This window comes from Oryzias latipes, chromosome 18 (genome assembly GCF_002234675.1).
Source record: "Oryzias latipes chromosome 18, ASM223467v1".
NCBI lineage: Eukaryota > Metazoa > Chordata > Actinopteri > Beloniformes > Adrianichthyidae > Oryzias > Oryzias latipes.
Genome location: NC_019876.2, coordinates 6,590,222 through 6,662,310, shown reverse-complemented (window position 1 = coordinate 6,662,310; position 72,089 = coordinate 6,590,222). Strand labels below are relative to the sequence as shown.

At 40.8% G+C, this 72,089-nt stretch overlaps 1 pseudogene across 1 annotated transcript; it reads right to left on the bottom strand.

Moving 5' to 3' along the window:
* Positions 1 to 12,338: 12,338 nt before the first annotated feature.
* On the bottom strand, positions 12,339 to 56,164 carry LOC101162003 (annotated as a pseudogene). The gene is made up of 5 exons (XR_002292364.2): positions 55,922 to 56,164; positions 54,657 to 55,291; positions 37,496 to 37,588; positions 36,898 to 37,130; positions 12,339 to 16,153 (listed from the first exon to the last, which is right to left on the bottom strand). The product of XR_002292364.2 is annotated as a serpin H1-like (transcript).
* Positions 56,165 to 72,089: the final 15,925 nt, after the last annotated feature.

The window sequence follows — 72,089 nt, the reverse complement described above, 5'->3', positions numbered from 1 at the left end:
AGATCTTCTGTGGTGATCAGTTCGTTGTTTTCGCCAGTTTTTTGTTTTCACTGGACCTAATTTTTTTATGAAGGTATGAACTTTGACAGTTTAATAAACATGAGAGAAAAGTGTGAAAATGTTGACTGAGCAAAGTGTAGAAAGCGTGTAGTGAGGAGAATACAGCCTTAAAACATCGAGAATTATGGTTAAAAAATACGGTTGACTGTTTCGTGGAATTCGTATATGTAGGTTGTTTTTAGAACATAACTCTTGCGGCAAACAAGGGAGTTGGTACTGGTGCTGCTGTGCGCGCTCAGTTGAACGGTTGGTTCTGCCATTCTGAGATCACCGAGCTCAGATTTTAATCTTGCCCTCTTGTGTAATGACTCCCCATGACCAGTGTTTTATGGAAGATGTTATTAAGATGATCTCCTTCAAAGCGAGGGTCAGGATTCCAAATCAAATGTGGACGGACACAGAAAGCAAGGGCAGGGATCTGAAAACGTAGGGAAACATCTCTCTTTTTGAATGTTTAAGAATGAGCTGACATGTAGCAGCTCTTTGGAACCTCTGTAAAGGTTTGATTGCTGTGTTAGAAGTTCAGTGCAGCAATCAGGCGGAGAGATGGCAAGTGGTTCCATAATCAGAAAGGTAGGGTCTTATTTTTTCAATCTTGTAGAGAGGGAAAAAAAATCTGCATTCTTGGAAAGTGGTAGAAGTGTTTCCTGTGAAATTAAACTGGTTTTTGACCATGACCGCCAAATTTCCAACAACGGTCCACTGACCATGTATTTCTCTCATAGATTAGACATCAACAAAACACAAGAAGAAGAGATCGCCATGTAATTTAGTGGGGGGGAGGCAGTGTGAGGTGGATGGGTTCAGCTTAGCTCTTGTGCTATCTTGTGGGGTCAAAAAGACCCCACCCTTGCATTGACATTTTATCCCTGCCACGACAAAGGTGGATAAAGGTGTAAAGATTTCATGGAATCCATGGACACCAGTGAAGATCACAAATCATTGAAGAAAAAAGGTTCAGAGCCCTGTCTAGTGGGGTTTAGATGTGGACATTTGGACCCCCAAGACAGCACAAGGGTTAAGAAAGACAAAACAAACACAGAAGACGACGGCAGTGACACCTGAAGAACACAAATGCTATGGCATACCGTAACTTTTTGACTGTTGGCTTTTCATAGCAGCTTTGCATGGATATGCTACACATTTTTAACCTAAAGTGTTGCGTAGAGTTGATTTGTGAAATTTGTGTGCGATAGGGAGGTATTGGCAGAATCTTCAAGATTAGGGAGCTTGTGTGTATGCACAGACACAGGAAACACTGGAGGGAATAGTGGCCCCTGAGTCACAGTGATCGGGATCGCCAGAGTGTTGTCAGGTCTTTGCCGGGCCCCCGACCCATCACGACAGCCTTCGTTGATTGCCCACACTGTGGCAGTGGGAGGACAGCACAGGGGCAGGAGGGTGCCAATCTAGAATCTGCCAATCGTCAAATAATTTTGAGGACCTTGGAGACCCTCCTATCTGTCAATTATAGTACAGCTGCCTTCCTGCCACCAGACTGCCACCATGTAACTTCCAAATGTGCCAGTCAGCCATTGCCCCATATCAAAATATCGTCTGGTCACCGGCTAATTTACCTATTGTGAAAAACTGCCAATTCCGCTAATAAACTGGCATTTGAGTCGCTGCGCTGTGGCATTTTGGCATGTCTGACCATAATTATACAATGATTGTGTAAATACTTAACAACTGTAAAATGTTGCTTATTAGCGAAAAGCTGCTTCTCAACCACCAACTCTGAGGAAATTATGTTCAACACCTAATCAATTGAACAGTTATAGACTTACATGTAGTCTAAATCCAGAGGAGAAGAAGGCCAAATACAGAACCCTGTGGAACACCACAGAAAAGCCAGGACGATCTGGACTCGACGTCTGACCAGAAACCTTTAAACTGGCTGACTTTTGACTGAATGTCATAATCTGCTCCTTAACATCTAAAAATCATCTACCAACACAAAGAGGCTTCCTTTTGCACAGAGAGCAGGTGTACAACTCCTCCTAATCATTTTCTAGGCAATCAGTCGCTCTTTGTCATTGAAAATGTCAGGTTGGAAAAGCTAGAAAGAAAAAGAAAAAAAGTGAATAAATGGGAGAATGAAGAGCGGGATAAAGGCGGCGGATGAGTAAAGCCTGAAATGATGTGGGAAACAGGACAGTGAAAGGTTAAAAAACAAGGAATGAAAGACGGACAGAGATGATGGAAGTACAAAGACAGAAAAATGTGGCTAGTTGAAGGTGAGAGGTGGCAGAGCTCTGAGCCTCATTAAATAAAAAGTCTTAAGAGTCAGAGTCAGGAAGCGGATGCTAGGCCTTCAATGGTGTTTTGAACAGAGACTCACACATCAAACGATGAAGTCTGTGTGACCTTTTCTACAGCGTCCCCAAGGGAGATGAATGGAAAGACAAAGACGCCACCACACACACATATTCCCATGCTTTCTTCTTCTCCTCTCTGGCCTCCTCTGGGCTGTGCTGTAGGCATTCCAAAGGGGAACACCAGCACAGCTTTGCCCACCTTCTTAAACCCATTATCGTCTCAAAAATAACAAGACAAGACATTGCACATCACACAGTTACACAAGCCTTCCGCTGGATTACACTCCGATATGAAATAATGCAAGTCATGCTGGAAAAAAAAAACCTTTTCAGGAGCCTGAAAGTCATGAATAATCTCAAATACAGCACATCTATCCAAGGTTATTGTACAAAGCAAGAAAGGGAGCTGGGTGGGGAAAAAAAGCCAGGGCTATCCGCTGTCTTCTTCTATTTCTGAGTCGACAAAGCCGGAGGAAAACAGATGTTAAGATTAAATGGAGTTCAATCATGCAAACCTCAATGGGAGAACTCAAAGTGTTAACAACTTCACCAGCAATGGACAAAAGGAGGAGAAAACCTCCCAGGTGCTGAGAAAAACACTGAATATTTAGTTTGAATCCTCCTGGACTTTTGGAGAGACTGCAAAAGAGGAAATTAAAGTGCGATTTATGGTTTTGAGTCAACTCAAAAAGTATTTGCTGACTGTAGTTTGAGACACAACCCACCAAAAATGTAACTAATCCAACAAACTGAATCGACATATGTTTCTATCATATTTTAGTCAATGCTTTCTTTCCTTTATTTGTCCCCACACTAGGTCACATTGAAACAGTTGAAAGTTTTTGTTTAGTCCTATTTAGTGGTTGAACAAATACAAAATTTAAAATTGTTTACTTACTTTGCTAAAATATTTCCAGAAACCTGATATAAAGTTAACTTTTTTTGAACCTGGTGGCTAATACTGGGGACTACTTCCAAACTGTATCCTGACAAATGGTTCACAATTTCCTTTAAGTTTTCATTTTCTTTCCACTGGAATTTTTTGTTTCTTTTTTTTTAAACAAATGTTTTTAAGGAATTCCAGGTGTCTTGATCTTAAGCAGTTCTCACTTTTCTTTCTCTAAACAAAAATAACTTTAGGAAAAGTTGTAATTACCTTGAAACAAAAACGAAAATCTATCTGCTAATTTAGTCGCGGTTCATCACATCTTAGATGTAAACTTCAAAGCCTTTTTAAAGACAATATCGCAGAGACTTTATACAACATTTGAGTAGAACATTGAGACTTTAACGTAAATGTTTTGCATCTTATGCTAACTGCGTCGTCACATATGAGCCTAGCATAGGACGGCCAGGTGACGCAGACCACTTCGCTTGCTAGAAGTATCTACCATGTAGCTGTTAACCTTACTAACTTATTTTATCTAATCCGTTTCATTTTGTTTCTCTAAATTTACTTGCAGGGAAATTATCTTCCCAACTACAAACATTCTTTTAAAAACTCACAGAGTTCATGAGTAGAATGTTAACTACCTTGGATATTTGAGGCAAAAGTCAAACGCTAGTTTAATAGTCCAGTTTGATTGAAGTTTATCATTTTTTAAAGTTACCATGGGTGAGTTTTTGGAGTATGTGGTGTTGATAGCTGTGGCTGATGACTGGACCTTGTATCTGCCCGTGTTGTTTTGCGTTCTGAGCTACTCAGCTCCTTAACCCTTTTGACACCAGTACTTAGACACGTAGTGTCGACGATCTTTGGAAAAACTCTTCAACTGTTTAAGTAATCAATGGAATTCCAATTGAATCTGAAGCTGAGAAATGCATGCTTTGCGCTGATGTGCAATACTTTACCACTGCTTCAGAATCTGTTGAAATGATGTTCATATGGTCAAAGTGTTGTGATAGTTTAAAAGTTGTGTGTTATTTCCTGTCACCGGGGACAGCTCCAGTGTTAAAGGGTTACGTAGTTTCATGGGACTTTGACTATGACAAACAAAGTTAAAAACAAAGATATGAAAAAAATCATTTGTTGTTGGTGACATTGGGTGTTACCTTAGGCACACTACTTCTTATCTATGTAGCCACAAGAAAGCCTGGGTCTGGGTCTCCCTGTGCTTGTCCCCAGCCCAGATAAAATACAGAGATGTGTCAGCAAGGGCATTCAGCGTAAAACAATCACTGCCAAACCACATGTGTGAAACTCTGGAAGCTGATTCGCTGAGGCGACCCCTGACGGGGATAAGCCGAAAGCGGAACAACAACAACAACGTTGGTTGTAAACTTGGATCCTAATTCTGTGACCTGAGGTGTTCAGCTGATTTAAATCCTGGCATAACTTGCTAAAATATGCTTATTTCAGCATGGTAAGATACAAATTTGAATGGATCTGGTAGAGGAAAGCTAAAACACATGTTTTACAAGTTGGGTGGGGGATGAACATGAAGGGTATTACAGACCTCTTTAGAATAAACTGATTCACAGCAGCTAAAGTAGCGACCATTTATAAAGATCATGCACACATTGATAATCAACGAAGCCCTCCATTTGCCTTCAAATGTAACAGATGAAGAAGTCATTTTTGTGTCAAAGGCATGGACAAAAAGAATGGACACTTTGTATTCTGTTAGACTCTGACTAGGGGGTTTATTGTATTTTTGTAATGGACATGTTTTTATACGTTTTCTGTTTTTGTCTTTCAGTGTCATATAAGCCCATGTGGGCTGGGCACACATGAAACTTAAATAAAATCAATCAATCAATCAATCAATCAATCATAACCCAGAAACAATAGAAAACGTCAGATTCATGAGCCAGAATTTAACCTGTTGACGTGAACACAACAAAATCCGTGAGGAGACTTTTGTTTTTCCGCCAACTAGCAAAGTGATGTTGTCCTCTCACACCTGCTTGTGTTTTTACACGAACATATTTCATCACGACAGCGTGAGCGTGCACGCTTCTGCTGGTCAGATGACCTTTGGAGAAGTTGAAGTGTAAAGATGAAGACGGAGTGATTGAGGTGCAGCTCTGCTCCAAGCAAGAAGAAAAAATGTTTTGCATGATTGCAAACACTCAGTCTGACACGGGAGAGAAATGTGTTTAGCCAGGAGCTACAATATAACACGTGTTCTCCATTTACATACATATTTATGCCGCAACCTTCCCATCTGCAGTCATACGGGGCAGATCACTGTGACTTCATTGTAAAAAAATAAATAAAGGAACAGGAAAGTTTAGAAAAAACATGTAAAAGGAGCGATCTTTTATTCCACAGGCCTGATTTGACAGAATTAATCTGTTAGGTCTCCAAGAGGGTTGTGATTGTTGGTGTATTGACTGAAAAATGATAACAGGGACTCCGAGTTTGCACAGGACTGAGGGAATGGAGAGGATTTCTGCCAGGATTATCCAATCTTTGTCTGATTATCCAGGAAATATGAGTCTGTGTAAAGCAGTGGAGGTGGTAATTGTGTTGTAGGTATGCAATCTCTGTGCACAGGCTAATCTGAGAGGTGGCATTTTTTACACTGATTGAAAATCATTTGTAGGAGAATGGAACCATCACACCACACGCTTGAACCTGTGTGTCATTTTGTTCTTTGGCTTTTACTGTTTCAGTGCTGCAGACAACGAGCATTTCTTTGTCACATTGAGTAACACGGCGCAGGACTGCTAGTTGGAAAAACATTTTGCACTGATTACTTCCATACTTGACAGTAGAGAAGTGTTTACACAATCCATGGAAATCAGCTGGTTCTGTATAGCGTTTCCAACAATTTCACATTTCTGTTCTAATCGTATTTTGTCAGCCTGGTAAGAAACTAGCCTAAGAGATTCATGTAAACTGCAAATTGATTATGATCGGAAAGCAGCTGTAGCCTTTGGGTTTGAAAAGTTGATCTCTTTTAGTGCACAAAACAAACCAAGTTATTAGATCAACTAGTTAAAGGTTGAGAAGTTTTCTTCTTTAAACTAAATGCTAGCTGTTTTCCTACCTTTTTTTGCCTCAAAGCTATCATCGTGTGGCTGTTGTGTTGGTTAGCATTTTTTTTTACCTCGGTAGTATGTGAGGCGTACGCTCAAATTGGAAGCGTAGCATCTGCAGGTGATGAGGCCGACGGAAAGGACATGCGAACTCCTGCTCAGCCCAGAGCAGGACCACCGCGATGGCATCAAACATCTACTCGGTGTCATATGGACTTAGGAGACCAGCTGCTCCGCCACCTGCGAGTGCAAAGACCTGAAGCGGAGGACAAATGAATCACACTAAACACAGCCACGCAAAGGGAGAGACGCAAGGCTTTCAAAAGTCGGGCTGCATGCTGAGGCATCCAGGAAAAGATAATCACACCGCAGCTTTCAGTCATTCTCCTTCAGAAGCGCCTCACTGATGAAATGCTAGACTTTTTTTTTTATCATTTCCTGTGCGTCTCTTTTAGATGCGGCTTCTCTTATACAGGGACATCATTAACCAAACCCTACAAAAGCTCTTATCAGTTCTAACACTCGAACGGCGCCGCCCGTGTTTTGTAGCGTGTTTCCACGGAGCTGGGCTACAATCTGGGTTTCACATCTTTTTTGGCATGAGAGGGAAAATGAGCGGTCCAGCGTTTCTGCAGCGGTTCTGACATTTCCATTAGTTTGGGGGAGAAAGTGAGGTTGTTCTCAGGCAAGGTAGATATTTCTCTGCAGCCCTTTACTCCAAGAACCTATACCGAGTATATGAACTGCTAAGACCCGCACACAGGAATCCAGCTCGCCCTCCTGGGATTTTTTCAGTCTGAACAGACTATATTGAGCTCAATGGGGCACAACGCTTTCATTAGGGAATCCAGATAACGTCTGGAGTTTAATCGGTCCAAGTCTCCTCTGGACCTTACCTGTGAGGGCATGACGCTCTTTCAGCTGTAATGGTTCTCCATGATTCAGCCTTTTACCCTGATGCATCCGTGTTTACCCAAAGATCGATCCACTGGGCTATTACCGGCTTATTAGTTTCAGTGACCGAGGAGATGGAGGTGACTCACATTGAGGGCATTATTATAGAAGTTATTCAATCACAGCCGGAAAGGTTTCTTCAATTACACCCAATTATATGTATTCCCCAATTATAGCAGTGTATTTCATAATTGCAGGAGGCTTTGGTCTCACTTCACGCAACCCGACAAACCCCGGGCCCATCTGGCCCCCGCTCCTGAGCAGCAACTCAAACACTGAAGCAGGTGGCACGTAAGCTTCCTCTAATATGATCCAAACGACATCACGGCGGAGATTATGAAGGGAGCTGGCTCATATAATAACACCAGCAGGCAGGTACAGCGATACCTGCATTTGCCAGTGTGTGATTCTAGGTGTGTGGCTGATCACTGTCCATGCTGAGCAGCTGTTCTTTCCAAGGGTGAGGACCGTCTGTGCACACACACACACATACACACACACACACAGCAGAGCAGAGAAGGAGTTATGGGTCACCACATGGAAATGCCAGCACTGCGCTCGCTGGCAGTAATTAATTCCATCAGTTCAGTTGATGAGAGCACAGAGGCTTTGCAGGTTCACTGAGCGTGTGCCGCTGATTTCAACATGGTCCCTACATTCCAGCCTGAAACTTCAGGAAGACCGGAAAATGAAAAATTCTCACAAATTTTTATTATATTTTTTTCTTATTCCACTGTATTATTCAACTGTATTCAGCTAAAGATAAACTAGAAGGAACTGCATTTCCAGAAGCAAATTCAGGGTTAAATGCTATATTGCTGAACGACAATGAAATTTAAGGGGTAATAATTGGCAAAAAAAAATTATATATATAGATAAATAAATGAAGAAATGATCAAAGTTGACCATAAATTAAGTAAAAGCAGCACAAAATGCCAGCCCCGGGTATCGAACCGGCGAGCTTCTGCACCATGGATTCCCAATGTATTTCAATGGAGGCAATAATCCTGGAAAGTCTTGAAAAGTTAAGGATTTTAAGGACCAAAGGTCAAGGCTGGAAAAAGCTGAATATTTTAATAGTTGAATGGTTAAAATAGGGAAAATTTTTTAAAAGAAGAAAACGGTGGAAGATACTATGATAAAGAAACAGAAACAATTGGTTAAATGCTTGATAGCTTTTCACTACGGGTAAACACAAGGTTTATACTAACGTATCAGAAATACATATGACTCTTCCCCTTAAATTGTGTTGTCATGGTGACTAAATGGTTAACCCTTTAACACCAGAGCTTATGTGCTGCCAGCTTTTGTGTTGAATTACCTCTTTAACCGTTAACGCATTTAATATAGTTTCAGTGGATTCTGAAGCTAATTGTAACTGCATAAATATGTCAGAGTTACGGTAGTTCCAAGTGCGTGTTACTTTATTGTCACATGGCGACATCTCGAGGAATTGCCCTCCAATATGAGAGGCCCCCAGCCGTCCCTTGGTTCCATCTGGATGAAGCCCATCATCTGGACTATTTAAACATGTAGTTGTAGAGTTAGATAAGATGATACTTCTCTAACAGTCCTGGTACATCGCCTGTCCGTCCTGGGAGAGGATCCCTTCTTCATGTGGACATCCCTGAGGTTTCTTCTTTTTTTTCCTTCTCATCTTACAGAGAAGGATGGTCTAAGGGCAGGGATGCCCAGTTTAGTAGATTAGGACAAACTGCTCCTCCGGGAGCCAGGGGGAGGAGGACGGACCGGAGACGCAAGGGAGACAACGTTACTTAACCAATAGACGCAAGTAAGAGACGCACTGCAGACGGACCAGTGCAAATCTGGCGTAAGTCAGTTATTTTCTACTGTGATTAATCCATTAACTACTACAGCCCGACAATTGTTTTTATTCTTTCCCTTTTTAGTGGAATAAAGAGAGATGAGACGAGTTTTAATGACAGTTCATGATATTTGACTTGTAAAAAGTCACTTGAGCACTTTTGTTGTCCATTTGGGAGTTCTTGATCTCACCCTCTGGCCAACTAACACTGCCAAGAATTACCCAGCAAACTACATTCCAATGGATCTTGTTTGAAGGTGTTGTATGTTCTGACTTAAATATTGGTTCAACAAACTCTGTTGGTTCAACCCAGAACTGATGAACTTGAGGGACACTTGGAGTCCCAAGTCCCAGGATAGCGAACACAGTGAATGCGCTCCTGAAGTGAGGCGTGTTCTTCTGCGGTCTGGATCACGTTGTTCCAACATGAAAAGTTTTCATGGACAGGACTTGGACCTTCATATTCACGGTTGATGAGATCTCCATTTCCAGACTGATGATTCTGCCGGCACTCTTGCATTCAGCTCGTGCGCAGTAACACAAAAGACACAAACACACTTTAACAGATGTTTTGAAATCTGTTGAAGGACACCCGTTCTCATAACAACAGATGTTCCTAGCTGTCAAAATGATCCATCCTGTCTTCTGTTATTCTCTCCTTTCTTGTTTGTCATCTCTTTGAAAGTTACTTTGTGGTGACACTGTTGTTAGAAGGAGAATACAAACATACAAAAAATCCAAGAAGCAGCGACTAACGATCAACCAACAACACTACTGTCTAGACAACGCTTAAATAAATAAATAAATAAATGTTTTTTTCTCATAACTACCTCCTCTTCGTACTAAATATCCAACATCTCCAGGTATGACTTCAGTCTTCACAGCCTTATCTTTCTCTAGATGCAGCTGCAATAACAGCGCGCCCTTATGAAAGCTCTCAAACCTTCATAAAGAATCCAGCAGTGCTCCTGACAAACCGAAAACTTCCATCTTTCTCACAAAACGCTCAATCCTGGGATTGACAGCCCGGGCCGGCAGGGGAGCACAATGAATAATTTGTGGACAGAAAAAAGCTGCAGGCAGGCGGAAAATTTTTTAGACAAAAGTAATAAAATGGTGGAGTCAACAGCTTCATGAACTATTTATCTCCTTGGAACTGATATGTCCTCCTTCAGCCTCCCTCTGTAGAGCTGCACTCCATCCAGCGTGCGTGTCAAAGCCCGCAGCAGTCCAGGCTTTATTGAAACTCTGATTTGGTTTTCCCGTATGTCACTTTCTAAGGACTATGTGCAATAAACAAGACATTTAGCTGGACAGAAAAGACTCACTGGAGGGGGAAAACAAAAGAACTTTTCAATGTAAAAGTTGGAAACGGTCATAAACATTAGTTTTTTTACGCTTTTTTTTTTGTACCAAACTTTGGCAGATAACTGGACCCCATGCTTAACATGTTGTGTCATTTAGAAAAGTTCCCAAAATGTATATTTTCCAAATCTTGAAAGCTCTAATAAAAAGAGAACAGCTGTTGCCTTAAATCAAAGAGGGTTCCGGTACTTTTAGAACCACGTTAGTGACTTCCAAAATCAGTTACTTTAACAATCTGCCCCTAAACGTCTATTGAAGCATAGTAAAGTTTGATTTAACAGCTTCAAAAGGGTCAAACTATTGTTCTACCCTGCAATGGGCCTTTCCAGGCAACAGCAAATCACTAAAGAGTTATGGGCTTTCGTATCTACACAATTGGAAATTTTTCCGAAAACAACAGTCACTTATAGTTTTAAAACAAGAACAATTTGTTTCATCCAAGTAATTGTCAAACAAATCATATATAAACAATTTTTATATTTTGAGTTTGAATATTTTCTTGAAGAACTAACTGGTTGGAAGCTGAAACTTTACATGTGGCTGATTTGTGAATGCCTGTGTTTAGTAAAAATACCAAAAAATACATTATTTATGGCAGAATTTTAAACTGCAAGCATGTTAACTGGACAACAATAACAATAGTAAGAAAGTAAGAAATTCTAAACTTGAGCTTTCCAGATCATTGGTGATCCTTCTGGCTGCTCGGGTGCAGAGACGCTTGACCTCCTGCCCTTTAAGGAAACCATGCCCAGCTATTAAACGCACTACAACTCACCATCCTAGAAGTTTTTTCAAATATGAGTATTTTACTTTGAAATGGCTCATGCATGCATCTCATTGGGGCTGAATGGAGGTATAGTGGTAAGCACTCTCACCCCACAGCAAGAAGCCGCTGGTTCAAATCCCGGCTGGGTGCCTGTTGTGTGGAGTTTGCATGTTCTCCTTGTACATGCATGGATCTTTTCCAGGTGCTCTTCCAAACAGTACAGAGAGAGGCTTCATAGGTTTATTGACTATTCCAAATTGTCCGTAGGTGTGAATGGGAGTGGCTGTGGTTGTTTTTCCCAGTGACAGACTAGCATCGGGTCCAGGGTTGACCTCACCTTAGCCAAACAGTAGCAGGGATAGGCTCCAGCAACCTTGTGAGCCTGAAAGTGATTACATTTATTGGATGCATCTTATTAATTCAGTTTTCTCTTTTTCTGATTTTTTAATGACAGAGTTTTTGTTGTATCTTAGGGTTTGTTCAAAGGGCGTGTCCATAGTGTGCCTCTGTGCTTGTGTTTTTGTATGTTTGGTCTGTTCAAATGTTAACAGTGCACTTAAGCTGTTTGCCACTGTTTTCTAATGCAGTTTTTATGCTGTAACTGGCAAATAAACTGAACTGTAGTTAGCTGCTTTTCCCAGTAGAGCCCTTTACACTTAGATTACAGGGTTCCCTTTTCAAATAGAACAGACGGCATTAAAATCTAAATGCACTTGGACCCAAAACCCATCCCAAGTATAAGTAGTTATCAGTGTAACTTTTCAAAGTTAGTCTACATCTGAACACTAAAAACATCTCTCTTCAGGCCTGACTCTTTGTTGTGACCGATCTCAAGCTTTTAACGGCAAAAAGACCAAAACAGAAGAGCTCCAAAGCCATCTCTATCGGCAAGTTGACTGGTTGTTTCACTGCTTGGGATTCCTCTAAAGGGCAAGTACTTCACTGTAATTGGGATGACTTTGCTCTGAGTGCTTCTTTGCTGTCTCACTCTCTTTTCCACCACATGGCATGACCAAGAGGTGAACCCATCACACAAGGCTGCAAAGAAGACAGGAAGTTCACGGTCCCACTTTGACATCATGTTTAATTCAGGAGCAGAGAATTAAACATTAAACTGCCTTAAAACACGTTTTTATGTGAAAGGCTAAACAGCAGCTCAGCCGTGTGCGACAGCGTCAAGTCGTCACCCAACACCCATAATGCACCTCACCTCTGTTATCGGTGAGTGGAGGCAGTGTGCTGCAAAGATGCACACAAGCAACAAATACTGTATGAAAATCCATTTTTAAACCTGAAATGATGAATGGCTAATTTATGTCTTATAGTGATGAACATCTCCTCTCACCTCATGAAAATTTACATCGGGAAATAATGGCTGGGTCATTGAAAGGTTATAATGCGGTAGGAATTTTGAAAAGACGCCATGGTAACAGGCAGGATTATTGATTTTGTTTTGTAGTTTCTTCTAATTGAAGACATTTTTGTAAACATACAAGAGTTCAATTGTGAGATCCTTTGAGGATAAATTAGAACTAACAATAATCAGAACTATTACAGTATGGATTTTTCCATTACTTTAAGGGCTTGCACTATTATAAATGAATAGACCCTCAGCAGAAGGCTGATTATAGTGGTGGATGGATGGATAGCTAGAACCCAATATGGACATAATTAGACCGAATTATAACATTCTTGCTACTATGACTTTTAAAAAATGTATTTTTTCAATATGTAGAATGAAGCAACATTTGAAATTTGTCTTTAGACACAAATATGTAAAAATGATGACTTTGTTGACTTCATCGCTTTTGGTTCAAAATGAAGGTACCAGTCCAAGTGCTCAGAACTACAACCAGTTTAATCCTTTAACGTTGATGTTCTTTTAATTACAGTAACTCTCCAACCATTTAGCATTTGAAAGAGAGAAAAGCAGCAATGCGCCGATGTGCCAAACTTTAACGCAGAGAAGGAAGCATTTACACGATTACCGTACACCAGCTGATTATTAAAAAACTTTGCCGATATCCATTAACGTAAAGAAAGTGTTGAATAGTGCTGCATAGTTGATGTTTTACGCATCAGAATCTGTCGGAATTGCTTTAAATGCATATCAGTAAATAATGAAGGTAGTTCACTGAAGGTCACGGTGTTGTTCTGTTGTCGCCGGCATCAACAGACTGTTGAGAAAACTTAAAACCGCACATTTTATCGTTGTCTCCGCGTTTCTCCAATAACTTCCTGTTTTGTTGTATTTCTAGCTACTTAGGTATTGAGCCTGAAAGCTAGCTAAATATCACTTTAATATATTTGTACTTACATGGACAGAAGACCTAGGGTGCACTGTGGTATTAGCATTCTCGTCTCACAGGGCGATAGTTTGAATCCCGCATAGGTTCCTCCTGCGTGGACTTTGGATGTTCTAATTGTTCATGCATGAGTTTTCTCCGGGTACTCTGGCTTCCTCCTACAGTTTAAAAACATGCTTGGTGACTAGAAGTTGTCTCTTAGGTGCGAATGCGAGTGTGTGTGGTTCTTTGCTAGTGATGGACTGGGAAAATCTCCGGGACGTGCCCCACTGGAGTGTGGATAGGCTCCAGGAATCCAGAACATGTACAGATAAATGGTTAGAGGGACGCATGGATGGACTGAGGACGTGTATACAAACGCTAGAATGTTCAAATTAAATGCTGGATGGAAAAGGGTCAAGACGGAGAGAGAGGGATAGAATGTCATGTAACGATCAGGGCAACTGATTTCAATGGTAAATATAGTGTGTTAATGTTTTGGTGCGTGTCCAACCCTGTAGATGTCTGACACTACATTCACACCGGGCTCGGAAATGTGCGTTGAAGCGACTGCTTTCAATGAGAAGTCAATGTAAATGCACGCACATTCGTGTTTTGGGCTTCAGCATTCAAAACTCGCAAATGTATAAGTCCGTAGAACAAATTTTGCACAAATTTCCCACGTGTGGGATCAATAAAGTACTTCTGATTCTGAACCGGTTGAACTTAAGTCCCAATCAGGGACTCAGCTTTTGTAGTGACACATGGGTAGCGTCCTTCTCAAAACACGAAGGCACCAACCGTTGGAAAATTGATCGTGGAGGAGAAGATTTGCGAGATTTGTACCACTTCAACATTTCGCACCAAGCCTCTTCCAACGATGAGTACCTGCACTAGTATCCGGTAGCGACAGACCCCTGTGAAAACCATTCGAAAACCCACATTCGGTATTGAATGCACCACACATGCCGGGTGTGAACGTAGCATCACTGTAAGAATTCTGCACCACCTCAGGAAGATACGTAAAAGTAACCACAATCCAATTATTTTGTGTATATCAGAAAGAAATTTCTTTTGAAAAACAGGACATGATTGATGATTTTAAATTAAGAGTCAAAGAAAACAAATACTTATTAGGCAATTTATCTTGTTGCCCTTCTAAAAGCATTAATTACACAAACCCTCACATAACCTAGATATATTGTACGGCCTCCACACAGCATTGAGAATTGATTTTTCTCACCTTTTCCTGGTAACTCAGATTATGTCTGGGTACCTGCGAACGGATCCAGGCTGGTGAGTGTTTGTCAGAGTTCTGACCTGAATAGAATGTGATGGCGAGCCAGCTGGGAGCTGGTGTTCGAATAAGCGGGATTGATTTGCTGCGGGCTGTCAGTCTCAGATCCATCACGGAGCATTCGGGCTTCTTCGTTGTGGAGGGTAATGCACTCCTCTGTGCAGCACAGGAAAACACAGAGGCTAATGCATCAACCCGCACCGCTGCAGAGCAGACCTGAAAGAACACCGGAGTTCCTGGAATCCCACAGTCGACTTCAGTCTAGTCGCAGTTACTAAATACAGCGACATGGAGAAGCGATAAAATGCACGTTTAAATCTTCTGTGCTTTTAGGAGACTTGGAACAAAACCGTCTTAAACTGCAAAGGTTTGGAAGTCGTTCTTTGAATAGAAACACACTAAAAACGAGAGAAAAGGTTGGATGGGAGTTTTTCCGTCTCTCACGGTTTATTTCTCCATTATTCATAAGACTAAGTGGCTGAAGTGTTTTCGCCTGTGGATCCTTGTAAGAATTCAGCAATGTCAGTTTGACGTTGTGAGTTCAAGCTGTTCTATTGAGTAGAAAAGATCGATTGTTTTCTGTTGAGGAGCAGGTGGGGACATCGATGTGGCATAAACCCGAGACGATGCCTCAATCCCGCATTCTTGTGGGTTTTTCTAGTCATTCCGGCCGTGTCAGTCTTGCTTGTTTCCAGCTGCACCGTGTTGCCATTGATCAACGATGGCATTAGGAGATTAAAAGGTTTCCCGTCTTCCCTGTACCGCTGACAAGCGCCATAACGCATTGCGGCCATTAGCATTAAGCTGGCTCATCAATAAGCACTTGGCCGATCCATCAGTCTTGCTCGGAGGCGACCCGGGGGAACCTGCCGAAGATCCCCGGTCACCTCCGTGTTCTCCTGACAGGACCAGTGGAGTGCTTTTATTTATACATGCAGGAGGGGGAACTCTGCACTGGCAGAAAAACACACAGAATATCTTCACCAGCAGGTGAAGCTACAGTTCGTCATGTAGGAGCTCCCCCTCTGCATGGTCCAGAGCCCCCATGAGCAGCAGGGCGCCCGTCGCGTTGTCTCTAACCAAAACGAGGAAGGGATGATCTGCGTAAAACAGCTTGGGCCGCCCTACGTTCTCCTCCACGTCTACCTCGCCCTCCCCAGCCTGGGGAGCCAGCTCCATTGAGGCCCAGTGGAGGACGGCGCCCAGGTGGAGCTTCCCTTTACTTTTGTCCGACACGCCGGAAAAGTCGGCCACCTTCTGGTCCCAGGCATCCATCAGTCCCAGACCAGACAGCGCTTTCTGGAATCGGAAAACAAAGAGTGACGGAGTTAATGGATCCCGCAAGTGTATGCAAACAAGAAGCTGCCAGGACGCCGATAAATTATGCACACAAGGAGAGCCGAGGGGGAGGCAGAGAAGAGTTTAAAATTTTCATGATGCTTTGACATTCGGAAGTGGAGACATGTGATGGCCTCTGCTGAACTTTGCCACATGATTAACCAGCGAACAAGTCACTTCAAGAGCCTTTTTTCCCCCCACTATCATCTATCTGCTTCCCCAAAAATCTGAGTTGGGGAAGGAGGCTGACAGTTGCCCTTGTTGTGAGCTGGCAGAACAAAGTGGGCGACAGGCAAAGAGGAGACGGGAGGAGGAGGCAAGAGGATGAATAATTTAAGAGTGATGCCCCGTGACCTCCGCACCTTCTTTGTTTTGCCTCTGATATGAATTCCAGAGAAAGCCGTCGTCATGACAGGTAGTTTATCCTCCCCGTGGCAGAGGGCCACTCAAAGTGACAGGCTTCTCTGGGGGCCACATGAGAGCATGTGTGGGGATGAGTGTGTGCACCGCTGTGTGGGTGTGCGGGGAGGCCAGCCATGCCAGCTGCAGGGGAGACGAGTCGCTGACAAAAATCATTTTTGGGGGACTCTTTTGAACTTCCGCTGAATAAACGTCCGGAAATAAAGACATTTATGCTTTTATTGTCAAGGAAAATGTTTCTTTTTTTTTTTTTTGTGGATCTCTTTTTGAATTCTGTTTGGATGTTGAGCCTTTGACATCACAGCTTTAGAGCTTTCAACTCCCGTGACTCTGCTACCGTTTACACAGTTGACGACATCCCAGCGGATTCTGAATCGGAGAAAAGCAGTTTTGTGCTGATAGGCAACACTGGGTCATTCAGCAGTGAAGTGTTTAAGCAATCGCTGAAAAAACGGCTTTTCGCTGCAGTGCAACACTTTACTAATCTATCAGTGTTTGGCCAAAATGTGAGGCTACTTTTCTCCGCCTCAAAATCAGCTGATCCATGTGGATCGAATGAACAGTCGAAGATTTACCGTACGTCAAAAAGCGCGTTATTTAGGTGTCGCCCTGACTTCTCTAATGTTAAAAAATAAAAAAAATGCTCACAAACTATCAATAATTTTCAACTCAATCACTTACAAAAGCTCAACATTTCTGTTTGTTCTAAATCAAGTCGAAGACTCCACCTTTTGCTTTCTGTTGCCATGAGAACGGCCCATTTCAGTGAATAGTATCACCATATTTAAAGTAGGTGTGTAACGAAAAGTCCTGAATGAAATTCCCTACATAGAAACACTTTCCTGCTTACACAGGGAGCGCCACCTTCAGTCAAAGAGTGACATTACAGAGAAAAATGATACACCTCATTTATGCACCTTTAGAGTCCTGACTGGTTGAATTGATAGTGTGACAAGAAGAGACTTTAATGGAGAAACTTGAGTCATTTTCTTAACCCCTGATGCCTGAATTTATTTCCAAAAACACAAAATAATATTCTTCAGTGTGTGTTTTCAGTTCAAGGTGATGCTAGATTAAGTGGAGTCCTGGATTAAAAGCTGCGTTCTGAACGATGGCGCTCCCGAGGTTGGAAAAGCACTCCTATTGCTAGCACATACTTCGTTGGACCAATACAAACCAGATAAAGCATGTCCCAAGCCTAACACACCCATGTCATTTCATAACGGTAAGTTTTGGCTGTAGATGGGGAAAGTGCTAGCATCTGTTGCTAACAAAAACGTAAAAATGGAGCTAATCGCTAAACATATCGCTCAACCTCAGACATGAAAGCAATCACATGGTTGCAACATCTTTGTTCTTTCAAGGCTTTGATTTGAAAAAATTAATATAAAAGGAAACAGACAAAAAAAAAAGCATGGTCAGCATAAGAGTGGAGGGATGCATGGAAGTGGGTAACAACACACAAAGGCCTTCTTTTATAAAGAAACACATGCCAGCACCTGATTTAATGCACTTCTATTGTCTTCATCCATTATTCCTCCACAGCTCCTCTTCCTTTTCAGCCTCTTCATCACTGTCTTCCTCTGCTGCTCTGCCACACGTCTGGCATCCCCATTCCTCACCTGCTTCACGTTTCTCTGCTTCATTCCATTACTTCTTATTCTTTCTTCAGCAGACTACCCAGTCTAAAAACATTCCTCAACTTTTCAGCCTTGATTTCTGATCCTTTCCTGATAAGAAAACGACCTCAGCTACCAGTGGCAATAAGAGCGGAACGTGAGGTCATTGGTGACCGTTTTCCTCCTAGTGTTTGATGAACTGATCTTCTTTAAGTCCGTCTGGAGAACAAGGGTGGGCGGAGGTTAGTCGTGGGGTCGTATCTAAACGAATCAGTCACTCTGCGATCAAAATCCATATTAGCAAGTGTTCCAGAGTCAAGAATTATCACCCCGAGGTCTGAATAGTTTGTTGCTTTGAGTAACCCGATAAAATGTACAACGACAACAAAACAAAAACAATGCCATGACAGGACAGCTGAAAGGAGCAATAGTATGTTTTTAGTCAGAGGACAAAAACTCTACAAATATTAGATTATATTGCAAAAATGCATCTAATTTTGATTTCATAAAATAAATCTAAATTTGTTGTTTGTCAACATGAAAAAAGCCAAGTCAAAACTAAATCCACTAAGTTTTATCTTTTTAAAGTTAATTACTTCCTTCTTAAACCAGCCTCTAGTGGTCTTTTGAGGAACTGCAACATTTGTTTTTTTGACATTTTAAAACCGGAGCAGGGGTGTGGGTGTTTGTAAGTGAAATGAATTAAAAAGATGCATTCAGTTGTGCTTAATTTTTTTGTCACGAAAAGTTTAGAAAAAGGTTTAAAAAGCTTAAAGGGTGATTCAATTTTTCAAAAATAAATCTCATGTTTTAGTTTTGTGAAGCAAAAAGAAAAATACATTTTATGGTCAAAACCAAATCTTTTGGAAGTCAGATGAAAATGGCTTCTTGTTAAACCAGACCCTTGTGGTCTTGTTAAGGAACTACAAGATTTGGTATTGCAAATAAAATGACATGAAGAGTCATTTACTTAGTCTATCAAACTCTAACTCAAACTTTATCTATTTGTATAGTGCCTTTCATTTCAGTTAAAAACACAAAGCCCTTAACATAAAAGCAGATAAAAAGTCATAAAAAATTAAAATGAGTGAAAACAGAAAACACAGGACAATCACACAAAGATGGGACCCCTCCCTCACCACCCCCCACCCCCACAAAAGAGGTGATTAGATTTTTTTCAAAAACAAACCTTAAGTTCTGGTTGTTGTTCTATTTTTTTGATTTTTTTGCAAATATTAAATAAACTGAAGTGAAACAGGGTGCCCTCTGGTTTTCCAGAGCAAAACAATGTTGCACAGTGACGCTTTCCCGCTTCAGTTTGCTGCACCTCAAGGCAACAAACGCGGTTAATTGTTTCTGTAACTGTACAACTTAAGAGAGACAGCATGACTGGAACAGACAAAGGATGTAAGAGGAGCCCCGCAGAGGTGTTGCACAGAATTATACGGGGAGACGAACCTCTGGGAGGTGCTCTTTGGCTGCCCTTTCTCTGCGCCGCTCCACATGAATCTTAGATGTAACACCGCTGGGAAGACTGCTGATGCCCTGCACAAGGTATTCACCAGCTATTTGTCAGTGAGGAAGAGAAGCCACAGGCATTGTGAGCTGCTGCTTTCTTCTTTTTTGTCTGTTTGTAAGGCTCACTTGGCCTACAGCAGAGAGAGGCTAACCGGGCCTGAAGAAGCATGGCATCCACCCGCAGGCGTGCAGAATCGCATTATTTTCCTTTGATGGCTTAGCAACTTAAATTTTTTTTTTTTTTTTGCATATACCTGTAAGGAAGACTGTGAAGCCACAGGTTAGAGCATCAGAGACGCGACGGAGCTCCATCTCTAAGCACTCATTGTAGATAAAAAAAGGAAAATAAATGAGAGGAAAACATTCTCCTATATATCAAGATCTACAAACAAATACAGATAATGACCAGTTCCCCAACAGGCAAATTAAATTGTTCAGGTACTCTGTTATTTTAAGAGCAGTAACATTTTCTGATCATTTTTTTACTGTGTCCTGTGAAGCCTTTCTATCTACAAACTGCATATTGCAGTCATTGTTTTTGGAAACGGCAGCGTAAATTTCCCCAGGGTACAATTAAATATTTTAGTTTCCGTGTTAATCCTGCAAGAACTCAAACTCTCCAGTCTTTCCACAAATTAGAAATTGATATCCATCAAAAAAAAGCAGATTCCCCTGCTAATTCTGCCCACAATTAATGGAGAAAGGACAAACAACAGGGACAAAAGCTCCAGGCGTGGAGAAGACGGCAAACACGCAACCAATGAGAACAAACGCCTAAAAACTGGGCCCAAAAAAGCAGGGATGTAAAGGATGAGAGAAACATTTCCTATCGGTTCAAAACAAGATACAAACAAGATTACATTGGTAAAAGGGAAGGGAATGATTGGTTTCCATTGAACCAGTTGTCAGTTTGTCTTCCTGTTGTGTTCTCTATTGTGTTTGCCTTTTAATGTACATTCAATGTAAGCAAATCATAAGCTGCTTCTACCAAGTTGGTTTAATCACAATGGCTGCTGGTGAACCACAGTGAAGGATACGTGTTATGTTATTCATTGGTAGCTTTAAACGCCAAATGAGTAGTAAAGCCTTAGATTGCATCTATTTAGATTAAAGAATTGGACTGTATCGTATCGCCACAAAGTTAGTTGAATCTATTATGTACTGATTCACAGACCTGTATTCGCTGAATTGAGATGCGATTTGAATCATGTGAGAGGAAAAGACAACAGCCCTAGAAGAAAGATAATGAAATCTTGAATAGACAAGTTCTTTTTATGACCAGTCAGTATACCCTTTTCTTCTGAAATTAGCAGTCCAACAGACATTTTTCTAATAGTTAAACTTTATCCATCAATGCAAATGTCAAAAACGCTAAGTCGTTGTTTTAAAATTGAGTCATGGTACCTTTATTGTCTCTTAACTTCTGAAGACCTGGCGTCCACATGCACGGACATCTCATTTAGGCTTTTATTACCACAGCAGTAATTCTGCTTAACTGGGGCCCTGTGACCAGTTGTGTAGAGGTTCAGTTCAAATATTAGCAATATTAACAAGTTTAAAGACGTTTAAACAATAAGTCACATGGATGCAATAGAGACTTTATTGACACATTGTTTACATTGTTCTCTTTTTATAAAGTGATTCAACACATAACACATGCCAATATTGGTCTATTGAAAAATAACCGCTAAGCAATGAAACTGTACAAATGTCGCATTTTATTTCAAAAGCATAACTGCTACAAAGTCGGAGTTACCGACAGACTGAGATTTGTAGCAATTTTACCTTTCTAAGTGAAACGACATGATTCTGTTTTTGCTAGCAGCCAACTGTGAACTCTGATATCCTTGTTTCCACTAATGTCACTGGAAGTTTATTACAAAAAACCATGTTGACATATTTTCTATGTGAATTGGACAATCTATGTAGTTTCTTTATAGATTGTGTATATTTCTTGATTGCAATTACATTATATCTAATGGAGAAACACAGAGTTACAGTACGTGTTCATATTGCATAGTTCCAGGTATGGGTTAGTAAAAAAAGTAAAAACAGTAAAAGCTTTATTAACATTACCAACCCCCACCCTGCTTATTGGCACTTTCTATCCAGTTGTCTATGTGTCTATTTTTATATTCAATCAGTTTTGTCGCTACATTATCAAACTTTTAGAAACATCTAGCAACTTTACAAAAGTGGCCAGGGAAAGTGCTTGGAGAATGTTTATTATTTTGATGTGAACAGTGAATTATTTTTCTCCATTCCAATAATCTGAAAAACTGGAGCTGGTGACTCTACCCCTCCCTACAGTATATTAAAAAACTACTAAAGTCAACGCTAAGGTTAGTAAAAGTACGAGGCAAAGGCGTCAATGTGGTACATATTGAATCAAAAAAGTGCAATCTCGAAGTTAGCAGAAACTTGTTTTGGTCTGCCTACGTTTATAGATTGTCTGGTGTTGTAATTAATTTTTTTTGTTGGGCCTTTTACTTATTCTAGTTTGATGTCCTTGATCTGAAGGTTGTCTGATTTATACTTTATATTTATCTGATTTATAGTTTCTTTTGTATTTGGATTTATTTTACTGTCGCTTGTTTATCTGTGACATTCAGCTGCATTTCCATTCCTGCCTTCAGTTATTTTGGAAAATGAAATGTCTTACTTCACCTGAACACCTGCTTTTGCAATCCTTCACCCAAAATCATGACGGCGTGAAAAGCTGGAATGCACCAAAATAAGAAAAACCTTTCTTCACAGGTTGTCATAGTGTTAGCTTGTTGCTTTAGTAACAAAACTAAAACCCAAGAAAAAAAAAAGAGAAGCAAGGAGGCTGTAATGAGGTGGCATTTGCCCAAAACTAATTAAAACTATTTGTTACTTAAAAGTCCTAATTTCATTCTTTTTTCGGTCCATGAAAGTTTTTGTTTTTTTTATTAATTCTATGGGATCAAAGTCACTTAAACTTCTGTTGTAAACATTGTCAAGGAAAGCTGCCATTATTTAATTATTAAGCTTAATTTGCAGGGGCTTGTTGGAAGGCAGACTAAACAAACATCCCAGTGATTCATGTTTCTGTTTCTTTGGCTTTTTGTCTCTTGTACAAGCGGCCCTTTGACCCATCTCTTTCTAGTTTTTTGTCGTGCTTTGTGCCGTGAATGTCCTCCTAGGACTGTCAGCCTCCTTCACACTCTCTCTTGACCTTCCTGACTTTGGTGTCGAGCGTGTGCGGAAAAACAAACGTTTCTAGGTGCTTACACAGCAGCAATGTCATGGCAGATAAAGCTCCTGCATTTTAGCCAGAGGAAGAATCCCTGCCCTTACTTTCCCACTGCCGGAGCGCACGGCAGGACACTTTTGATCGCTGTTAGCAATAGAAATGCTAATTTAAGTCCCAGATTTCTGCTTGAACAAAGGTCTGGATGATATGACCCTAAATTCCATATCCCAATAACAATATACACGAAGATATGGCAATTGTACTTGTACATTCAATTAATGAATAGCTTACATAAAATAGAAATGAGGAAATGCAGCTTGAGATGACTAAAAGGTCATGGGAACTGATTATTTCTTTTATTTAGAACCTGTTTTCAGACAAACTATGTGTTGGTCACCTGCCATGAAATAAAACTGAATATGTAGCAGAGAAATAGTGCAAATCAAATGTCCTCAATGTGAGCCTTCTGGTAAAACATTTTCCAAGCTTCTTGTCAATTCGGAACCTAACTCACACCAAAGTTTGGACTATACCAGCATTTAGATGACATTCCACAGCTGCTAAAAAAAAGCACACAATGCAAGAGAAGCAAACTAAACCTGCCGTAAAACATCCATGTTCTCAGGACGAAGAATCTTCAAACAGAAATGATCTCATTACAGTAAAAGAAACTTTGCTAGAGATCATGACGCACCTCGACGAACTTTTACAGATGTCCTTCTCAAACAAGCCCTGATGTCTATCTGTTCCTAGAATTTGCACAGGATGGAGTAACTGAGATACAGAGGATGGATGTTTTTGGGGGAACATCCGGCACACAAAAATCAGAGAAAGAAGTTTCAAATTGGAGCTCAGTGGATAAACAATGCTGAACAAACATCAGGTTAACAAATAGTCCAAAGCAAACCAATCGTGTTGGCAAACCATTAAGACGCATTTAAAATGGATTTGTTCAGATATTGTGATGATAATCGCTTTAGTATAACAGACACATGACGTTAATGGCTTCATCAGTGATGTTTTACAGTTAAGGATCCTCGCGGTTTCATTCAAACGTGCGACAATCACAGGAAGACTGTTGCATTTGTCGATTTAAGTGAGCGCTCCATCAGGAGGTGCAGATTGTGATGGGAGTCAAATGATGTGAAACTTCATGTCGTTTCACTTTTCATACAAGTGTACAAAGCATGTTTGGGGTGGAAGCAGCTGCTACTTTTGTATGGTTTTGTTTTTCCAACACATTGTTTAGTTTGAAATAAACGTCGATGAAAGACTGATGGGACACAACAATGAAGCATTCATAGAGCGTGACACAAAAATGAAACACATACATTGGGAAAAAATCCAGCTGAATAAATCCACTGAAAAACGTTCTGACTGCACTGCAACTCAAAATATCGTTTTCGCAATCTTTACAAAATATGAAAGGCCAATTAAAAAAAAAAAAAAAAAAAAAGCTTATTGTTGTGGTGCCCTGCCCCCCTTTCTCTCAATGTTGCGGAGGGGAGCAGGGCCCTCCCAGCTTATTTTCTACATCACTACTGCCTTTTTTTATGCCATTTGAACTTACTTTTTTCTTTTAACTTGTCCTGTCTAACAGCTGAGCAGACAGATGAGAGCTGTAAGTCTCTTGTGTTGAAAATATTTTACCGTTACAAAAGGGGTTATGAAACATTTGACACACTAGGTGTATATTTAAATAAACCCCTTTTGTAAAGGCTAAACTTTATTCACCTTAGTCATTTCTGTAACAGTCTTTTGTTGGACCAGACAGAAAAGAAAAGAAGGGAAGAAGAGAAAGGGATGCCAGAGGGGGTGGGGGGTGTAGGAGGGTGATAAAAGAGGAGGGGGGGGGAGAACCGTGAAGCAGCATAAGGTAACAAGTTGCTGGATGTTTACAATCGTTACAGTCAGGTTTATAAGGAATGTAAATCCAAAAGGGGCGGGGCCTGTTCACACACACACCCAAATGCCACAAACACACCTGTGGGCTCCAAAAATGCCCACATAGAAAACATGTCATGTTAAAAAAAGAAAAAAAAAAAAAGAAAAAAAAAAAAAGAAAACATGTCAACATTTACACAACACAATTGATGTTCACACACGCATGCTTATGCATTCGGACCAACACGTGAAACATTCCATTCAATCACTCAAACCACATGTGCAAAGGTGAGATAACACCTGCGCTCGAGTGGATCCCCATGTTCCTCTAAAGTGGATGATGGGATGCAAAAAGAAGGAGGGAGAGTACCAAGCCATCCCCACACCAGGACCCCCGCCGCAGCAGTAGCTGCAGCTAAACACCCGCACGGCAGCAGATAGAGAACAATCACATCTGCCACCCAGGCCAGGGCCACCAGGACCGCCACAGGGGCGAGAGCAAAGCCCGAGAGCAGGGAGGCACCGGGGGACAGAGAGCGCAAGCCCTGGCCCAACAAGGAGAGCAGCCCCCCTGCCCCCGACAAGCAATCCACCACCATCCAGGAGTTCTGGGCATCCCCTCGACCCCGGGCACAGGCCAGGGCCCCCCAAGGGAGTCCCGCCCTACGCTCCAGACAGCCGCTCACCCAGTCCACGGTTGGTTCAGGTTTTTTGAACGATGTGGGGGGACAAGCAGTTCCAGTCAAGCACTTCGGTTCCGGACGTTGATGTCTACAGCCAGGTCCTCTCGCCTAAATAACACACATCTTTGCCAAACCATAAATCCTCAACACAATACTGACGTTATGTGTTGCATTAAGCGCAAGGCATCTTTTCTCTGTTTACGCTCATTGTGTAAGCACTTCCCTACTGTGAAAGGCTGCTTTTCCAAACCACAGAATCCACTGGAATCAACAGTTAAAGAGTTACGGTAGTCGAAGTAATGTAAACACTGGAGCCAAAAGATTTGGTGTTAACGGCCTAAAAGAACACCCTGAGATTGAAATTATTAGGAAATAAAGCAGAAAACCTCTAATAAATTTTCAGGCACTGAAAGGGTACTTTTGGTACTTCTGTACTTTGTACTCGGGTACTTGTTAGGTATTTAACGGAAGTTTGAGAGGGTTGCCATCTCAACAAAATTAATGTATGTAAATCTCCAGGATAATGAATAAATCTTAGCCATAGTAACAATTCAAACAAGGCCAATATGCAGTAATTCTGTTGTTTGGGCAGAAGCTTATACACTTTTGAAGTTTCATCTCATTTTTTTTCTCTCCAATGCTGAAAAGTTGTGTAGCTAACCTCCGTTTGTGAGACTCACACTTTCTTTTCTTAGATTTTCTTCCCCAGCACCTGTTTTAAAAATGACCGTACTGCACAAAAGAAGAGAATCTGGAGGACATTCGTATCAAATACCTCCAAAGATAAATGACTCGAATTCCTAAAAACTTCACACAGCCCTGAAGTTTAAATATTGCATGGAGCTCCACATCAGGAACACCTACTGACCCAGACTGGAACAAATGAGGTCCAATCGATCATCCAGATTAGAATCAGCCCGACCATCATAACAAACGGGGGTGAAAATGGCTTCATCTCCACTCCTCCATCTCCCTCCTCCTCCAGTTTATCAAAAACACTCTGAAAATGATCCTTCTAAGCTGCTGAACAGAAAGCAAACACAGCCTGTGGTGTCCTGAGTGGGTGGGTCCAAGCACACGGTGGGACCGTCAACGCTTCTCTTCTGGATCGAATCTGGCGACCGCCTTAAACTCTGGACTCGTTACCAGTTTCTTCAGGGAAAAAGAAGCTTTTAGCGAGAAGTTCAACAAACAGCTTTGATTTATTCATACCAAGGCTGTGCTGAAGCAACCCCCCCCCACCCCCACCCAACACTGTACACCTCCAGAGCGCTCTCTTGTAAATATTTGATGACCTTTTGACCTCATTAGTCATGATTGAGTGAGCCTTCTGGTGCAGGCTCATCGGTCTTAGTCATCGCTTTGAGAGACGGCCAGATTTGGGAGTGAGTGTGTGTGTGTGTGGGGGGGGGTGACTGTGTGGTCCGGTCAGCCGGGTTCAGGGACGGAGGTGGATTTTCCATGACTTCTGGGCTGGGCTTGTTAAGAAGCTCTCTTTGTCTCCATCACAAACCAAACGTTTTTTGTCCTTCAGTGAAAAACGAGATGGGCAAAAAAAAAGGCCAGATTCTGCGTCTATTTTTAGCCTTTAGCTGTGATTTCCACCTCGTCCCTGAGCGATCCTTGACCCGCCTCGTCCTCCGTCACCTCCCTGGTTCTCCTGGCTGCTGAGCGCCACTTTTATTTAGGTCAGCAGAGGCGAGGTAGGAAGCGCATTAGCGGCGCATGTGAGAGCTAAAAAAAAAACGATTTAGATGGCAGGGGCTGATGGGACACAAAGGACAGGGGTGAGGGACGGGTTTGGAGCGCGTTTGGGTTTGTTTTTCGTGGACACACATATGCCGCGATCATCTGTTTGTCCAGATGCTGCCCTCTAATCTTCGGAGTCCATGGCCATCCCCGGCACTGACAGGCTGAGAGGTAAACAGTATTAATGCGCCATGATGAGCAATTATTTGCCTGACCCAATTGGAAAAATGATAGTCAGCGATGACATGGGGGTTGGAGCACTCTGAGGGTTTGTTCAGAGCTTTCATGAAGAACACGGACAACTGGATTTTTGGAAGGCTGTGTTCCAGCAGCCTAACGATTATTCTGGCTGTTTACTGCAGTATCCATTATTTTTTAATATGTCACTATTATTTTGGTAATCTGTATTTTTTTTCAACTTATTTTCATTTTTAAAGAAAGTTTTTCACTGTTCGCCCAAACAAAACCACTTTCTAGGCAGAGGAAACTACATTTTTGTTTTGCATAAAGCTTTTTAATAGAGATTTTTCATTAATAGACAATTATAATTATTCCAAATCACAGTATTACGCATTAGACAAGTATTTAAAGAGTGGCTTTGTCTTCATTTATATAGTTTTTACCTTTTTTTTACGCCAAGCTTGAACATTTTTTATCAATATAAAGCATTGATTGGTGAAAATGGAGATTGTAACAACAACATAATAACAGTTAACATTCATACTATTAAAAATAAAAAAGCCAATTCTTGATAAGAATATTCACTTTAATGTGTTTCTAAGAATGTCTTAAATAAAACACATTCAGCAGACAATGATGCGTCATTTTTGTCATGATTAAAAAAAACTCTTTAATCGTTTTAGTCTTTGTACTAAAGGAGCCACAGAGATTATTGGCTTGCTTTTTACGTCTAGATTACTTAAAGGGGGTTTAGGTAAAGTTGACGGTACTCAGAATTACTAAAGAAGAGAGAAAACTGTATGATCAGATCAGGGGAGAGGTAACGGCCATCGGTCAAATATAGACAGGTCTCAGCACTAGGGTGTAATGATTCATTTTTTTAACAATTCGATTCAATATTTGTTATTGCCGATTCGACTCGGATTAAATATTGGTTCATTTTAAACGATCCGATCAGATTCTCTGGCCTAAGATGGATCAGGAAATCTTTAGCCAAAACTTCCACACTGGTGTGACTCAGAGAGAAGTACCTGGTCCTGACCCGTGCAGGTGAAGTTTTCCAGACTCTTTGTATTTATTGTAAGATTATCAAGTGTAAATTAAATATGAGTACAAACAAACAAATAAACAAGAATTATTGTCAAATCCATTGTCCTTTTTTCACTTTTGTTTTTTCACATCCAAATAATCCAAATGGAACATTAGTAGAACATTCTACCACACAGTATGGTCACATGTCTTTGGGAAATTCAAAGTGTTTCCACACATTGGACTGGAATGATGACTCGATTGTGTTTTGCTGGCATCACGTGTGTGTTTGTCCGCTGGGATGCACTTGGGTCATTTTTCTGTTACAGTACAATAAACCCACCATGTCTCAATCGAAATGGAATTTTCCTATTTCCATTTGATTATCGAATTGTCTAATTTTGAAACGATTCTTTGATGCTATTGGTTGATTTGATTCGATATTGCCTCAGACAGATCTATCTGATTCGACTCTAGGAATAGAAGTCAATACATGGATTCTTCTTTTTTTTTCCACCTACTAAGAACTCTAAAGTCCTCAAAGATGACCAGTCCACCGTGTATTGGGATGCAGCTTATGTGTGAATTCTGGGGCAGATTTCCTGTTATACAGGGCACACAATAATCTGTCAAAAAGTTTTTAAAACTGCACCGCTTGATGGATTGTTGGAGCATTATGGGTACTGCGTGATACGTGCTGTACTTGAAAAAGTGAGTTTTGGTTCGTATTTTAGGTGTTCTGAAAAAGTATTATCGTGATCAAAGTTTGACTTATTAGTTGTGTTGCTCTCTGAAAAGACTAATTATTAAAAATAAGACATAAGAAACTCAACTTCGACTAGAAAAACTTCCCATTAACTACTCTGACCCATCACCTCCTCAATACATTCTGAGTAGTCTTACATAATGTGACTGATGATTTTTCATTCCAGTGAATCCAGTGTACCTCCTGTATGAAAAGAAACTCGTCATTCTTCGTTCCTTGCACCTCATTAATATTATAATATTATCTTGAGGTATGTTCATCATCTTTTCATAAAGTCAGCTTAGTGCTGCCAATGCCTTCTAACACTTGTTACTGCCAAAGAGGTGTTTAACACGCTGGAATGTTGTGATTATCACATGTGTAATCCCAAATAGATCTGATCTAGACATTGTCTTGTATGGGCATTTCTGTAAACATGGCCAGTGCTTCTGTCACACTCTTGAGGGGTTGCCATGACTTCAGTTGGCCAGCAGATCAAGGTTATTATAGTTAACGAAAACGAACAAAAAAACTAAAACTAGAACTGAAAAAACATTTTCGTTAACTGAAATAAAAATAAAAACGAGAGTTTTACAAAAACGAAAACTAACTAAAACTGTTTGTTGTGTGTATAAAACGAACTGAAACTAAATAATATTAACCCCAAAAAATCCTTCGTTTTCGTCTTTGTTAATACATAAGTCTTTTGGGTTGAAATAAAATCTATTTACTTCACGCTGCTAGTTTTACTGTGTATCTGACCCCTACGGCATCACGTTGTCTGTGACGTCACATGATGTCTGTCAGACACTGCCGGCTAGCGTGTTTATAGACATTTACATGAGCGTGATGGCTGCATTAAAAGTTGGGAGAAAGCGGGAGAGTCCTATTTGGGACTTTTTGAATATAACAGCATCGAAAACAAAAGTAAGTGCCTTGTAGTCGAAGCAGGAGACAAAATTTGTGGAACGCTCCTCAAAGGGAAAAAACCCTACGAAAAGTACATTTAAAAAGCGCACACAAAAACGCAAATCAACACTACCTACAAGCTAGCCTCTCGCCCGCCCTCCCCCGAAAAAGAAGCGAGAGCAGGGAACGTAATGCTGTTATCGGCTGTTGTATTTTAATTTAAGGATGGTTGTCCTTGTGTCCTCTGAATAATAAGTGTTTCAAAATGTATCTTTGATTGAGTTTTTTATCATACAATACTTATTCTGGTGATTTTGAATCAAGCACCTGACAAATATCCTAATTTACAAAAAAAAATGAAAAAACTAAAACTAACACTAAAACTAATAAAAACTAAACTAAAATGAAGCAATTTCAAAAAATAAAAACTAATAAAAACTAGTAAAGCTGCCTCTAAAAACTAATTAAAACTAAATAAATTTAAAAACAAAAATTCAAAACGAAATAAAAACTAAAACTAATAAAAAATCCGAAACTATTATAACCTTGCAGCAGATTCCCTCTTTCATCTTGCTGTTCTTCATTAAACTGAAGTCATATAAGCTTTGATCTACCAAAAATACCTGAAATGTAAACATTTCATCTCATAAATAGTTCTGATAACACACTTCCTGTTGTGCATTGCTACCTATAGCCTTATTGTCGATGAAGATACTAATTCATCCAAGTGATGATGTCTAGAAGTTCAGTCATGGCATCGCCTCAGCAAAATGTTTCAATAGACAAAAACAAAAAGTCCTAAAATGGTTTTTGTTAGTCCTTCTATTCGTGCGCCTTCTCTTTTTAACACTTTAACCCGTTGCCAGTGACAACACATTAACACACTCTTTGAACTATCGCGACTCTTCCACCATTTACACAATTACCGTAATTTCTATGGAGAGAACCAGCTTTGCACCAAAATGCTCACCAGCACAAAGCTCCTCTAAATGAAAAAAAAAAATAAAAAGATGAAAAAAACGTGTATCAAACCTGACAGTCAAATAAGGTACGTTTGGGGTTTCGTCAGATTTTAGGATTTAGGTTGCATTCTTCGTGCGGTCTGTTTTTTTTTTGTCCGAGTTCATCTGGTTTCGGTTCAAATCCACACCTGTGCCTCATTGTTAATCATCCCCAGCAAAGCGCGCTCTTTTGTCAACGCCGCCTTATTGTTTGCCTCCCACTTGTCAGCGGTTTCATTCCGTCTCTGGCAGTTTATTCAGCCTGGCTTTCATTAGCGGCACCAGTCCTGAAGGTTTTGAATATTTGTGAAGAAGAACCATAATTGTGGGAAAATGTTTTCATCTTGGAGTCATTTACATTGGATCGATGGTGTGTAGCACAGCTTGTGTGTTTGTTAACACGCTTGCTGAGATGTGACAAAGGTCGGCGGGGTCGGACGCGCGGACGCATTTTGGACCCGGACCCGAAGACACAAACTTCGGGGTGTCAGCCCTTCCTCTCCACCAACTGGGATGCGGAAAACGGCCAACACCGGCGGATGAGAGGACGACGATCAGTCTGCTGGAGTGGGAAACGTCACTTCTGGTGTGTCACCCTGCAGGTCAAACCGACAGGTGAACTTCTGCCGCTTTTATCTCAGATCTCAGCTCTGAGAAGTCTCTTTTTTCCTTTTTTTCCTAACATTTGCATCTGGAGGAATGAAGCTACAGCCGGTCACAGTGTGTCCAGCATCCATGCAGTGTTGCAGCCGGAGCTCCTGAAACGGGCGAGATGCGGTGAAGGAAACAGGAAACAAGATAAGAACAGAGGTCACAGCAGGTGAAGATGTTATGGGGGGGCGGGGGCGGCAAAGACGAATAAATAGCTACGAATGGGTATGAGGCCAAAGCAGCAAATCATGAACTCCAACAGGGGAGAAGATGAGAAATAAATACTGTTAAAGTCCTCGTGAGGAAAAAGACGAGAAGGAAGAAAAAAAACCACACAGTAGGATGAAGCAGAGAAGATATAGATTTACAACGGAGCTACACGGCAGTAGGAGTTGTTTTGAGGCGAGCGCAGAGCGCGGGGAATTAATGAGAAAACAAAACACAACTGAAGCTCGACACCATCTACTTTGTCAAATGCCAGCACAATATTAAAAATCAGAGCGCCGTCCCTCTTCTGCACATTCAGGCCACACAAAAGCAGATAAACTTTAAAGCAGAGGCTTAGGGGGAAACTAATCTCACTTTTAAAGAGAGTTTAGGCATTATATCGTAAAGGATTTCTTTCTGCAGGAACCAAGCCCTGAAAATACACATTTCAGGAGATGACACACAAAACCAGAATAAGACGCAACACCACTCCTGGTCGCTCCATACAAGTCTCACAGTAGAGATGTTTACATTCCACAAAACAGTGGGGATTAGGGGTTGTAGTCCAAAAAATTGGCCTCTATCAATGGTTTTCACCATGGCAACCATAGAACTTATTGAATGTCTTGGCCTGGTTAATATGTGTAACAATTCTTATGAGTGTATCTCAAAGTAAATTTCTCATCTTTCCTTAGCAACCAACGTTCGGTACTGTGACAGCTCTATTTGTCAGCTGTTTGAGTTTAGGCTTTCACGCTAAGTGGTTTGGTGTTTATTTGATGATGTTTTTAAAGACTTCGCTAAGACCTCCATCTTTGCAGTGTTGCCTCACAATAGTGTCCCATTAACAGTGTTTCTAATGTCACCATTTAAATCAATTGTTTTAAGTAACACTTGTATGTTATTCGTTCCAGAGGCTGCTGATGTTCCATAAAGTGTCTTTGAGTCAGAAGGGGAAACTGAGCGGGCTAAAACCAGGATAAGTCATTCTGATTGGCTAAGGGTAGTGTAGAGGTTAAGCTTTGGTCCTTCTCATCTGCATCTTAGTTCTTCCTCTTCCTTCTTGCTCCTTCAGGTTTCTTTTTTTTTTTTTTTCTCTCTTTTTTTAACTTGTTCTGTCCAACAGCTGAGCAAACAGATTAGAGCTGAAGGCTTTTTTATGTTGGACAGGTTTTACTATCACAAAAAGAGGTTATATAGCTTCAAGAAACTAGAGTGTAGATTTGTATAAACCCCTTTTTGTCGTATTATTTTTTATTTATTTGTTACATTTAGTGTGTGTGGGGAGGGAGAGGGGAAGAATGTGAGGGGAGGGTGGAAGAGAGTAAAAGGAAGAAAGGTGAAAAGGTGGGGGATACAAGCACTGATTTGACTAAGTTATTAATTTAAGCTGTAACAATTATACCAGATCTGCTGGAAAGACGAATGTTACATCAAAGGTGAAAATCTGACACTAAGATGAGCGAGAAAAAAAAACTGTCCATCAATACACTGTAGGTAAGGAGGAGGGATGAAGCAGACAGGGAGCAGTGTGGCAGTGTGCACGTGCACGTGGGGGTGGAGATACATGCATGCTGCCGACGTGAACCGTGTGTTCGTAAAGGGAGCCAGATCCTACCCAGCCAGACCAGCCAGACCAGGAGAGGGGAGGAGAGCCCCCCAGGCCAGAAGCCCCCCCAGCATCCGGACCCAGGCAGCCCGGGAGGGGAGGAGGAGGGGACCGCCCACCCCACCAGCCAGGCACAGAGAGGGCCCCCCTACAGGGGCCCCCCCAATGCCCAGAGGCACAAGCGAACCCAGTGTCCGGCCCCCAGGCCACAAGACAGGAGCGCTTAGCCGTACCAGGCGGCAGCCATGGGGGCCACCGGGCGCCGGACACCGAGACAAAGGCCAGGGACGAAGCCAGGGCCCCCGGAACCCAAGAGCCGGCCACCACCCGACCGGCGCCCCGTCCCCGCAAGCCAGCCCAGGCCCGCGACCTTAGCAACCCAGGGATCGCCACGCACCCACAGCCACAGCCACCCCCCTAAAACCCTACGCACTACCACCCCCCCCGCCATAATATCTGACCCCCCCTCCCCAACCCTCTCAGTGCCCTCCCCTCTCTGTGATGGGGAGGGAAAGCCCCAGAGGGTCCCAGCGAGCCAGCCCCCAGGTCGGTCCTACCCATGCACTCACACACACATACTCACAATCATCTGGTTACCCTCCCTACCCCCGCCGCCAAGCAGCAACCCCCCCCCCAGCCGGCCGACCCCCAGCGCCGCATGCCCGACCCCTCCCGCAGCCGACAGGACACCCATAAGCCCGGCCGCCCCGAGAGGACCAGGCGGGTGAAGACCGGCCGCCCCCCCCCGACCCCACCCATGTATGGAGGTGTGGGAGTGCTGTGTGTGTGCTGCAGGTAAAATAGGAGGTCACCAGTGTGGGGGGATCCACCGCTGCCAAGCCGCAAAGCCCCCCACTCCGGAGTCCCTCTGTGAGTGGTGTGTATTTGCTGTGTGTGTGCTGCTAGCATGCAGTGTGTGTGTCTACAGAGGAAGTTAAAATTGTGGGGGGGCCAGCGAAAGGTGAGCACGGATGTTTCACCGTGCCCCCCTCCACCAGACCCTCTCCACAAGGCCCTAGATGAATCAGAGTGTCTAATATGCAAGTAAATTGCTCCTTCAGGTTTCAACCTCTTCATAAAGTATTGGCAACACGAATTTTGACGCATATGGACAACTATCGAAGTTGCCGAACACGATAAAATAACCGTGCTCAGCGTTAGAAATAAGGGGAAAAAAATGGTTGTTCTCTGGACAACCTGGCAAGTAAACTTGGTTGTCCTCCCCAATTTTTGGTTGTCCTTCGATACCAATATTCAACAGTACCGAAACCTACTCAGATGTCAGTACTTACATCTTTATTTCTTCTATACATGTAATCTCAACTGCCTCTTCTGATGGACATTTAAAAAACTCTTTAAATATTGATAACAAACATTTTACTAAATATCGAAGGATCTGGTTACACAAAGTATTACCAAAAACTTGAAACGAAACCTTTTTGCGTGTTTTTGGAGACCTCTAGTGGTCACACCAGGTAGTGTTGTTCAACACGTATTTAAATACCGGTAATCTTTATTGAAAAGTGCACATTTACAAATAGAAAGGATATGCTAGCATGCACGCACTTCGTTTGTCAGTGGAAAGAATTTGCTGCATATGTCTGAATTCAGAGGTTGCCAAAAACTAACCATTGAAGCTTGAAAAATAGTCAAAAAATACCAAAATGTTGAATAAAAGACCAGGTTGTCACACGTACAACTACCCGGTTCATTTTGGTTGTCTTCCATGAAATCTGGTTGTCTCGGACAACAGGATAACCGCTTATGTCGAACGCTGGTGGTCCAACTGGTGGTCCAACTTTATTGACCACAGTCAGAAAACAACAAAACGCCTTCTATGAATGACATTTGCATGGAAAAAAGGCTTTGCGCCCTCTAGTGTTCATACAAAGTATTAGGTTTTGATCCGAACAGCAACATTCAGTGTTTTTCCAAAACAAAGATTCATATCATTCATAAATTGGCATTTACAGGTAGTGTCATGGTGGCCAATCAGAGCTGAATTATTTTACACACAAACCCACATACGTCTACATACACTTACACCAAACAGGTGGAGGAAGCTGTAGAAACTGAGAGTCCGCGGTGGAACGATGGAAAGTTTGCATCGTCTAAGTGGAGAATTAAGAACTACTTCAAATGTGTTGAGGTCAAAGACAAGAATGAGAAAAATACGTCTAGGAGAGAAGATTCTGTCAACATCCAGAAAATAAATCCAGATGTTTATCAGGACAGTTTCTGAGATTGGAAGTTTGATTTATCCAACTTATTTGTTTACTTTTGTTGTGTATAAAATACACAAAAATACAAAGTACCTGTTTGTTTTACTTTTTTCAATTGACTTGACAAAATCTGATTAGAAATAATAAAAACTTTAACACAAAGCAACATTGTGTTAACAGTAATGTAATAGTTACTCATTCTAGTAACGATTTCCTTCTAATATAGAGTGGCTGTAGTGATTTATGCTAATTTGCCTTTCGATGTTGATTACTTCCCATTTCTATGGGGATGTTGTAAAACAGGTGGATTCATTTTTGGTTTTTTAAAGGTGTATGGGGGTTGTGTTCAATATTTGGGGAAGTAATATGACTTTGAAATACATTTCAGCACAGCTGTCACTTTCTGAGACTTCAGTATTTTCTGAAAATGCTCTTTTCATTTCTCCGGGAAAGAGCGTTCATTGTGTTAAAGGTGAAGTGGTTAAAGTGTTTTTTTGTGTGAAGGTGGTCAACCACAGTGGGTGAACTGAGAACTAAGGCAGGAGCTGTCAGTGACCAGGAATAAACACCGACAGCCTGGAGGACCACTCTGCATGTTTGAAGGAGGTTACACCATCTCAGATTCCTCTGAAATATTCAAATATTTACAGCCCATTGAGATTTTAATAATAAAAAGTTCTGCTTAAATTATGTAAAATGGTTTAAAATACACTTTTAATGTGTTGCTAAACCACAAAAAACACACCTAAAATATGAAATACAGAGAACAAAAACTAGTGCAGCTTTTAGATAATAATCTTCATGACCACATTAACCAATAAAATATTTTCAAACTTTTTTTTTGTCTTTTTGTTTCTTTAAATTTGCACCATAGGCTGTTTTTATCTCTTTGGTTTACTTCCTGCTTCTTTAATTCCCACTGTAGTAAATCACACCAAGGTTCACTTGCAAGTGGTGACTTCCACTGTAATATTAAGGTGGATGGAGAATCCCTGGTTCTAATGAACATTTAGAAAAGGAAGGGAACCTGCCGTGTGAGGAACCCCCATCTGGAGAACCCACCTGCAGACTGAGGGTGCTGGTGATGTTGGCCTTGGGCATGGAGATGGCCACGCTGGTGACGCTGGTCCTCTCCAGCCACTAGGACAGCAGGTCCAGGCTCAGCAGCTTGTCCAACCGGGCCAGATTTTCCACGTGGAAGGGCATCAGGAACACCGCGCTGGCCTGACCCCCCCACAGAGGGACCTCCAGCACTTGAACCATGTTCTCCATGTCTTCGTGGAAACGGAACAAACCTGTGAGGGGAGAGAACAGAGACTTTCCCTGCGGCAGACATTTCTCGTGTCACAGCAAAGTCCTGACCATCCAGAGGAGCAGAACAAGAAGCGGCACTCAGGAACCTGTGACAAAGCAACCTTGCTAAACTGACAGCGGCACGAACAGCATTAAAATGAAAATCTTCTGCTACTTTCATCCAGAACTTCACTCTGCCCTGTTGTTTGAAGACAATCCATAAAACATGAAAAAGGGCTGCTAAATAAACCATGAGGGGAGCAGCAGGAAGCACTATTGGACCTCACAGATTTTCTTTACCGCCTTTTTTTTGTAGCATTCATTAGCTGGTGGGAGTTTGACCGCCACCGATGGGGCTTTCTCATACCTGCTCTGTGCATCATCACCACTTGGGTGTACTTCCATCCCAGGAAGGTGCGTAGATCCTTATTGCCTTCGCTGAACTCCCGCTCCCACAACCCTGAACACACACACACACACACACACAATCACACACACACAAAAACACATCACAAACTGGAACGGATGGGCTTTAGGAGAAGAATCGGAGGCTGAAAGCGCCACAAAAGGCGTTCACAAAGGCGAGAACATCGTGAGCATTAGACGTAACCCTGCCTTGCTTCCTAATCGGAGCTTTTATGGAAAGCACATTCAGGAGGAAGCATCCTCATTACCAGGTTCTAAAATTAAGAAGCTCAAATGAACAGAAAAACATGGTACAATGCCTCGTCACATTAAAAGCCAAACCAAAGACGCTTTTAATAGAAATTAAGAGGGTAAGGAGCTGCGAGATGCTTTTAACTAAATGCACTTGATGAATTATTCATCAGGGGAGAATGGGCCCCCCTTTAAGAGCACAAATTTTACCCCGCCAACATGAAAGAAGCCGACAGACATCCTCCAATAATCTAAGAGGAGAATTTAGCAGCTGTCAGTGTCGCAGTTCTTTAAAAGGAGGACTCCGTCTTTCATTTTCATTAAAAACCAACTTCCAGGAAGAGAGGGGAACCAAAACGTCGTGACTACAACATGCGGAGAATGACGGCCATGCAGCTTCGAGTGTTTCAGCGATCTCGCCGCTGGTGCTTGACTGGTTGAAGGTAGAACAAAAACAAAAGGAGGCTGAACAGGTCCTGTCCTGAGCTGCTTCTTGAATCCAAGCCAAGGATCCTGGCAAGGCTGGCGTCCATCGTGGACAGCCTCATATCAGATCTTTAGACCTCAGACACCAAAACTGTAGCTCCAGTGTTCCCCGAATCACTGTCACTCTTCAACTATGACGCAATTAACGTCATTGGAATGCATTCTGAGGTGAGGAAATGTGCTTTGCACCGATATGCAACACTTTATAGCAGTAAAGTTTTTACACAATTATTGTAACCTGAGGGTCTGCAACTATGGAGAGAAATTAGACTCAGTCGGATTTGTGCGTGCGTAATTCTTGAGTTGTGCGTAAGTTAGGATTTGTGTATGCATATTCTTGCTTTGTGCGTGCGTAAATTAGGATTTGTGCATAAATTTGGATTTGTGCGTGATTTGTTACTCACATAATACGTTTTGTGTATAAGTTAAAAAAATGTAAAATGAAAAAAATACAAAATGCAATTTACGTGTGCACAAATTAAGATTACAACAGCTTGAAACTACTTACACACACACATCTTTAAAAAACACGCACGAATCCCTTGTTACGCACACACGAAGCCAGAGTTACGCACGGATCTACCGTGAGACTGTTTTGACGTCTCACAAATTCGTCCGTAAGTGCTGCGTTTAAATACCAGTGGAATGCTCGGTCATTAGAATTTTCCTATCAGCCTTCCCTTCTACGTATTTCCTTCAGTGGGTGTAACAGGGCTTAAAAAAACTTTAAAGGAAAATAAAAATTATTATCTGAGAATATGACGTTCACTTTTAAAGGCTAATATATATATTAAAAGTGTATTATTCTCCGAGACTCCGAATTGATACAAAATGCGTAACAGGAACGACCAGTAGGGGGCACTGTTTTTTTTCTTCCGGAAAAATCAAAGGCAGTCAGACTGAGAGAGTCACGGGAAGAATGGCGGCCCATCTCGGTGGTCAGCGCCCCGAAGTAAGTAGCCTCTATGTTCAACACTAACATCTACTGTCTTCATGTATTGATTGAGTCATTGTCTGGATATGTTTAGAAGGTACTGAGCCCGTGTCCTGACATTAAGATATAAAAATATATCTTGTTCCCACAGATTAATATCTTGTTCCCACAGGTTATTATGTCGTTCGCACGAAATACTATTCCGTTCCCACAAGATACTATTCCGTTCCCACAAGATACTATTCCGTTCCCACAAGATACTATTGCGTTCCCTCAAAATACTATTCCGTTCCCTCGAAATGATTAACTTGTGCGAACGCAATATTACCAGCCAGTTGCCCAAATGCCGGCATACATCAAAGAGCTCTGCGGCGGCGCTAGTAGTAGCCTAGCAGGAGCTAGCGTATGACAAAGCAGCCTAGTTATCATAAATCTTTTGATATTTTTCTTATATTCATTGAGACAGTAATAAAGTGATCATTTTTGTTTTTCATGTTCCTTTTTTGAACGAATATGGGTCACAGAGACACGGAAGTTACCGCTGAAAGCGGCTTTTGCCGGCGTACAGAGAGCATATCCGCGTGAATGACTTATGACGTGAATAATTATTGCGTTCGAAAGGATTAATTATTGCGTTCGAACGACATAATTATTGCGTTCGCACGAGTTAATCATTTCGAGGGAACAGAATAGTATTTCGAGGGAATGCAATAGTATCTTGTGGGAACGGAATAGTATCTTGTGGGAACGACATAATAACCTGTGGGAACAAGATATTAATCTGTGAGAACAAGATATATTTTTATATCTTAATGTCAGGACACGGGCTCCGTAAGAAGGGAAGGCTGATAGGAAAATTCTAATGACCGAGCATTCCACTGGTATTTAAACGCAGCACTTACGGACGAATTTGTGAGACGTCAAAACAGTCTCACGGTAGATCCGTGCGTAACTTTGGCTTCGTGTGTGGGTAACAACGGATTTGTGCGTGTTTTTTAAAGATGTGTGTGTGTAAGTAGTTTCAAGGTGTTGTAATCTTAATTTGTGCATACGTAAATTGCATTTTGTATTTTTTTCATTTTACATTTTTTTAACTTATACACAAAACGTATTATGTGAGTAACAAATCACGCACAAATCCAAATTTATGCACAAATCCTAATTTACGCACGCGCAAAGCAAGAATATGCATACACAAATCCTAATTTAAGCACAAATCAAGAATTACGCACGCACAAATCCGACTGAGTCTAATTTCTCTCCATATGCAACCCACATGCCTCCACTGTGGATCTTTGGATTTGAATTCAATTCAATTCAAGTTTATTCAATTGTATATGTATAGCCCAAATTGACAACAACGGCCGTCTCAGTGGGCTTCATACCAGTAATTGTAAGGTTAACATACAATCAAAAAGGATCATAAATGCATAGAATTCATTAGGATAATACTAGAACTTTAACTAAACAGACTCCCTGCCCTTAGACCCCCCCTTTGAGGTAAGGAAAAACTCCTAAAATCCGGAAAAAATGAAGAAACCTCAGGGGTGTCCACATGAAGGAGGGATCCTCCCCCAGGACGGACAGGCGATTTACCAGAACTCATAGAAAAGAATTAACTTATCTAACTCTACAACTACATATTTAAAGTCCAGCAAATGATCTTCATCTAGATGAAGTTGGGGGACGGTTGGGGGCGGGAGACGAGTCGGAGGCAGGATCCACAGCCAGGTGTAGGAACAGTAGCAGAGGCAAGTCAGAGACGAGGTACACTGAAGGCAAATGTTACTTAAATAATTTTTCTGTTGAGTTTATCAGGTTTTCTGCACCACAAAAGTAGAGTTGCTGTCCAGAGGCAAAGCACTTCAAGTCTAGAATTGCATTTATCTTTATTTAGATTTTCTTTCTAAAATTGGAAGTTTGACTTAATGTTTTCATTCTTATATTTCATAGTAAAGGGAGAATAAGGATGAAGGTGAACCAAAGTTATAATGGTAGAAAACACGATCTTTGACTTTCCTGCATTCTTAATTCAGGTAAATCTGCTGCAGCAGGAGGATCTTATTTGAGCATATTTTTCAAAGACAATAACGTGGGAGTTTGTGGCTCTAGCTGGGTTCTGGTCCATAAGAAACGGACCTAAATGGCTCTTTTAGCGTTAAAGGTTGCAGATCGATGGTGTAACCCATCAGCTTTACACAGATATGCAACATTTAAGGGTAGTATATTGTTCACGCAATTAATGTCAAAACGACTGATTCAAATGCGGCAAAGGCGCCTTTACCGCATTGAAACACTTTACGACAGTGAAAGTGTTGCATATGACAACAATTGTGACAAATGACATAGGCCAGCTCATTTTGACGCGGAGAAAAGCAGCTTTGTGCTGATATGCAGGTAGTAAAGTGTTTACCTCATTACACAAACAAGTGGATTTTGATGCAGAGAAGAGCTGAGCTGTAAAGTGTTTGATGCAATAAAAAAACAAAGGCTAATTTTTTTTTTTTTTTTTTATATACACTGTATTTTATCCCACGAAGGGAAATTCTTTCTCCGCATTTGACCCATCCCCTTGGGGAGCGGTGAGCTGCAGCCGAAACCGCGCTCGGGAGGCAGTAGCGTTAAGGGTCTTGCGTAAGGACCCTCACTGGGTGATGTTAACTGCTCGCCATTGATATGGTAATTGCCCCCAGTACCATTGCTCTTTCCCCTCCGGGAATCGAACCCTGGTTTCCTGCATGGTAGCTTCCCACCTTACCAACCGAGCTACCTAGCCGTGCTAAGGTGTCCATGAATCGATAGACCAACCGATTCTGATGTGGAGAAAAGCTTACGTCATTAAATGGTTTACGCAGACAGCCTAAACCAGCTGATTCTGGTGCTTAGAAAAGGCGGTTCGGTCCATATGCAAGACTTTGTTATTGGAATTTAGAATCCATTGGAATTAGAATAATTGAGTAGACGGTCAAAAAGTTACAGTTGTTTCATGTCACCAGGTTAAATGCAGGACAGGTGAGCCTCATTGGAGTAAAAGGTTCTCCCAGCAGCCTCCAAAAAGTTGGGTAAAATAACTCTACCTCTTTAAAGTTTGTCATAATACACAAGTTTTTTTTCCTTTTTACTCTTTCTATATTACATTTCTAGAATCCTCGATGGTAGGATGATTTCTGAGGATGGCGATCAGGATTTATTGGACACACTGCCCGACTCAGAGCTCAAGTCCCGTTCGTTGGAACAGTGGCCGGCCCTCCCTGTGCGCTGTGGCCTCAGCGAGGTACTTGTGAGGTGCTGAAAGCCACTCGTACCATTCACCGTTCAACAAGTCCCAATTGGATCCGCTAACCCCTGACAGCTGTCAGTTTTCGAGGGGCTTGGGGCAGTGCGGTGACTGCCGTAATAACCTCATTCTCAAAGCCTCTACTTGTTGGATATTGTGAAAGACACGGGAGAATGGAGGTCCAGATGTCACATTTTGCTCTCTGTGAGCGACGCTTGAGGCTGGCTCTTTCTGTAACTAATGACGACTTCTATTACCGACTAATGGTTAAGGAAAAAGAAAAAAGGAAAATGATGGTACTCAACACTTAATACCCCCACACAAAGAGGCCAAACCCAAATAGAGAAAAGAAAATGACTCAATTACTTTGATAAAAGTTTGAAGACTCATTAAATGCTTCAGCTGAAAAGTGTTCAGCCTCGTCTTCCATTCTCGCTAATCACTAGATCTCATGGGGAGGAGAAAAAAACGCCACCATCAAAGGTTTGGAAAAGACGGAGTGATGATGGATTGAGAGCTTCAATCAGGAACACAAAACAATTCTGTCTACCACTTAGAAACTATTGAATGAAGCTTGAAGTACTATCCTGACCTTAAAAGTCACAGGAAACAGTAAAAAATACAAACCGTTAAAAGTCTTACAATGTTTTAGGATTGTGCTCTTTTAGCTAAGCTGATGCTAGCCGCTGACAGAACCATGACGGTTTCTTCTTACGAAAAACAAGACAAGAAACAGGCAGACAGAGTTTATGAACCAGACTATCAAGTTTTTATTTTAGGACAAATAGTATAGGAGTGTTTCATTTGACGATAAGCAACAAAGATTGAGGACATCTGGTCGTCAACTGAAGGCATGGCAACACGGAATTTAATTATTTTAGACAAATAAAAACTGTAGACTAATCATTCATTCATTCATCGTCTAAATGTGTTTTGTCTCTTTCGGGTTCATGGGGCTCGCCTCGTGGGCGAAGGCAGGGGACATCCTGGACGGGTCGCCAGTCTGTCGCAGGGTCATGAATCACAAACCTAGGGACAATTTTGAGTAACCAATCAACCTATGAAGCATCTTTTTGGACGGTGGGAGGAGTCCCCGCAGAAAACCCACCCATGCACGGGGAGAACATTCAAACTCCACACAGAAAGGTCCCCTATTGGGGTTCTGTTTCAGGTCCCCCAGTCGGAACTGGAGGGGGCCTTCTTGCTGTGAGGCAAGAGGGCTAACCACTGCACAACCATGCAGCCCTAGACTAATCAATTGAAGATAATATTATATTATGGATGTAACGAAATCTTTAACAACAATCTGATACATATCAATCGGTGGTAGACAGCAGCCCCCAAGACCCAGCCCCGGTTGAGCGGATGAAAATGGATGGCTGTTTGTTTTTCTTTTGTAACACAAACATGTTTGCTTTTGCTGCGTTTTAATTTTCTATTCAAAACTGTTGACAAGAAACTAATTAGCCAATTTATTTCCATGTATCAGTAGCCCACAGCCAAATGGTTTAATGCAGAGTGTTGACAGCAAACGTCTTTGTACCAAGAGATATAATGAAGTTAAAATAAATGTTTTTAGATTGGTATGAAAGAATTGTAGAAAGAGTTCATTAACACACATCATTTATAATTTTCTAACGCATAAAAAGGCTCATATACAGTAGGTGGATTTACAAGACAAAAGCCATTTCAACCCCTCAACATCTGCCGATTCGGTATCAAGTATTCTTACAGAACAGATCTCTTTGTCAAAGAGCCTAAAGATCAAAACACGGAAGCACTTATTTTATTAAACACTAAGGCGGAAACAGCCAAGATAATTGCTACTAATCAAAAAATAATGATCCAACCACTCAAATAGTGGTTAGCTCTGGACTTGTTGCACTGCCTCGTCTGCTTCCTTTACAATATTTCCTTTCAAACGCTGTGGTTTGGGACAAAACACAGCCTGAATGCACAGGGCGGTGTGAACTGGAGCTCGCTCTGCAGACTTTTACATCCTCCCGCCTCGCCACAACAGTCAGTGTCTTTTGGTTTCTCAGCAGGACGCGCTCTGTCTCTTTCCTTTTCCCATTCATAATTTGCTCCCTTTTTCTGAACCCAGTTTGTTTTGGTTTTAAACGTGTTCCTGAGCTCACTCCACTAATTGGCCGTGAGCTTCCCTTCTGCGAATGCTGTGAAAGGGTCAAAAACAAAGGGTCAGTGAGGTTTCTCCCTTCTTTTGGTTCGCTTTCAATAATTAAAGTGAGGCTAAGAAGAGAATTCAGACCAAAATGTAAAGTTGTTCACTTGGTGCCAAGTGTCCCGAACCCGAGCTCAAAAACTCCAGCGTTGATGACGGCCAGGAGAGAAATCGTCCACAGTTTCTGAGCGAATCAAAACCAAATGAATCCAATTTCCTTTCATCTAATTTACGCTGCCATCTCTGGAATTATCTCATTTGTGTGTCTCCTCCCAACGCCGGTGGAATCAGACAAAAACTCCTTTCATAATAGAGTCCGAATGTCAAACAAAGAAAATTAATTAGAAAGCTTGACAAAGCGCCGTCTATCAGGAAGTAAAATGTTTTTTTACGGCACTACCTGCGAGTGACGTCAAGGAAGATGAAAAGATCAGATAAACTACCACAAACTAAAGACAAAAAACAAGAAAACACCCAAAAAAGAACAACTACAGGGAAGTCAGGGACGACTTTAGTATCATTCTTTCAGGAAATTGTTGGCAGGAATGAGAATTTCACTCGTCGAGAACAGGAATGTTGGCAAAGGCAGCAGAAGATCACATCCCTATTAAGTCATCACCAAAAAAATAAAACGAAACCACTTCTATAAAAAACTCAAAATAAGCACTAACAGCTTTAAAAATATGATAATAATTCATTAATAAATCAAACTACACTGTTGATTATTTCTTTTGAATTTACTTAACAGAATCTTTATCTACCACCAGGGCTGTTGCCATCAGACAGGAAGTAATACACGCTCTTACAACTACACTCAAAAAAATGAAGCCCCTCTTTCATGTAACACAATTAAATTCTGTTTGTTTTATTTAAATATATTTATTTTAAAATAATAAATCTACATTTAATTGACCTAACACAAAATGTATTAATAGTTTCACCTATAAACTCCAGTTATCCAAAATAAATGAGTTCAAGTAAGGGGCGTGCTGTGCACATGATGAATGCTGTTTTCCTGTTTCTCTTTATTTATTCTTTTTAAAGTGTCTTCTGCTGTTTTTCAGCGACAATTTTTCATCTATTTTACCCATTCAACTATTAAAATATTCAGCTCTTCCGTCTATTGCCTGCTATGACTTTTGGTCCTTCAAATCCTTCGACTTTTCGAAGAGAGAGAACTTTCGTTTGTGTTTTTCCACGTGAAAAACGTACTGTGGCTCGGAATCGTTTCAACTCGGTTTCTTCCAATAAGACGATATATGACGAACCTCATTTATAGAAATAATTATTCGATTTGTTTATACTGGCGGCAGTAAATTGCCACAAAAGTGTTCACTCAGTGGATCAGTCAGCGGGATTGGCATGCAGAGGTTCTAAGTTCAAGACCAGCTACAGACCCGTCTCAGATGACATTTTTTGTCTTGATAAAATTGAGTTTGACTAACTCAATTATATTTAATTACATGGAAGAATTTTCTTTGAGGTGGGGCTACTCATATTTATTGGATGGAAATCCTGCCCACAATTAAATTGAGTTCATCCAATGAGTTATTTTTTTGAGTGTAGCGTAACTCTTCAACCACTTACGCAATTATTGTAATGCCAACAGATTCTATAAACGGCTTTTCTCTGGGTCCAGATACGTTGGAAATGCGTTAATTGCGTAAACGGCTGAAGAGTTATGGGGGTTCAAAGAACGTCAACACAGGAGCTAAACAAAATAGTTAACTTCTACAAAAAACTTTTATATTTAAACTGTTTGGTGTTTAATAAATCCTAATTATATAAAGCTTTTGTAAATGAATTCGCATAAAACAAAACAAAAAATTCCCAGAATAATTTGCAAACACCGTATTGGAACAGTATCCGTGCTTCCGTTGGTCACAACATGACCTTGTTCCCTAAGGCTATGTCCGATTCCCACCCTAACCCCTAACTACTAAAAAACGATAAAGTGCGGGACGATGTAGTGCCCTGGATTTTAAAAGCTTTTCGGACACCATGCCCCCAATTTTTTCTTTTTCTTTAAAAGGCGGATATGACATCATCGATTTGACAAAGTTAAAATCTAATTGATATGAGCGTTTTGTGATGATTGTGTTCTGAAGATAAATACGTTGATATTTTATTTTAAATAATACATTTAAATAGATGGTAGATTCAGACAGCACTACAACATGGCAAACGCATCATATAGGAAAAAGACTAAGACTCAAAGCTAACGGTCATGTGATCATGAGGTCCTATAGAGAGTTGCCTTTACTAGCAACATGACTTCAATTCTTTGATGCTCTTGTTAAAATTCTTTAAGTCAGGAAGAAAAATGTATTATTCACAAAAATTGTAAATATATGAAAAGATTCAAAAATTAAATCCAAAATATTTAACATAAATCCAACGGATTCTGAAAGATGAGAAAAGCAGCTTTGAATAGAACTGCAACCCTTTACCACCATAAATACCTTAGATTGTTTGTAGATTTCGTAAATATCGGCACAATTTCGGTGCAAAGTAGCTTTTCTTTGCAGCAGAATCATCTGGAATGATGTTAATTATGTAATTAAAAAAACTACGGTGGTCCAAGATTGCAAACACTGGAGCTAAACTCAGCTATTTAAAGGATTCAAACATAAATTGTCAGACGTACAAATAAACAGTAAATTAACTAATTTTTATCAAACAAACTAAGCACTATTGGCGTTAACAACTCCATCTCCTAACATGCTTTTTCTTTGTCATGTCTTCATTACACCAACATCCACTTTTTCAAAATAAACGTTTTTAAAAGTCTTGTGTCTGAAAACTGGTTTAACCCTTTTACACCAGCGTTGACGTGCGTTGAACTATCGCAACTCTTTAAGGGTAGTATATTGTTCACGCAATTAATGTCAAAACGACTGATTCAAATGCGGCAAAGGCGCCTTTACCGCATTGAAACACTTTACGACAGTGAAAGTGTTGCATATGACAACAATTGTGACAAATGACATAGGCCAGCTCATTTTGACGCGGAGAAAAGCAGCTTTGTGCTGATATGCAGGTAGTAAAGTGTTTACCTCATTACACAAACAAGTGGATTTTGATGCAGAGAAGAGCTGAGCTGTAAAGTGTTTGATGCAATAAAAAAACAAAGGCTAATTTTTTTTTTTTTTTTTTATATACACTGTATTTTATCCCACGAAGGGAAATTCTTTCTCCGCATTTGACCCATCCCCTTGGGGAGCGGTGAGCTGCAGCCGAAACCGCGCTCGGGAGGCAGTAGCGTTAAGGGTCTTGCGTAAGGACCCTCACTGGGTGATGTTAACTGCTCGCCATTGATATGGTAATTGCCCCCAGTACCATTGCTCTTTCCCCTCCGGGAATCGAACCCTGGTTTCCTGCATGGTAGCTTCCCACCTTACCAACCGAGCTACCTAGCCGTGCTAAGGTGTCCATGAATCGATAGACCAACCGATTCTGATGTGGAGAAAAGCTTACGTCATTAAATGGTTTACGCAGACAGCCTAAACCAGCTGATTCTGGTGCTTAGAAAAGGCGGTTCGGTCCATATGCAAGACTTTGTTATTGGAATTTAGAATCCATTGGAATTAGAATAATTGAGTAGACGGTCAAAAAGTTACAGTTGTTTCATGTCACCAGGTTAAATGCAGGACAGGTGAGCCTCATTGGAGTAAAAGGTTCTCCCAGCAGCCTCCAAAAAGTTGGGTAAAATAACTCTACCTCTTTAAAGTTTGTCATAATACACAAGTTTTTTTTCCTTTTTACTCTTTCTATATTACATTTCTAGAATCCTCGATGGTAGGATGATTTCTGAGGATGGCGATCAGGATTTATTGGACACACTGCCCGACTCAGAGCTCAAGTCCCGTTCGTTGGAACAGTGGCCGGCCCTCCCTGTGCGCTGTGGCCTCAGCGAGGTACTTGTGAGGTGCTGAAAGCCACTCGTACCATTCACCGTTCAACAAGTCCCAATTGGATCCGCTAACCCCTGACAGCTGTCAGTTTTCGAGGGGCTTGGGGCAGTGCGGTGACTGCCGTAATAACCTCATTCTCAAAGCCTCTACTTGTTGGATATTGTGAAAGACACGGGAGAATGGAGGTCCAGATGTCACATTTTGCTCTCTGTGAGCGACGCTTGAGGCTGGCTCTTTCTGTAACTAATGACGACTTCTATTACCGACTAATGGTTAAGGAAAAAGAAAAAAGGAAAATGATGGTACTCAACACTTAATACCCCCACACAAAGAGGCCAAACCCAAATAGAGAAAAGAAAATGACTCAATTACTTTGATAAAAGTTTGAAGACTCATTAAATGCTTCAGCTGAAAAGTGTTCAGCCTCGTCTTCCATTCTCGCTAATCACTAGATCTCATGGGGAGGAGAAAAAAACGCCACCATCAAAGGTTTGGAAAAGACGGAGTGATGATGGATTGAGAGCTTCAATCAGGAACACAAAACAATTCTGTCTACCACTTAGAAACTATTGAATGAAGCTTGAAGTACTATCCTGACCTTAAAAGTCACAGGAAACAGTAAAAAATACAAACCGTTAAAAGTCTTACAATGTTTTAGGATTGTGCTCTTTTAGCTAAGCTGATGCTAGCCGCTGACAGAACCATGACGGTTTCTTCTTACGAAAAACAAGACAAGAAACAGGCAGACAGAGTTTATGAACCAGACTATCAAGTTTTTATTTTAGGACAAATAGTATAGGAGTGTTTCATTTGACGATAAGCAACAAAGATTGAGGACATCTGGTCGTCAACTGAAGGCATGGCAACACGGAATTTAATTATTTTAGACAAATAAAAACTGTAGACTAATCATTCATTCATTCATCGTCTAAATGTGTTTTGTCTCTTTCGGGTTCATGGGGCTCGCCTCGTGGGCGAAGGCAGGGGACATCCTGGACGGGTCGCCAGTCTGTCGCAGGGTCATGAATCACAAACCTAGGGACAATTTTGAGTAACCAATCAACCTATGAAGCATCTTTTTGGACGGTGGGAGGAGTCCCCGCAGAAAACCCACCCATGCACGGGGAGAACATTCAAACTCCACACAGAAAGGTCCCCTATTGGGGTTCTGTTTCAGGTCCCCCAGTCGGAACTGGAGGGGGCCTTCTTGCTGTGAGGCAAGAGGGCTAACCACTGCACAACCATGCAGCCCTAGACTAATCAATTGAAGATAATATTATATTATGGATGTAACGAAATCTTTAACAACAATCTGATACATATCAATCGGTGGTAGACAGCAGCCCCCAAGACCCAGCCCCGGTTGAGCGGATGAAAATGGATGGCTGTTTGTTTTTCTTTTGTAACACAAACATGTTTGCTTTTGCTGCGTTTTAATTTTCTATTCAAAACTGTTGACAAGAAACTAATTAGCCAATTTATTTCCATGTATCAGTAGCCCACAGCCAAATGGTTTAATGCAGAGTGTTGACAGCAAACGTCTTTGTACCAAGAGATATAATGAAGTTAAAATAAATGTTTTTAGATTGGTATGAAAGAATTGTAGAAAGAGTTCATTAACACACATCATTTATAATTTTCTAACGCATAAAAAGGCTCATATACAGTAGGTGGATTTACAAGACAAAAGCCATTTCAACCCCTCAACATCTGCCGATTCGGTATCAAGTATTCTTACAGAACAGATCTCTTTGTCAAAGAGCCTAAAGATCAAAACACGGAAGCACTTATTTTATTAAACACTAAGGCGGAAACAGCCAAGATAATTGCTACTAATCAAAAAATAATGATCCAACCACTCAAATAGTGGTTAGCTCTGGACTTGTTGCACTGCCTCGTCTGCTTCCTTTACAATATTTCCTTTCAAACGCTGTGGTTTGGGACAAAACACAGCCTGAATGCACAGGGCGGTGTGAACTGGAGCTCGCTCTGCAGACTTTTACATCCTCCCGCCTCGCCACAACAGTCAGTGTCTTTTGGTTTCTCAGCAGGACGCGCTCTGTCTCTTTCCTTTTCCCATTCATAATTTGCTCCCTTTTTCTGAACCCAGTTTGTTTTGGTTTTAAACGTGTTCCTGAGCTCACTCCACTAATTGGCCGTGAGCTTCCCTTCTGCGAATGCTGTGAAAGGGTCAAAAACAAAGGGTCAGTGAGGTTTCTCCCTTCTTTTGGTTCGCTTTCAATAATTAAAGTGAGGCTAAGAAGAGAATTCAGACCAAAATGTAAAGTTGTTCACTTGGTGCCAAGTGTCCCGAACCCGAGCTCAAAAACTCCAGCGTTGATGACGGCCAGGAGAGAAATCGTCCACAGTTTCTGAGCGAATCAAAACCAAATGAATCCAATTTCCTTTCATCTAATTTACGCTGCCATCTCTGGAATTATCTCATTTGTGTGTCTCCTCCCAACGCCGGTGGAATCAGACAAAAACTCCTTTCATAATAGAGTCCGAATGTCAAACAAAGAAAATTAATTAGAAAGCTTGACAAAGCGCCGTCTATCAGGAAGTAAAATGTTTTTTTACGGCACTACCTGCGAGTGACGTCAAGGAAGATGAAAAGATCAGATAAACTACCACAAACTAAAGACAAAAAACAAGAAAACACCCAAAAAAGAACAACTACAGGGAAGTCAGGGACGACTTTAGTATCATTCTTTCAGGAAATTGTTGGCAGGAATGAGAATTTCACTCGTCGAGAACAGGAATGTTGGCAAAGGCAGCAGAAGATCACATCCCTATTAAGTCATCACCAAAAAAATAAAACGAAACCACTTCTATAAAAAACTCAAAATAAGCACTAACAGCTTTAAAAATATGATAATAATTCATTAATAAATCAAACTACACTGTTGATTATTTCTTTTGAATTTACTTAACAGAATCTTTATCTACCACCAGGGCTGTTGCCATCAGACAGGAAGTAATACACGCTCTTACAACTACACTCAAAAAAATGAAGCCCCTCTTTCATGTAACACAATTAAATTCTGTTTGTTTTATTTAAATATATTTATTTTAAAATAATAAATCTACATTTAATTGACCTAACACAAAATGTATTAATAGTTTCACCTATAAACTCCAGTTATCCAAAATAAATGAGTTCAAGTAAGGGGCGTGCTGTGCACATGATGAATGCTGTTTTCCTGTTTCTCTTTATTTATTCTTTTTAAAGTGTCTTCTGCTGTTTTTCAGCGACAATTTTTCATCTATTTTACCCATTCAACTATTAAAATATTCAGCTCTTCCGTCTATTGCCTGCTATGACTTTTGGTCCTTCAAATCCTTCGACTTTTCGAAGAGAGAGAACTTTCGTTTGTGTTTTTCCACGTGAAAAACGTACTGTGGCTCGGAATCGTTTCAACTCGGTTTCTTCCAATAAGACGATATATGACGAACCTCATTTATAGAAATAATTATTCGATTTGTTTATACTGGCGGCAGTAAATTGCCACAAAAGTGTTCACTCAGTGGATCAGTCAGCGGGATTGGCATGCAGAGGTTCTAAGTTCAAGACCAGCTACAGACCCGTCTCAGATGACATTTTTTGTCTTGATAAAATTGAGTTTGACTAACTCAATTATATTTAATTACATGGAAGAATTTTCTTTGAGGTGGGGCTACTCATATTTATTGGATGGAAATCCTGCCCACAATTAAATTGAGTTCATCCAATGAGTTATTTTTTTGAGTGTAGCGTAACTCTTCAACCACTTACGCAATTATTGTAATGCCAACAGATTCTATAAACGGCTTTTCTCTGGGTCCAGATACGTTGGAAATGCGTTAATTGCGTAAACGGCTGAAGAGTTATGGGGGTTCAAAGAACGTCAACACAGGAGCTAAACAAAATAGTTAACTTCTACAAAAAACTTTTATATTTAAACTGTTTGGTGTTTAATAAATCCTAATTATATAAAGCTTTTGTAAATGAATTCGCATAAAACAAAACAAAAAATTCCCAGAATAATTTGCAAACACCGTATTGGAACAGTATCCGTGCTTCCGTTGGTCACAACATGACCTTGTTCCCTAAGGCTATGTCCGATTCCCACCCTAACCCCTAACTACTAAAAAACGATAAAGTGCGGGACGATGTAGTGCCCTGGATTTTAAAAGCTTTTCGGACACCATGCCCCCAATTTTTTCTTTTTCTTTAAAAGGCGGATATGACATCATCGATTTGACAAAGTTAAAATCTAATTGATATGAGCGTTTTGTGATGATTGTGTTCTGAAGATAAATACGTTGATATTTTATTTTAAATAATACATTTAAATAGATGGTAGATTCAGACAGCACTACAACATGGCAAACGCATCATATAGGAAAAAGACTAAGACTCAAAGCTAACGGTCATGTGATCATGAGGTCCTATAGAGAGTTGCCTTTACTAGCAACATGACTTCAATTCTTTGATGCTCTTGTTAAAATTCTTTAAGTCAGGAAGAAAAATGTATTATTCACAAAAATTGTAAATATATGAAAAGATTCAAAAATTAAATCCAAAATATTTAACATAAATCCAACGGATTCTGAAAGATGAGAAAAGCAGCTTTGAATAGAACTGCAACCCTTTACCACCATAAATACCTTAGATTGTTTGTAGATTTCGTAAATATCGGCACAATTTCGGTGCAAAGTAGCTTTTCTTTGCAGCAGAATCATCTGGAATGATGTTAATTATGTAATTAAAAAAACTACGGTGGTCCAAGATTGCAAACACTGGAGCTAAACTCAGCTATTTAAAGGATTCAAACATAAATTGTCAGACGTACAAATAAACAGTAAATTAACTAATTTTTATCAAACAAACTAAGCACTATTGGCGTTAACAACTCCATCTCCTAACATGCTTTTTCTTTGTCATGTCTTCATTACACCAACATCCACTTTTTCAAAATAAACGTTTTTAAAAGTCTTGTGTCTGAAAACTGGTTTAACCCTTTTACACCAGCGTTGACGTGCGTTGAACTATCGCAACTCTTTGACCGTTTTCACAATCAACGCAGTTCCGGCAGATTCTAAAGCGGAGAAAAGCAGCCTAGCGTCAATAAGCAACTCCTTACAGTAATGAAGAACACTGACAACTTTTGTGGTAACCCTTGTGCTATCCTAGACACTTTAACATTGGGAGTTGGGTCATCTAGACCCACTAGACAGTGCTCTGAACCTTTTTTCTTCAATGATTTGTGATCTTCACTGGTGTCCATGGATTACATGAAATCTTTCCACCTTTATCCACCTTTGTCACGGTAGGGAGAACACGCCAATGTAAGGGTGGGGTCATCTAAGATAGCACAAGGGTTAAATTCCTGTTCAGGACCTAAAGTTGTGTCTATGCTAGCATTTACGTTAGCGGGATTAGCTCCTGTAGCGGTGGGACTAGCTCCAAACAAATTAAACTCACGAAAAAAAATTAAAATCAAATAAAACTGATTAATTTATCTTTACTAAGAATATTAAGTTTTGATCAAATCTATCAATTCAGTTTCCTTTAAGACAATTTGTTTTTTAAGATAAAAAAAAGGCATTTAGTTTAGTAGGAACTCTTATTTTTACTAACAAATTTCCAAACTTTTTTTCCAAAGTTTAAACTAGTAGCATATCATGACTGATTTGGGAGGAAAGGAAAGGAAAATAAACATTTTTATTCAGGTAGTAATTGAATTCGATGCAGAGTTTTGATTTGATTCAGGACTGATGGGTAACAGTGTTTAAAGAATGCAGTGTATTTGTCAAACATTGTTTTATACTATGAAGTTTAAAGTCGTATCTGGACTTTATCTCCTTAATGGAGGACATGAAGGAGCAGACCTGGATCTGCTCATGCTGCCAGAGAAAACCGCCTCAAAGGGACGCTTTTTTCCCCCCGCCTGTTTTATCCTCTTTGCAGTGATTTCTTTGACAGTTTTACTGTCAAAAACAGAAGCGAACGCAGTGATAATTATCTAAAACTGGGAGATTAAGGAGCCGGCGCCGACAGAGGCACGGCTGTCCGCAGCAGCTCTGTCTACAAACCTTTAAAGTGCAGAGCGTTTGCCAGGATCACAGCTCCAGCTTTAGCTTTGATTCCTCCTTCCAGAGGAGCTCCTTCCAGGCCGCCGGTGCCAGCCTTTGCCCAGTCGCCGAGCCGTTTCAGGTCGGCGCTGGGGTCTCCTTTCCCCAGCGTCTGATGCTGAAGTCCGAACTTGCTCTGGCTCTCCTTCACAAAGGCCTGTCTAAGCGCGGGGGCCTGCTTGGTAAACACGGCCGAGGACCAGCGCAGGTGGAAGCTGCTCCCATCAGCCTCCGTAAACCTCTTCAGCGCCCCCGACAGGACTCCGTCTGACGTCTCCGAAGGCGTCTCGGGCCGGAGCAGGGCTTGGATTTGCGTGGACGTCTTCCCCGAGGAGGCTTCACTCAGAGCCTTCAGGGAGGAGGCCAGGAGGAGCGGGGAGAACAGGGTGTTGACGGAGCCGGAGGGGGTGCGGAGGGCCCGGTACAGGCGCAGACCCAGGGCCCAGCTCGGGTCGCTCAGAAGAAGAGGTGGAGGTGGAGGAGGAGGAGGTGGTGCAGAGCCAGCGGGGCTCTTAGGTGGAGTGCTACTTCTGCACGCATTGAGAAATTGGAATGAGATGAGGAGAAATAAATGCAGTGTGGGCCGCATGGTCGACCTGGAAGACAGAAAAAAGGGAGTTTGCATTCAAATAGGTACATAAATAGTACGAAGGCTGCAAATGTAGGTTAAAGTGTGAAATTTCACTGAACTCCTAGTGACTTTCTAAAAGTATCTGAACAGGTTTAACTTGCTGTAGCTAATACAAAAAATGTATTACTATGTTGAGTTGGCTAGCTTATATAACCACAACCTTTAATTTTTAATTTATTTAAATGTGAAAACAGATACATTTATAGACTTATAGAAATTAAAAGTATTAATTTCTTAAGCTATACTAGTTTTTTAAAGCTAAATGAGTACATTTAGTTAGGTATAAAATATATTAAATATTAATTAACAGTTTTAAGTTAAGAACTTTGGGTAAAACTTGCGTCAAAATTTGTTTTTGATGTGTGTTTTACTTTAATTCTTCCACGTGTAACTCCTTAAAAAATCAACTTTGAATAAGAAATAAAACTTGAAACGGCCAAGAAAAAAAGGACGAGAAACGAGTCCCTTCATGAAGCGACGCGAAAAGTTTTTACGTCGAATGTTAACGGTTTCCGGTAAATGTCTCGAGCCACAAACAAGACTTCTGAGTAAAATGGCGCTATTTATTTTTTTCCTCCCACCGCAGAAAACTCACCGTTAGTTTGCTCACGCGCCCGCTCTGCCGGCTCTGGCCGCCACCGTCCGTCCAGCGGAAGTGTCTGGGTCTCGGCTCCGACGTGGCAGAGGAAGTCTGCCCGTCTCCCCCTCCAACCTCACCCCGGCTCTCCATCGCAGCGCTTCCCGAAACTTCCGTGCTCCGCGCGGGACATGGAGAAAAAAAAACAGAAGTTCACTTAAAAAAAGAAATGACACATTAACGTTTTAAAAGAACGTCAAAACTTTCTAATTTATCTACATTTAACTAGATAGATAGATAGATAGATAGATAGATAGATAGATAGATAGATAGATAGATAGATAGATAGATAGATAGATAGATAGATAGATAGATAGATAGATAGATAGATAGATAGATAGATAGATAGATAGATAGATAGATAGATAGATTTGATAAAAAATAACTTTTTAAATACAATTTCTTTTCAAAAACAATTTTAGCCAAACTGTACGTGTTGTTGACATTAGGTGCTAAAATAATAGTAAGCTAACGCTTGTTAAATTCCGTAAATTTTCAGGGCCTAAAACATTTATTTAAACAAAAATTTAGGGGGAAAAATAACTTATAAAACTGCTAAACCTGTGTTTTTATTTATTCCAAGCTGAACACTCAGAAAAGTACATAAAATGCTAGAGAGATTTTCAAAGTCAAGTTTGCGCTGTCTAATTAATTTTTTTATTTGTCATATTAGGAACTCAAACTTTAAGCTAATTTTTGTGATCATTTCGGCTTTAAACACATAGAACAGCTAAACATACAGAACATGGACATAAATGTTAGTAGAAACCATCTAAATGTGTAAAAGAACATACATTTGGAGCTTGTCCAAAAAATGTACATTGTAATTTTGATGTAAAGGTCAAGAAACAGGCAGTTGGTTCTTGAAACTGCATCTATTGCTCTGTGACTGGTAGTGTATCGAAATTCTTTTGACTAGTATTTAGTATTTTTCAGAAGGGTTGGTTTTCAATGCGGATCGTTTCTGTATGTGTGGATGCAGTGTTAGTATTACCACAGGTTATAAAACCAACTGAAATCCAGCAGTTGTGGTAAATGAGGCGTCTCCCCATAGATTCAATAGCAAGCATTGTGGGTGTGCCGGGGATAATAAACCCCCGCTTGTTGGCTCTGTGGGGGTTGTAGTTCTTAGAGCCACTCAAGCGGGGTCGCTAATGGCCTTCTCATTACTTCGGCTCAGTAACCCTGAGAGAGGCAAGGGTTGGAGAGGCCTCTCGAACTTGACACCCAGCCCTCCCATCGGGCAGGATATTGACGACAGAGGCAACAATCTGATCCCTTTGCCCCATCTGAGGATGTTTTTGCTCCACATGTCTGGTTTTAAGCTAATTGTGTTCAGATTCTGGTGTTATAATCACATTTTCTAACAGTAAACTAAAAACCAATAATCCAGTCAAGAAAAACAAGGTAAGATAATCCAACACCGTTCCAGCTGGTCTGTCTGGAGAAGATAACTTGTAAAACTTCTCTGGAGGAGGGATTATCACCCAAATTTAAAGATGGGGCACACAGGGTCCTGATCAATACGGAGAAAGGAGGATGGAGATAGATCAGAGAAGGATGTGGAGGAAGATAACTGCTAGACACCACCAATGCTCAGCAATCAGGCCGAACATGACAGCTTGTAGACCCAACCAATTATTTAGCCCAGCAGAATCAATAGAAGTCTCTCCGACAGATAGCCATCAACTGCACTATCTTGAACACATTCACAACAGAAAGCAGGAGCGCACGCCGGGCCCTTTGCTCACCGCCACTTTCGCTCTATTTGCAAACACGCACGTGCAGTCCACGGTCACTTATCAGATTTCCTCAGATACGACGCACAAATCATAATTATAAAGGCATCTGTGCTGGAAAAACACCGATAAACCGCTTCTACGGCGGCGTGAAATTGCATCACACATTGTTGCCATCGAGGCTTCCACAACGCTGGTGGTGACGAGCCAATATGTGCAACCACAAGGGTTGCAACCCCTGCCAGAGGAGTCACCACTACCCTCCCGAGACCTCACACGACTGCTTGTGAGCGAGGCTCGTCTGTAATGAGCAACGGCATGCATTTACGGTGCAGGTGATTCATAGGGAGCTGCAGCTAAACGAGCCTCCTGGGAGTCGGTGGGGAACGAGAGAAGCTACTCGGTTTGTGGATCATCGGCTTGCTCTTTCACCACAATCCTCTACTGCAGCTAACCTCTCGCCCTGACTCCAAATGGCTCATCTGCTCCCTGCTCTGTTTCAACTCACCTTTCTATATCCAGTGTGTCCATTTAAAAAGCAGAAAAAATACCACTGTTGCATCATATCAACATTCAATGGAGCCCTCTGGCCAAAATTAAATTGATTTATTTTTTCCTTTTTTAGGCATTTTGTTGTGTCAATTCTGAAAGTATGGTATTTTGCACTAAAATACATTTTAGTCATTTAAAATAATCTTTTATGTTACAAAACATCTACATTTTTCAAAGACAGTTGCCCTGTTTTTTTTTCTCAATTAAAAATTAGCTGTAGCTTCTTTTGCATAGGTAGGCAGGGGTGTTCTAAAATATTTGTCTGGCCCAGGGCACAATGCACTGTTCAGGCCCCCTCAGTTCCCCCAGTCCAAAATTCTTAACTTCCCAGGTTTTTTTTCTTTTCTTTTTTTAACCAAAAATATTTAGTAAAAAATAAAAAGTAAAATCCTAACCCGCTCTTGATGGCAAATATATTCTGCTTCAAATAAAAAAATATTGTAACAGCGTAACCCACAGACTTTACGCGTTTTTTTTTGTCATGATTTTTAGGTTTAAAATTTCACTAACACTCAAAAACTTTATATTTCAGAAAACTGTTGGAATAATGTATATAAGTTATCTCAGAAGTGTGTGTGTCCAACTCAATAAAGAGGAGGCGACAGAATATGCACCAGAGCAGAGAGAGATTGTCGCTGGGTATTATCTCTGTCTGTTCTCCTAATAAAAAGGTACCTTTGATCTGTTGTCTTTCTTTCTTTTATTCCGATGTTACAGGCTGTTTTAACCCAACAATAGATCAACACATCAATCACATGTCAAAGGCTTTATAGTTAGCAAAATCTTTTCGTTTTAGCAAAATTTTATTAAATCAATTAACTTTATCCTTTATATTTCTATTTATGCATTTTAGGTTTTATGGGCTCCTCAAATATAATTTTTCAAAACACTTTTTTGTTTTAGTGAGCAAAGTGATTCAGCACGCCAATACAAACTAAAATTAGCATGCTAACCTAAAAAGCATGTTTGTCTTTTTAGTCTGTAACGTAGTTAGCTGAGGTAACATTTGCATACTGCTTCTAATTAACATTAGCATGCTATTGCAAACAAAAAATTAGCATGTTAGCATAAAAACTTGTCTTTGTCTTTTTAGCCAGTGACGTAGTTAGATCAAGTAACATTTGTTTGCTAATGCAAATCTTAAGTTGCATGCTTGCGTAAAAACTAAAGTTACTGACTTTTTAGCCGGTGAAGTAGTTTTGTGCAGTAAAATGTATATGTTGCTGCTAATTAATGTTAGTATGCTAATGCAATAAGATAATTTCCCCTGTGCTGGAAGCAGTAGTAGTGTTAGCGCTTTTGGTTAGTTTTGCAGTTACTTGAGACACAAACACTTTTACCTTTACAAGCTAAAATAAATTATTTTTCGTTTTAAGTTAATTGAATGACATTCAAAATCAGTCAAAAGGATTTTTTTTGTTTGTTTACTAGAATGTGTTCTATTTAGGTTTTATTTGGATTATTTTGGTATGTATCTAATTAAAGGAAAGATTTAACTTGTCTTTACATGAAGTTTTTGTCCCTCTCCAAGTGGACTATCTATCTCTCCATCTCTCTTGTTGCAGTTAGAAGAATTTAGCTGAACCTTCCAGGGTTTTACCCATAGTTTTTATCCCAAAGAAATCAGAACTGAAAATGTGGTGACAATATGTTTTTTCTTTTGTCAAAACCTTCCCAAAAATCCAAATGCCAAGGCTTAGATTTTAGGAGTGAATTACCAGTTTCACGCTTTGAGTTCATGGTTTTACGCATTGTGCTCATCTGCCACACTCAGTGGCATGTGCTCATGCTCAGGGTTGTAGCTCAAAATGTCATTGACTCAGCCAGTACAGATTCTCATTCACCTCACGTGTTATCAATTTATGCGGCTGTTAGCCACTGTTCTTGGCTGTCGGGGTTAAAAGCCTCTGGCTTGAGGGCTCGACAACACAATCAGCATCTCACGATGAAAGCTGAGATGGTTACTGCCAAGTGGCCAAAAGCAATGTGCTGTCCACTTGGCCGGTTCTGTTTTTTATCCTGTCACTTCCTTTATACTCTTCCAACACTGTTTTGAGAGATACACTTTGCCTCCTACTAAATTAGCTTTACATTTCACTGTAAAATAACTTTACCTGCCATAGTCCACTTGTTTAAGCAGGTGTAAAATGAACTGAACCCTGATTTACTTAAAAACAAGACTAGCTGGACCTTTCTGTTTAAACCTTGTGACGCTACGTTCACGCTGGGCTCAGAATCGCACATTTGAGCGACTGCTTTCAGTGATCAGTCTATGTAAGACGCACGTATATGCGCGTTTGGGGCTTCTGTTTAGAAAGTTAAACTAGTTTAACTTTGACCAATCAGGGACTCTGTTTTGGTAGTTTCATCAAAACATTGTCTTTTTAAAAACACAGAAGTGCTATCCGGTTGAAAATCAATCATAAAGGAGAAAATAATAATTGCAGTTTGTGCCTGGCTGGAATTATGACACAGAGTCTTTCATGTATCAGAATAGTGCTGTGAAAGAAAAAGCCTGGAGTAAGATTTGCACCACTTCAACATTTTACACTAAGCCTCTTCCAACTATGAGTACAGGCGCTACTATTGGGGAGCAACTTGGTAAAACCGCGTACAAAAGCCCACATTTAGCGCAGTCTTCATCGCACTACGCAGACCGGGTGTGTACATAGCACAACATCGGAGCTGTCATCGGTGACACTTAACACACGCTTTTGACGTACCGTAACTCTACCAAAACAGTTAGCACGATCAATGGGAATAAGTAATGATACAATACATTCAGGGGTGGCTGTGGTGCAGCGGTAGGGCGGTCAACCTCTGATCGGAATATTGCTGGTTCGATCCCCTTGCCCACCCATGCCTTACCTGCCCATATGTCAAAGTGTCCTTTGTGTTATTAACCCCACCTTGCCTCTGGTGGAAGGTGGCGCCGGTGTTTCGTGTTTTGTGAATGGGACTGTGACTATAAAGCGCTTTGGGCCTCAGAGGAAGGTAAAAAAGCATTATATAAGTATATACCATGGACCTTATTGTGAGTGTTGACAAAGCTACTCTGTGCCATAAAACAAAGCCCCGTATTGTACAGTATGATTATTTTAATAGCAGTATTTTAGAATGTTGACCAATGATACTGAAGCAGTAAAGCTAAATAAATGTCCATATAAATTATGTGTATACGTAAACATTTCCCTCTATGCAAATGCATATGGCCTCTTGGCATGTTGCTTTGGACATTGCTTCCTGGTCTTCGCTGTTTCAGAGGTGGTTGAACATCTGGTCAGACCAATGGGAGTGTGTTGGTTTCCTTCAAATTACACTGTGGTCCTTCAGGGTCTTTACTTAATGTCTGGCTCAGCCGTTAAGCTGCAGCCGCGACTTTTAGCCAAACCTTCAGCGTTAATTAGATAAACACTATACAGGAATGTGGAGAGTTCACTGCAACCTCGACCTTTGGACTTTCTTCAACAATGACTTCTGTTCAAAAGGATTTTATAGAAATCTATTTTTACTTGACGAGTAAAACTGATAATTCCCTGATCAGTTTAGTCAATTGAAATGAGTAGATTATTCATGTGCTTCTATATAACCTTCAGTATGTATTACATGGTGATTATGTTAAGTGTTATCTGAACAATGACGTAAATAACAAAGTGTGTTTAACATTTTTGTCCAAACAAAATATTGCAAAGCCGCTGTACAACACTTTATAAAGCATAACGACGCAAAGCTGTTTTTCTTATGGGAATTACGTTAATCACGCAAACGGCTGATGAATTATGGTAACGTCAACACTAGAACTAAAGCTCCGGTGTGACAGTCCCACTTCGATCATCTTTTGATCTATTTCCAAACTGTTTCCAGTGATCTTTTAATTATTATGATGCCGTTTTTAGCCAAAGTTAAAAGCAGCTATGTCGTCTTCTAGGACATCCCACTCCCTTTTAAGGCTCTGATCAAAAACATAAACAGGCCAGGGATGGGACTATACCCCTGGCCTCCCTTTCATGGAATTAATTAAACTCCTTGGACAAACTTAATCTACAATTGTCTTGATGCGTCATCTTCTGTATGCATCAGAATTATTATGTCTATTTATGATTAAGAGTAATTACAATTGAATTATTTACATGTGGAAGCGGATGCATGCGTATGTATATACATTTTCCAATCAAATCATGACTAACTATCCCAAGTTTGATATACCCCTGTGTAGATGTACATTTATGCTGTTTGTCCTCTTGTGAGGTGGCCTGGGTGCAGCGGCAGGGCGGTCAACGCCTGATCGGAAGATTGCAGGTTCGATTGTGTCCTTGGGTAAAACACTGAACCCCACATCGCCCCTGGTGGTTACAGGTTGGCGCCAGAGTTTGTCAGCGGAGCCGCCATTAGTGCGTGAATGTGTGTGTGAATGGGACTGTGACTGCAAAGCACCTTGGGCCTTTGATGTAGGTAGAAAAGCGCTACTCAAGTATACGCCACTTACCGTTTAAGTTTACCGTATTTTCCGGACTATAAGTAGCCCTTTTTTTCATAGTTTGGCAAGGGGAGCGACTTATACTCCGCAGCTACTTATATTAGAAATAAATTGAAATAAATCCATTGTTAACCCTCCTGTTATGTTCATTTGTGAGGAACAGAGATGATGTTCCTGGGTCAATTTGATGTATGAGGTATGTTAAGTGTTAAGAAGTTAAGTGACTCAGAGAATCAGCAAACCTCTTTTTACAGTAAGATCTTGAAGGCTAAAAACATAATATTCTATTTTCCAATGATTTCATAGATTCAGAAATGCAATAAAAATAACTGTTTCTACAAATACAGGATGAAAACAGAGTATTAGTTGGCCAATGATGCTTCATGAAAGGAATAAATAAATAAGTATGCATGAGAATAAATTACTGTGAAATTATGAGATAAAGAGTTTGCTATGATTGTGTCATATGAGGTTGTGGAACTTATTATATCTTGGTCACAGATTTTGTCAAATAAATTTCCCGTCAAAATGCGACTTATAGTCCAGTGCGACTTATCTGTGTTTTTTTCTACTATATAATGTATTTTTGGGCTGGTGCGACTTATACTCCGCAGCAACTAATAGTACGGAAAATACGGTATTTTGTTTGGAATAAACCATTTCCAAAGGCAAAGACTTTTTGCAGAGCGGTGGGAGTTTATTCACCTCAGAGTTGTGGATAGTATCATTGGCAATGAGAAAATCCGCTCCCCTTTCCCATCACTCATAACTGACAGCTCTCTGTTTATACTCTCTCCCACTAGCTTACAGCCTCTCGCAACTCCAACCTAACCTTACTGGCACATCAAGAATGGAAAGCAATTTCCGACCTTACAGTTTTGAGCCAGATGCCTGCCGAGCCGAGACGAGGAAAACAATGACGTACATGGATCTATTTTACAAGTGGATGTATCGGAAAAGAGCCGATAAAGGAGCTTGTGGCCCGCCAAGCATATTTTCAACATCACATATACGATCTTTTTCAAATGGCATTTTTATTGTGTGCGCCTGATTTACAACAATTTAAGTGAAAAAATTGTTCCAGAAATGCAGTTCTACGCTTCTTTAAACAGTACGTCAAAAACCCCAGAAACACAAACCTGATGAACAAAAACTACAAACCCCATCTCAAAAGTGCACTGTGAAAGCAAAGCAGAGCTAGTGAAGAAGTGAAAATAATGGTTGTTCCAAGTGTGCTGGTCTTTCCTGGTCTGAAAGCACCTTTGGAATTCAGGAAAAAAACAAAAAAACTGCAACTGCGGTGGATTGAGTAGGGTGGAGAGACGCTTGTTGGCGTACTTGTACAAAAAGGGGAGCAGCTTTTTTGGGTCAGGGTGAATGTTATTCAGCGGCGCTGAAATCACACAGACACATCTGCAGTTCATCTCCACTGTTTCCAATCGGGGTTAGATGTTTTCTGAAGCTGTGCGAGCGAGCGAGCGGCCGCTCTGCCAAAAGAGACGAGGGGGCCGTGGGGGAGGCGGTTGGATTTTCTATACATGCCTGTTAAGAAATATGTGGTGTCTCTCTCTTACACCCTCCTTTTTTTTCTCCTTTGCTTTCATTAGACACCTCTATAAATTTCCCAAACTTTGGCGGTAAGCTGGGAAGTACAAAAGGGCGCACATCTTTGCAGCAGAGAGAACAAATAAGCCACTTTTCGAATGATTCCCTGTGAGTCAGGCAGGCAGACGAGCAAATGCCAAGCCCCCAGTAAAGTACACAGCTGCTTCAAGCAAGTGTTGACAGCTATCTTTATAGGAATTAAATATTGCTCTGGGCCCCGCCCCAAATGAGCACCACGCACCTGTGAGTCAGAACGCTCACAGTGCCGGCCTCCGTCCGGGATTCCTCGCATGCAAACACAGACAGGAATATGGGTACCTTCCTGAGACAGATACCCCCCCCCCCCCCCCCATCGTCTGTACAAATACTCTCACAACAGCTTATATCCTCTGGCTGTGAGTTTGCCAGCAGCCAGCTGGTACTGTCATGTCTGATAGGCTGGAACAGAGACAGAGAGGCTGGGAGAGGAAAGAGGGAAGGAGGGATGCAAGCTGGGAAAATGTGCGCGGCAGAATGCCTTCGTAAGACCCTGTCTGTCTGGATGCGTGTGGTACTGATTAGGGAAAAAGTGTATCAAAGTCTGGCGACTCATTACACTGTCACATTCTGGCTCTACGGGGAGCATCCTCCATCCCGCTTTCAGATCTGCTAAAACCGCACAAGGTTTTTTCGGTCCGTCTGCGACTCTCCAGCTTTTCGTTTCTAATCTTGATTTGAAATGACGGCCGTTTATCTGGAAGCGGCGAAAGGTGCAGGGATGCCCCCGGTTCAAGACCGGTTTCATCCAACCGGTTTAGCGAAAACAGACGATAAAGGAGAGCTTTGCGGCTCCACAGGAGAAAATCTAATTAAACTGTTTTTGATCGAGACAAATCACTTGTGTGATACAGTTCATGGCTTTCAAAAACAAGGAGCTCAGGATAAAACTTTTTTTTTTTTTAACATCTGCATTTACTTTTTGCTCAGACCAGTCTCGTTCAGTGATGTGAAAATTCGATTTTGGGGCTTAAATGGTCACAGATGGAGACTGATAAAGACTTCTTAATATAACACAGTGTCCATTTAAGGCAAATCGTCCCTGAGACGCAGTAAGAAAGTGTCTCAAGCTCATTTGCAGAGCCTGTGTGTCTAAATAATGGGGAAAATCCAATCAAGCTTTGAAGATTTCAACCTTCCTTTGCACATGTGCTTTTCAAGCTGCGGCTTGTGTTGGGAGAGATGCCCCGAGGAGCGCTGCGACTGTAAGCTAAAGTGAGCTCATAACGCTACCATGCCAACATTTCCCAATCAGACTGAAAAATAAAGTGCAACCCAAGCTGATGGGACTTTGATTTGTTTAGCTCTTATTTAGCCATAAAAGCCGCGTGATGGAGATTGTGAAGTTTGTCAGCAGATTGCCAGAATTGTTACAGATCGCTTCGTACTGGCAGAAACACAAACCCCCGCACCAAATAAACCACATCTCGTCCCGTTGTTGATGCTCTCCACGGCAGAAGTGAAAAAACTTTTTCTGGCCGACGCCGACATCGAGTCATAAGACAAGTCACAGTCGTTCAAATATTTCCCGGTAGAGGCTATTTTGTTTCTTGGACTCCATGAACACGGTGATGAAAAAACATCTGGTTGTCTACTCATAATTACAGAATATGAAACCCAATGTCATTTTTTTTCTTCCCTTTTAAGAAGTATTCCTCTTTAAGGAAACCAAAGTTTGAATTAGTGACCTCAAAAATTCATCAGATGTGCAATGGCTTCTGTCAAAACTATGCGACCGGCTGTAAGGAATCATCAGTACCAGATGTGTAGTTCCAGGTCAAATTAAATACTACAGATTACCGTATTTTTTGGACCATAAGGCAAATAGGATGCATTAACCCTTTAACACTCCACCTTTAGCTCCAGTGTTGACTACTGACTGCATATAAGAACTGGACTGACTCCTACTCCCCTTTCAAGTTCCAAAGAGGACATACCCGCTGACTCCAAGAAGCTAAAATCCGACAGTCTTCCATAGAGAGATGAAAGCTATTACTCATTCTATTTGTCAGAATAACTAGTCTAGCTCTACTACATTTTTTTTCCTTTTTTCTTTTCTAAACATGTTCATGATAATTCATATTTTTTTCAATATTTTTTCTTTAGTGCAAATCATTAAAACCATCGATCTTTATGTTTAACCCTTGTGCTATCCTAGATGACCCCACCCCTACATTGACGTGTTCTCCCTTCCATGACAAAGGTGGATAAAGGTGGAAAGATTTCATGTAATCCATGGACACCAGTGAAGATCACAAATCATTGAAGAAAAAAAGGTTCAGCGCACTGTCTAGTGGGTCTAGATGACCCAACTCCCAATGTTAAAGTGCCTAGGATGGCACAAGGGTTAAGGATGTATATTGATAAGTTATATAAATGTGCTTTCAAAGTTATGGATGGATGGATGGATGGATGGATGGATGGATGGATGGATGGATGGATGGATGGATGGATGGATGGATGGATGGATGGATGGATGGATGGATGGATGGATGGATGGATGGATGGATGGATGGATCAACAGATTTCTCAATAGTACTTGTTGCAGAAAGAAGACCAGGGAAAAACTTTCTTTCAAGGGACGTTTCTACCAAAGTTTATGAATGTTGTAATCTAATCGAAGAGTTTATGACTGTGAAGTTTGGGCCACAGTATGTAAACTTCAGTCATATACTGTAGTAATGACTTAAAGGAAAAACCCTTTGTGAAAAAACACACCATCACCAACCTAAAAACTCAAATGTATGGATATATTATGGATGTAAATGGGGGTTTTCCATTAGTTATTGAAAAAATGAATTACAAGCTGTGTTTTGAAATTCACAAGTCTCTAAAACTGAGTGATGTCCGTAGAATCAAACACTTATTTCCTCAAATAAATGTCCCTGAAGTTGTATAGTTTCACTATTTATGGGAACTTATGGCTTCCATTTAATTATAATGAAATTTTACAGCAAACTTTTTACGGCCTCTATGTCATTTATATCACCAAAGCCATTGCAATCCCCTCTACGCAGAGTGCGGATGCTTCAAACGCAGCTGCTGTTGTAATGTAATTTGTTTCATAAAGAAAAGCCATGTCACACATGTTGGCTTTAGCATAACCCACAGAAAGTGATGACATTTGAAGGAGAGATTGTTGAGTGCTCCCAATCCCCGTCTGGAAAAGGGGACCTCAGAGATTAACATCCATACAGAGTATCATCGCCTGTTGCATGTTTTATTCACAGCCTCCTTCGCACATTACCATACATATTTATAGAGATAACTGCATTTACATGTGCATGGTCACCCTTGAGCGTGCACATCCATACACCAACCTGCACAGAGAAGTTCAGCCAATCCCCACAGGCGAAAGCTGTCATTTTAGTCCTTCACACTGGCTACTGAACACGTGTCTCCCATGAAGCACACATAGATTTTCTTTTGTGCGTGCGTGTGATTGAGATTGACTGATAGGTGATAGCTGCGGGGCAGGTTGGCACTGAGTCACTCTGGCGTTGGGAGGTAGATAGAAGGGAGGAGAAATAGGTGGAAAATTTCAAGATGAAGGGAGGGGATGGAGGACGGAAAGTCAGGTGGAGGCAGACTGTCGATCAGGCTGCCACTCAGCCTCTTGGGAAACTGCTTTCATCGTTGCTCAAGGGCATCAAATGTGAGGTAGGGGACCAAAATAAGATGAAATAATGCAGGGAAGGGGAAACAAGGCCAAAAGTGGAATGGGGGGATGAAAGGTTAACCCCATAGAACCATTCTTTTATGTTTTATACACATTTTTGAAACCTCCTAACTCATTAGCATGATCAAAACTTTTCTTAAAATCCCAGTGCATACAACTAAGTCCATATATTTTACCTTGTAGTTCACCATCATTCCTCTAAAAGCACTAAAATAACTTGTCCTGCTTATTTCAAAATGGCTGCTTACGTGAAATCTTAAAACATTAGGAAAATAATCACACATTATTCATGTTATTAAGCAACTACTTGCTGTTAAAAAAAATAATTTTTTTAATATTGTTTCTTTTTAATACAGTTACACCATGTGAAATATCCGTGGAGCAAATTTGAGTCAATGGGTAAATAAGGTGCTTTTTTTCCTGAATGCTCATGTCAACAGTTTTGCATAATAAACTACTATTGTTGTAAGCAAAAACTTACAAAATCACTCAACGTATCACAATTGATACTATCTGCCTCATTTAAAAACAATATTAGAATTTCAACTAAGCATTTTAAAAAAAAATCTCTATATTTTACGCAATTTGATGCACTTAAAAGCCGTAAAAAAATATTTTTTTCAAAAAAATGACAGTGCACCCTATAATCTGGAGGGCCATGTATGCACATTCATTTTGGTTGTACTTACTTGCATTGAAGCGATTTTGAGAAGTTCACGGCGCTTTGTCAAAATGTTTAGTTGCAATAACCTAAAATGGTTAACATTTACATGTGTTTTTTAATGTGTAATGTGTAATGTGCATTGTCACAGTGACATTTGCTTGGCAACATGACTAGCTTGTAGCACTTTCAGTCTGTTTTTTTTTATGTGTTGGAAACAAGATTGGGAGTTAGCATAGTCACAATAACGTTTGTGTTAGTGGTATCAGTCTGTTTTTTTGTGTTTATGCTCACATGGCCAATGTTTCTAACCTAGCCAACATGTAGCGACATCAGACTTTATTTTTACGTGTTACTAGCAAAGTTAGGAGTTAGCGTAGTCACAGTAACGTTTGTTTTAGCAGTATTAGTCTGTTTTTTTGTGTTGGAAACAAGATTGGGAGTTAGCATAGTCACAATAACGTTTGTGTCAGCGGTATCAGTCTGTTTTTTATGTGTTTATGCTCACATGGCCAATGTTTCTAACCTAGCCAACATGTAGCGACATCAGACTTTAGTTTTACGTGTTACTAGCAATGTTAAGAGTTAGCGTAGTCACAGTAACGTGTGTTTTAGCAGTATTAGTCTGTTTTTTTTTGTTGCAAACAAGATTGGGAGTTAGCGTAGTCACAATAACGTTTGTGTTAGTGGTATCAGTCTGTTTTTTTATGTGTTTATGCTCACATGGCCAATGTTTCTAACCTAGCCAACATGTAGCGACATCAGACTCTATTTTTACGTGTTACTAGCAAGGTTAGGAGTTAGCGTAGTCACAGTAACGTGTGTTTTAGCAGTATTAGTCTGTTTTTTTGTGTTGCAAACAAGATTGGGAGTTAGAGGAATTGTGAATATCCTAATGTGGCTAACGCTTCCAACATGCCTAACATGTAGCTTGTAACAAACAACTTTTAGAAACTGTGAACGCAGATAATGAAGTCTGACTGACTGTCTGACTGACTCTTTTGTGTGGCTTAATGCACCTTATAGTTCGGTACGCCTTTTATAAGCTAATGCATACATTTCAAAAATAAAGCATTCCTTATAAATCTGGTGTACCCGATCGCGCAGAAACTACGAGAAGTCCAAGAAATGTGAATTTTCTGTCAGTCCTTTGATATAATGGGCTTTGCAAGGTAAAAATATGTGGCACAAGAGGGGATTTCCGAAAGTTGGAGATGCAGCAGCATTTCATGTCTCCTTTGCTGGTCTTAGGTGTATGAATGAGGGTGGACTGGACACAGGGGAATCTCCAGGATCCACACTGGTAAAGAAGGTAAATCCTGCTGCAAAGTAGCCAGGTCAAAAGCAGAAAAGGCATCTGAAAGAACAAAAGACGAGCCTTTTTCTGCAGCTTGGCTATAAAAATCAACAGGTGCCATCGGTTTCACTCGACTGCAACCCCTTTAGGAAGTCGGGTCTGGAGTATCCGTGTTAAAGGGAAGAAAAAAATCTTGCCTTTCTCATTATCCCGTGATCCCAAGCTTCTGTGTCTCTTTGTACCCCCCCCCTCAACTCCACTAAGCTGCTCCACTATTCGCTCCAACGAGACTTAAGATGGAGGGATTTTGCCTTCCTCTCCCACAGTGCCAGTTCATTTCCAGCCCAGAGTGTCGTATGCAGAGCCGCCATCTATCAGCAAGGAGATATAAGCTGCTGGAAAAGTCAAGGGGTCAAATTGTGATATTATTCTGCTGTTAATGGCCCACCATGTCACAGGGCCTCTAATACCCCTGAAAAAGAACTGCCGGGGTATGTGTGTGAGCGTGTCACACAGCAGCCCGACGGACCACCTTGCACTGGTTCACATGACATCAACTAGAAATGCCTTTTTGGATCAGCGGCTTTTTTTGGGGTTTTGTTCTTTCATTTCTTAGAAAATCCTCAAACTCAAACACCCTTTGGACGATTTCCAAGAAAGCTGATGGCTGATGTTACGACTTCAACCCTGTTCCTCCAGAGCTGCAAAGCTTTTAAGTACGTGATTTAGAACAATTTTGTGAAAAACAGTGACGCATCAGTCATTTATCAAATATTAGTCGCCTGCCGGTGGCGCTTCAGTCAGGCAGCACAATTACAGTACAGCCGTAAGCTGCGGTTACACCGAATGCAATTGGCGCATTCAATGTTAAGTCACTGTGCAGATGCGATCAGAGGTCCTGTGCAACAATTTGAGAGTCAGACGCGGCGCGGCGGTCTAGCAGCAGCGTGGAAGTCGTTCACATATCTGAACTCTGGCAAGGACGAAAAATGACATCAACCAATCAGGAATCATCTTTGGCACATGACACGATGGAAATCCATGAAAAACTAAAACCAACATGGAGAAGAATTTGATCGTTGACCTGAACTTCGTAGTGTTTTTCTTTTTCCAAATGAGACAACAACAAATAAGATCGTCTATATTGTATATGCAGTAGCGATGAGACTAAAAACTTTAGATGGTAGCTCCTCCCACATGTTGTGGTTAAAAAGTCTTCAAACAATGTGCAGAAATATTGAGGTAAATTATTAATAACATCCCCCACTGCATGGTTCAAAAACAAACGTTTTTCTTAAACACAAGTTTAAGAATTGTTTTACAGTAAAATAATCGGAGTGAATTCTAATCCATTATTAGAAAATACAAAATTCAATATCAACCAAACAAACAAGTTTTAGTAACTGTTACTGTTACTTTGGTAAAACTAAAATCAAACTTATTACTCCTAGTGATGATCAATTCCACACTTTTAAGATTCAATGCTATTCCGAATAATTTTTGCATAAAATATTCTATACCGATTGCCGGTCATTTTATTTGGGATTTATTTTTTCGTAAAAAGATTTGGCCAGAACTTTAACTTAATAACTTAATAACTTTTAAACCAAAAAAATGCAGACTGTCTTCATAGCTTCTTACTGGTATTTATAAACAGCAACATAATAACAGTTTTCTCTTCTATCTCTTCTGCCTAAGAAAACAGGATCTCCGCTGGAACGGATATAGCAACAGTTCTGACATGTACTTCACTAAATAGTGAAAATACCCACTCGTTTGTTTTTTTTTCTACCAAAGCAAAGGTTCCTCATTCCTTGGGAGGACTTTGTCTTCCAGGTATCTGCGCATTTTAATGCATGCATCTGTGTTTGCTGTACGACTGCTCTGACAAGCCAAAACCCGAGTGTCAAACTCCTGCCACCCTAAGAAACTGAATAGGGTTACAAGTGCGACTTAAGGCTCTTTTGGTCACATGACTGTTGGAACAGTTCAATACGCAGTGAGCAGTGGGGAGATTCAATACAAAACACTGGAGTAAATCACCTATTAACCTAAAAATACTTAGAAATGATGCAAGCAC